The sequence below is a fragment of the Wolffia australiana genome, chromosome 2, assembly GCF_029677425.1.
Source record: "Wolffia australiana isolate 7733 chromosome 2, ASM2967742v1".
In the NCBI taxonomy this organism is placed as follows: domain Eukaryota; kingdom Viridiplantae; phylum Streptophyta; class Magnoliopsida; order Alismatales; family Araceae; genus Wolffia; species Wolffia australiana.
The window spans coordinates 8,896,733-8,966,354 of NC_135836.1; the positions used below are offsets into that span (position 1 = coordinate 8,896,733).

Here is a 69,622-nt window from a genome sequence, read left to right on the forward strand (position 1 = left end):
TCTATTGAAGTTTTGATTTGAATTTTCTCACCATTTTTTCTAAATAAAAATTCCATATGATAGCCTAGACTTCAGGATTTACAACGCATCAAACGGCACTCAAACATTACTCCTATAGCAAGAGTTACACAAAATTTCACCCACTACTCATTTCTGCCGTAGGTTCTATTTATCTTTAAAGTTTTTATTCCCCTAAAAAATTTTAAAAATCATAATAAATTATTAGAAGTTACAATAAACAACATAAATACTTATGTTACTTATTTAAAATAGTTTTGACTAGTTTTCTATCATTTAGTTAATCTTCTATGTACAAAATAGTTAAAAATCCAAAAATATATAAAATCACCAAAGAAAGTTATTTCAAAATATATTTGAATTAAAATTTACTGTCTTATTACTTGATCCTTGAGGATTTGACCCTTACTTACCCTATTCTAAGGAAAATGTTATAAATATTGTTGCATAAATCAGAGCCTTAAACGACTTATTTAACCCAAATTCTGGTTTATCAATTGGCACCGTTGCCGGGAGAAGGTGTCATTGAGGTAATATATTTTATTATTCATTCTTACATTTTTTTGTTAAAAAGTTATCAAATGATGATTCTGTAGGTATATTTATTTATTGGATCCTTTGACTCTTTTATTATGAATGTAAAATTTTATTCTAGAAGTGTTGATTATGGATATCATGATTCATGTCATATTTATGATGATCCAAAATATGATGGTTATTATTCTCATGAACAACCTTATTATGAAACAAAGGAATGTTTTTCTAGGAAAAAATTCTCATGAACAGACCTATTCTAATCATTGTATGCAAAAGCCTTTTGTAAAATTTGTTTTAGATGGGGCCATTGTAATGGAGCACGCGAGAATATGGAACCAAATGTAATGCATGTTGACCAAGGTCATCACCAATGGAGCACAACGCAAAATCAAGGAAGCAGAAACTAAAATTGTGAATCTAGAGATCCATTTCAGCAGAGATCATTACATTTTCTCCAACCTCAATCTCGCTCAAAATTTCAGAATGTGCCTTTAACTAATGAGAATCCTGATTATAACTTATTGCAGGTGATGAAAATAATGATGGAGCTGAATGAAAGGATAGTAGAGAAGATATAAAATAATCAAAGGGTCCATAGAAGCTTAAAAAGTCTCTTATCAACCTCATGGAAGATGAACAAAGCAACATGTGGGCCAATCAAGGTCAACCCTCAACTGAAAAAAAATTTCATTCTTATCAGACGTCTCACGTTGAATCACATGCATCATCTTCCTTGCCTTCAATCAATGAGTAAAATTGGAAATTCATTCATGCTAAGCCTATGGTAATACTGTCAAGAGAATCATCCGCCCTTTTCATGAAAATTCCTAATGATAAAGTTGAGGGAGAGGAGAATGAGCAGACTGATGTTCTGGTTGAAGAAAAAAATTATAAGAGATCCTTATCCAGAAAATCATGAAACTCATGTTCCTCTTTGAAACATCTTCCTTCTGGAATATCGAAAGATAATTTAATCAAATGCATTACTGATCAGGATTCTTTCAAACATGGTACTTGTGTAGGTAGTGGAAAATCAGGTCATTGCCCAACCCCACTGATTTCTATTTTAAAACTCCACAACACCGTTTTATGATATCAGCCCATGTTGATAATCACTCAGCACCCAAAAATTCTCTAATTTCCTAAGAATTGTATCTTCTAATTCATGTAAATTTTGGCACATTTGGAAATATAAAATACTCATCAGTAATCAAACTAATTCACTTCATAGAAGTCAATGAAATTAGTGAAAAATAATCATAATGTGCAAAAGTTGGAATTTGTAGCTAATGCATAAATATTTGGTTAATTCAAATAATAACAGGATAAAATATAAATTAATATACCAAAAACATCTAAATGTATGGAAATATATGTTCATTTATCGTGTTATCAATGTCTAATTGTATATAGATTACTTGGGTGAATTAAAATACAGATATAGGATACGAGTTTAAGATTAAGTTGGAATTTGTAGCTAATGCATAAATATTTGGTTAATTCAAATAATAACAGGATAAAATATAAATTAATAATACCAAAAACATCTAAATGTATGGAAATATATGTTCATTTATCATGTTATCAATGTCTAATTGTATATAGATTACTTGGGTGAATTAAAATATAGATATAGGATACAAGTTTAAGATTAAGAGATATAAGGGGAGAATAAATTTTGATTGTTAGCGTAATTTACTTAATTAGATAGAGAAGGAGAATAATGGAAGATAATGAGGAATGACTGGAGTAATTAATCTGCTCATATGTATATTATATGGTTCGGGATATCTTATAGTAATAAAATATGTTTATGTAAGTATATAGATTTTAATGAATTCTTTATGAGATAAAATCAGGGAAAATACTTGATGCCTCACAAGTGTTTGTTAAAATGCCGCAAAGAGGTCGAACTATGAAATTTTGATGAAATCTAATTCCTACTTTGATTTGAATCAAACTCAAGTATATCAGAACAATAAAATATTAAAGATCTACCAGATAGATTATTGAAGCTCACCTAAATTGCCTTGATCTACCAGATAGATCATTAAAGATCCAAGTGGGTGGAGAATGGAGCACTAATTGCCCCCCAAGCTTAGTGTGCATCTCAGCCCACCTTCCTTAGTGTTGGTGCAAATTCATGGTGATCTTGAACTCCTTCGATGCCTTCTTGAGCTCCCTTGTCCTCTTGGGAGCTCTTTCTACCCCTAGAACAGCCATGAAACTCTTATAGTGGGTCTCCTACTGCTGCAATGGATCTCCGTTAAGAGATGGAAAAATTTGGGTCAAAGACCCCTTTTTAAGGCGAAGGAAAGAAGATCTTCACCGAATTAATTATAATTTTAAGAAATACTAGCCTTTGGGGTCCTCCAAGCTATTGGATCGCATGTTCAAGGGCCCCTTGCCAAGAAACCGCCATTCGACTAGGTAGGGACAACAACCCAAGGCGCAAATGGGGATATATGGAACCCGCCATTATATCTCCTTTTGAAAGGGTTGACAATGGCAATTAAATCTCATCTGCAAACCCCTTAAACCTTTGGTGCACACTCTCCATGTTAATAACAATCTCAGCCACCACATTAGCTGCAAAATAGCAACTTGTACTCTGATTTGCCAACACATGACGCCACTGGTAAATCAAAAGTGTTTAAAAGAAAGAAAACCAAAATAAAATTTTAGATAAAATTGTTGGGTTCTTGAGGCCTTGATTTAGTTGAACAACTCGAGATGATTTGTGGAAAAGAGAGAATGATTGTATTCCTTTTTATTTTAATAAGAGAGGAGTACATGCCTCAATATAGGCTAATGACAGTAGGATTAGAGAATTAAACCATGTGGGACAAAAGAGAGAGAGAGAGAGAGAGAGAAGGATAGTGGATTGGGCCTAAAGGGCCTTATTTGACACTCCCCCGCACGCTGGAGCATACAGATCAATTATGCCCAGCTTGGTACTAATCCCATCATAGGAGATTTGTGGCAGGCTCTTGGTGAAGACGTCCGCAAGCTGCTGAGATGATGCGACAAATGGAGTCGAAATGATCCCTGCCATTACTTTGTCGCAAAATCTAATGGCAGTCCCCTTCAATATGCATTGTCCGCTCATGGAACACTTCATTTTTTGCGATGAAGATAACAGCTTGATTGTCACAGTGCATAGGCATATGTGTTGGAGACTCTACACCAACCCCCTATAACAAAATCTGAAGCCATACCATCTCTCGAGATGTGGAAGCCATGGCACGATATTCGGATTCTGCACTAGAGCATGCGACCACCTTCTGCTTTTGAGATCATCATGTGACCAGATTTCCACCGACATAAGAACAATAGTCAGTAGTGGATTTGCAATCCCCTGGGTCTGCCGCATATGACACATCAGAATAGGCTTCAGCTCAAAGATGACGATGGCCTCGATAAAGAAGTCCTCTCCTAGGCGCACTTTTGATATACGCAAGTACCTGTAAAGCTCCTGCCCAATGAACTTGATGTGACTCCTACATGAATGGGCTTAGGATACTAACCACATATGCAACGTTGGGGCCTCGATAAAGAAGACCTCTCCCAAGCGCACTTTTGATATAGCAAGTACCCATAAAGCTCCTGCCTAATGAACTTGATGTGGCTTGGCTAAGGACACTAACCGCATATGCAATCTCGACACGTTTCACTGTGAGATAAATGAGTTTCCCCACCAATCATCGATACTGGTCAGCATGAGCCAGGAGTGGTGATGAAGTATCCCAAAATGATGGAAGAGCCTCCATAGGAGATGATGCCAGCTTGCATCCAAAAAGTCTCATTTCTTTGAGTATATCTAGGGCATATTTTCTTTGAGAGAGATAGTTTGTCACCCTGATAAGAAAACTCAATGCCGAGGAAGTATCGAGGAGTCCCCAAGTCATGCAAACTAAAATGCTGCATGAGATAGGCCTTGGTGGCCTGAATACCCTCGTTGGTGATGTTGGTAATAAGCATATCATCCACATAGACTAAAAGTATGATAATACATGCATTAGTGCTCTTGGTGAGCAACGTAGGATCAGCCTAACATGGGGTGAAGCCAAAATTCTTGAGAAGTCTGCCAAATTTGGCAAACCACGCGCGAGGACTCTGCTTAAGGACATAGCTTGCCTTTTTCAGATGACAACCCTTCGATGACTCCCCTAAAGCAATATACCCCAGAGGTTGCTCCATGAAGACTTGCTCCTCCAAATTGCCATAAAGAAACACATTAGACACATCAAGCTGATGCATACTCCATGCTCCTAATTAACCGTCAAAGAGAGAATCACTTGGATGGAATCGAGACAAACTACAGGAGAGAAGGTTTCTGTATAGTCAATCCCATATACTTGGGCGAAGCCGCGAGCAACCAATAGAGCTTTATGTTTGGCAATTGACCCATCAGGGTTGTGTTTGACTGTGAACACCCATCTGCATGTTATAATATTGGCATCCCGCGGACGAGAGACTAATGTCCATGTGCCCCATGAGACAAGTGCATTTATTTCAAGATTCATGGTGACTTTCCACGTAGGTACCTGTGCTGCCTCATCATACGTCTTGGGTTATAACTCAGAGGTGACGTCCAGGGCAAAGATGCAGAAGGAAAGAGAGAGACGATCATAGGAGATAAATCTAGAGATAGGATGTTGAGTGCACATGCGTGTACCTTTGCGTAGGGCAATGGGAAGGTAAAGATCATCTGTGGAGGGTGGTGAAGAGGCAGATATTGAGGCACTATCCCGGACTGGCAGATCTGCATCTGGCACCAATGAAGATGAAGAATTTGGAGAGGCATGTGTCGAGGCACCATCGGAGACCAGCAGATCTGCATTTGGCGTCGGTGAAGGAGGCTGAGCCACGGAGGATACATTGGGAGCTGATGAATCAGATCTTGGACATATGAGAAGAGGAGGGAAATCCATAACGTTGAGCAGAGGAGAGAAGCCCAGTGGAGGTGTTACAGGGACACGAGGAGGAGTCATTTCTGGAGCGAAGAAGGGAGACTCATGGAATGTAACGTCGGCTGAGATGATGTAAGTCCAAGTATGTGGAAAATAAACACGATACCCTTTTTGCGTCCAAGAGTAGCCAATGAAGACTCATTTTTTAGCACAAGGGGCTAGTTTAGAAAGAGATGGGGAGTGATCTTGGACGAAGGCACTACAACCAAACACTTTTGGAGGTAAAGAAAAAAAGTGGTATTCAGATGAAGATGATGAAGTGGGATGTCGCCGTTGAGGGCCATGGAGGGGAGGCAATTTTGGAGATATATGGCGGTAAGAATAGCATCCGACCAGAGATATTTAGGCACATGCATTTCAATAAGTGTGCGAGCTATGTCAAGTAGGGAGCAGTGTTTTCGTTTGGTGATGTCATTTTGTTGTGAGGTGTGAGGACATGAGGTTTGTTCAATTATACCACAATCACTAAAGATTTTTGAAGTGAGGTTTGAACTATTTCCAAGGCATTATCGCTACGAAATCTTTCGTAGCGATATTTCCAAGGCATTATCGCTACGAAAGATTTTTGGGGTAGTGGAGTATTGAGTTTGTACCTCATTGGAGAACTGGATGATTATGGAGGAAACTTTAGTGTGATCGTGGAGGAGATAGGCCCAGCTGACTCGTTATGGTCATCAATAAAGAATATGTAGTTCTGATGGCCAGTACTAGGATTATGCGAAGGACCCCAAACATCACAATGGTCTAGGTCAAACAGAGAAGACATGGGTGGTCCATCACGGTGTGCATAAGAGGAACGATGATGTTTCCCTAATTGACATGACTCGCACACAAAAGGAGTGAGAGAAGGAAATATTTTCTGTAATTTTTCAAAAGATGGATGTCACAAGCATTGATGCAACAAAAAAGAAGATAATTTTGAAGTACGAGAAGATAAAAGTGCCAGAGGGCTAGAAGGGATGTCATCGGAGACGAGTTCATATACAGGGTGATTTTCACGGCCCAAACCAATCCTTCGCCCGGTATGTAGATCTTGGAAGGTGCAATAAGTAGGAAAAAATGTTACGGATCATTGGAGGGTACGGGTAATGGTGCTGACTGAGAGAAGATTGGTTGGAAATTTGGGGACATGGAGGACTTGGGTGAGAAGTAGGTGTGATGAGGTTGTGGTATCGCCAAGGCCTTTGATTGGACATGTTCGACCATCGACAATGGTGACAGAAGAAGATAGGGTGGTAGGCTTGCATGATGAAAGGATGGAGGATGTTCTGGTAATGTGTTTGGAGACGCATGAGTCAATAATCCATGACGAAGATGAAGAAGCAAGAAAGGCATGCGTACATGAGAAGATCCAAATGCATCCAACTCAGCTAATGTGAGTGTTACTTGAAACGCCAGTAATGGGACACTTGATGGCGAGAGTGGAATTTGATTAGCTGAAGTTTCCACCGTTGGCTGGGCAGATTGCAATTTCCCAAATTTATTCCAACATTTGTTAGAGGGGTGATTTTGTTTACCATAGTAGGAGCATGGGGGAAAAGAATTCCGTCCCTTCCCGCGAGGTGGTCGACTACCTTTAATCCTTGAAACAAATGGTGCCAATACCGCCATTACTGATGGAGTAGGAGAGGCCCCCTGTGAGACGTGTGACACTCCTGTGGTTACTTTAAGTGTAGCGTAGAAGATCTGGGTGATGTCAAGAACATGATCTCCAGAGAGAAGAGGACCCATGATTTGCAAGGAGATAGATGGATGTAATCTACCAAGATAGGCGCTAGCTATCAACTCCTGGTGATAAAGCTCCAGCGTTTGCAAGTCTGTCGTAGCTGGCAGGTAGATGGCCAATTCTTGAATTATTGTCTAGATTTTCCCAAAGTGAGCTTGGAGCATAGATTCTCCTTTCTTACATGAGAGGAGTGATTCAAAGATTTCCACTGTGCGACCAATGTCTCTTCAATCAGCGTACATGTTCTCAAACGTCGTCCATAGTCGCTTAGCCGGTTGGATGCGAGCTAGGGGCTTAGCGATTGGTTGTTCAATGCTCTTGAGTATCCATGTTAATATGGCCAAGTCGAGCTAATTCCAATCTGCATATGTCAGTGATGTCATTCTTGGAGGTTCCTCCATTAGATGATGACCTAGGTTGTGGGACGTCAGGAAATGCTCAAATCCCAATGCACATGACCCATAATTGTGTCCATTGAAGATATATGCTAGATGAGTGAGTGATAATCTCAATTTTAGGGTTAAAATTCGTCGTTGGTGATTGAGATTATTCAATAAAATATATTTAACCGTACTTAAAAATACTTAGTTAGTGATGAGTATGGATCGTCTCCACAAGGAACGATGATTAAGGAATTACTTTCTTATACTAGTGATGATGGACGAGAGGATCGACGAAAGCAAGATTTGAGGACATGAGCTAGTGATATCGATAAAAGGTACGTAATTATAAGCTAATTTAAAGAAAAGAGTAAGTGATTGTGATGGATATGAAGATGAACGATGGTATGAACGAGGATAGTTGTTGGATATGGAGTGGTACGATGGTAAGGATGGAGAGATGAGAGAATCGGGACGTAAGTAAGTGAAGTGATAAATGAAACGTTGATAAAAAAAACTATAACTATGATAACGATGATGTTGGGAGAGAAACAACGTAAGGCGAAGACACTTACCTTTGATCCTTACATTGCCAGGATTACGGCGATTTACGAGTGCCGGTAAGCTCCCCTCTTCTCTTTTGTCTCTTCCCACACACCCAAGACACCAAGAACACTCTTGATGGATCTCAAAACTCACTCTCTTTCAATCAGCCCACAAAAGTAGGAAGCAAGTTCAAGATGATTTTTACACTGATCCAGGCCTCTATTTATAGATTAGAGGGTATGGATAGAAAGAGGAGGGGAAGATCAAAAGTTATGGTTGTTGGAAGTTGAAGCAATCTTAGCCTTCAATTTCTCCTCTCTCCTCATCAATGTCATTAGTTTCGTGCCAGTTAAGAAGTCAAAGCACTTGGTATTTTGTGGCTTTTTGTATTCCGTGGCTTTTCGTATTCCGTGGCTTTTCGTTTTCCGTGGCTTTTCGTATTCCATGGCTTTTTGCATTCCGTGCCACATGTACATGACAAAAAGACAAAAACAAAGAAAAAATCTCTTTCTTGATGCTGACGTGGCGGCACATCGGCGCGCCACGTCACCTTATGCCATAAAAAAACCAAAATACTTGAAATTTTATATTGAATAATGTAAAAGCCCAAAAAATACGTATATATATATATATATATATATATATATTGACTCAGAAAAATCATATCTTTTCAAAATTAATATCAAAAAATTCCAGAAAAATCATATTATGTTTCAAAAGTTATATTATTTTAGAATATATTGTTAGAAAATTCTAAAAATACAGAAATTTCAGAAATTTGTTCTAAAAATAGATTTAATCATTTTAAGCTTGATAACATGCAAATATGAGTAATTTAATGCATAAAGACACATAAATATAATAATATAAGGCACTAGAAATGCATGTTATCAGTGAGTTGCGGCGTGATAGAATGTCACGGAGCACCTTGTCCGAGTGGAGAAAGAACCCGTGTCAATGGGTTTGAATTATTTAGATGATCCATACCTCAAGACTTGGTGAAGGGTCACGGCTCGGAGATGAGTGCCGGTTGGGAAGATCGCCAGAATTGACAGCGAGAGCGCTGGACGAAGGCCAAGAAAACAGGGAGGACTGGATGACTTGGAGTGGAGCGGTTGCAAAGCAGGATGTGGTGGCTAGGGTTTGACGGTCCCGGTCCGGTCCGTACTTTTACCTGAGGATCGGTCCGGTTCTGGTCTGGTCCGGTCTTGTCCGGTCCGATCCATTCCCGGTCCAAAATGGTATGGACTTATCATCAAATGGGAAATTTATTGCAAAGTCACTTGTAAAACCCATAGTGAAAAATGAAATGAAGAATAAAATAAATAGAGCAAAAAGAGAAGGAGATGGGAAGAAGAGTACTTGAACAATAAATGAAGTTTTAAAGAAGAAGACAGGAAGATGAAACTGAAGAAGATAAAGACACATAATGAGAAACAAGCAAATCAGGAGAAAGAGGGAAAATAGTTGGAAAAAGGTAACGAAGAAGAAAAAGTAAAAGACTACTAGAAAAGTAGAAGACTGAGATAGCGGGAGAGAGAAGAGAGTGTGCGAGAGACAGTCAATGGGAGAGAGAGAAGAGAGTGAGAGAGAGAGAGATAGAGAACGGGAGAGAGAGGAGAGCGTGAGAGAGAGAACGGGAGAGAGGAGAAAGTGAGAGAGAGAGAGAGAGAGAGAGAACGGGAGAGAGAGAAGAGAGCATGAGAGAGAGAGTGAACGGCACAGAAGAGAGTGAGAGAGAGAGAGAGTGAACGGCAGAGAAGAGACGTGAGAGAGAGAGAGAACGGCAGAGAAGAGACGTGAGAGAGAGAGAGAACGGCAGAGAAGAGAGCGTGAGAGATAGAAAGAACGGGAGAGAGAAGAGAGCATGAGAGAGAGAGAGAACGGCAAAGAAGAGAGCGTGCGAGCGAGAGAGAGAACGACAGAGAAGAAAGTGTGAGAGAGAGAGACAGAACGGGATAAAAGAGCATGAGAGAGAGAGAACGGGAGAGAAGAACGTGCGAGAGAGAGAGAGAGAGACAGAACGGGAGAGAGAGAGCTTGCAAGAGAGAACAAGTGAGAGAGAGAGAGAGCATGAGAGAGAACAAGAAAGAGAGCACGAGTGTGAGAGAGAGAGCACGAGAGAAAGAACACGAGCGTGAGAGAGAGCACAACCGGAGAAGGGGGAGAGGGGACCACAACCAGGGGCCGGGGGAAGGGGGATAAAAAAAAAATTATTTTTCATTAAATATTTAGTCCGATCCTGCTCCGGTTTGACCATTGGACCGGATCCGGCCCGACCAACTGATCCACCCTAAAATGGTGGACCGGCGGTCCCGGTTCGGTACGGTCCGACCAGTCCCCGGTCCAAAATGTCAAACCCTAGCGGTGGCGTTACAGAGTTTGGCTATACGGCAGCAAGACGTGCCCCAACGGGAGCGACGCAAGTGGCTGTGGGCCGACACTGGGGTGATCGAGAAGTTGCAGAGAAGCTGTAATGGAGGCCGCAGTGGGACCTCAGTGGAGATCACGACAGGGCGCAGCAGAGTTCGTGGCAGCGATTGTGGCGAAGCCTTCGATGGAGCCACGACGGAGCCCAGGTGGGGCCGCGCTCGAGCCCTAGGTAGTTGAGCAGGTGGTGGGTGGCCGTGGTGGATCGTGGTGGCGAATGCGGTGGAGCTGCGACGGGGACCGCAGTGGAGCTACGGAGGCAACCGTAGTGGAGCCGAGGAAGCAGCCACGATGGAGACGCAAGGGGGCCCTCAAGAGGTCTCAACATAGGCCGTGGGAGGCCGCGGAGGCTGCGATGGGACCACAAGAGAAGCGGCGCGCAGCCAAGGAGCTTTCGCAGGGCGATCCTACGACCGGCAAGGAGGAGGAGGGTGAGGAGACACGGTCACTTGATCGAGCTAGAGAGGAGAGGCCGGAGAGGAGGATGATTTTTGAGGAGGACAGTCGGCAGTGGAAGGACAAGCGGCACTCGAGAGAGAAGTCGACATTGGAAGAGCGTAGGAACTGACACCGGTTTTTACCAAATTTTTTTTTAATTTTTACGATCAATCGATGCTCTGATACCGTGTGGAAAAGAGAGAATGATTGTATTCCTTTTTATTTCAATAAAAGAGGATTACATGCCGTAATATAGGCTAATGACGGTAGGATTAAAGAATTAATCCATGTGGGATAAAAGAGAGAGAGAGAGAGAGAAAGATAGTGGATTAGGCCTAATGGAATCATAAAGACATGAATAAAACATTGAAATGAATCACCTCAACACATATCACATATGTGATTCCTTCGATCATCAAATGAGTCATGTGGAACTTCTCATGTGTGCAGCCTCTAGACGTATCCATGTGATCCTTGGCACATTGAATCTCCTCTGCCCTTGATGAGCTCTGTTCAACCTCCGTCATCGTCATTCCTATGTTCTCCATTACATCAGAAGTGGAGGGGTGTTGTGGAGAGAAGGGAGAAGAAGGTGAAGGCCCCCAAATAATTGTGGCATGGGTGAATTTTTTTAGTGAATTCCCTTATTTATACTAAGTGGATATTTTTCATAAAACTGTCAAACTTAAGTATACCTTCTGACGTTTGAAAGACCATTTGAGTGTGACCCTCTAGGCCCATGACCAGTCTAGTAAATGACTCTAATGACCCAAAAACCTTTATTGGCCTTACAAATCAATTAACTATATCCTTATATTAATGTTGCATTGATTTAACCCAATCGATAGGTTGAGTCTCTAACCCATGGGGAACTAATCTACACCTCGTGCTCTAAAATATACAAAGGAGTGTGTATCGACATACTCATGGAACATGTTTGTCATCGGTTATCGTGTATGTATAGTCTCTCATCCACTTGATCCTCCAAGGACGATTAAGGGTATGGTCAATTGTCAAACCCTAATCTGTCATTCGAGTTAGTATAGATGCATTCAAAAATTGTCTGAGAACGCTTCTCTGATACTTCACTATCTTGGCCAAGGTCTTTATTACATCATTTTCCTTGAGTTGTCTCCTCGTATACCAAGGGCATGGATCCCATATTGACCACTCAATTGTGTTCATGAACTTCTTAATGTAAAAAACTAATATTTTTTAGAACCCCATAATTAGAGACTCATTGGTCATAGTCAAAGTGCAACTATCTGTCCACAATACATCTTTAGTGTCTCAAATCTAAGGATCACTTACATAATCGTGACATGAATCAATCTGATTGACAATTTGATATAATACGATTTAGGGATTTTTACATATCAATTCAATGAACTCTTTCTAGTAAAGTGCACCCACTAACTATCCTTAATGTCTCCACACTAATGTCTACGAGACTGGCCATACTCATCATATGAGTGAGTCTAGATAGTGTTATTTTATTTGGATACTTTGATGTATTTCTCATGAATCCTTTGAATAGGAATGTTTAGAACATATGTTTTAAGACTTGTTATCTCTGTATATTATATCATTATGATTCACTAAATCCAATCATCTAGTCATGGACTTGATGAAAAGTATCACATGTGCACTATAATGAATATGTTCTATCAATAAACATGGAACTAGATATGGAATATGTGATTGGCTTGACGGCCACATATATAACCATCAAAAACACATGTTGTCTGATGTTACTTAAGAAGTTCAGATAATCGAGATCAAAACCTATTTTTAAGTTGGTTGTTTATGACATGTGCTTTGAGTCAAGTTAGGTCAAAGCCCAATCATATTTGTTTCTTCTTTTCTAAAGATCACGGGCTGTTTGACCATGATCCTTCTATTCTCTCTTCAATCCAACACCAAGTGAAGCTAAAAGCAAATGTCAAAATTGTCCAATATCAGAAGAATCAACTCATGCAATTGTGCATATAAACCTTGAGAAAAATACAAAATTGAATGTAATGTTGTATGTATCAATGTAAAATATGTAAAAATCCTAATAAAATGTTTGTTTTTATCATAATGGTCCAATTAATCCATGACTTGTAAATTTGCCCTACATGTGAGGATAATATGAATAAATGAGGCTAAAAAAGGTTTTAAAATATATACTATTTCATGTATAAATTTTGATTCATCAATATTTCCTGAAATTAGAGTATATTCACTGTCTAGCCCCATGTATCAATCTAGCTAATATTCTAATGAGCCCAAAACCCTATTTTTTAAACCTTATAGATAAGTTATTGTAATATATAGATTAATTAATTCAGCATTTTGATTGAAACCAACTGATAGGTTAAATTACCATCAGATGGGGGGCTAGGTTTTACCTCACACTCAATAAGATACAAAAAGGTATGTCAAGTATCTCATGGAACCTTTACTTCATCAGTTATTTGTAGGTATAATGCTTCACTTGTGCAAGACTTCTAAATGACATTGGCTATTATTCATCATCAAAGCTTTATAGGTCATTCAAATGGGAGTAAAAATATTGAACTACACCTTCTCTAATATTTATACTACATTGCCCATGGATTTAAAAATATATGCTTCCTTGATGCAATCTCCTCTTGTGGAAAATCTCATCTTGACCACACAATCATGTTTCTAGACTTCTTGCTACATGATTAGATTAGAATCACATGATTAGAGTATTTTAATATCAAGACACAACTACCATGACATGAACTATCATGATTGAAAGTTGGTATAATAAAATTCAGGGATTCACTCAGATCGATTTAGTTAACTCTTTCCCCAAAGAATACCCACTAACTATCCTAAGTGTATCCACATTAATGGCTATAGGATCAGGAAAACTGATCATATGATTAGGAATATGCATTGTTATATTATTTCATGATATTTCAACATTTGTCTCTAGTATTATTTGAATAAGCATCATAAACATTATATTATAATAATAAACAAAAAATTATTAATAGACATAAACGAAGCATTGGAGTGTGATGAGTTTTTAGTCCACATGACATCAATCAATAATGACATAAGAGATCAAATAAAATAACTCTTCACTCAGTATTTTTTACCTTAACCTCCATCTTCCATACCTTCTAAGGGAGCTAGCCTAGGATCTCCACCAACAGTTCAACACTAGAAAGAACAATAAATTCACAAGCGGAAGAGGTTCATTGATTGTTCCATAACTATGGTTCATAGTACAGAAAAACATTAAACATAACATTAGAGTAAAAATAATGTTGAAAAGTGAGTCACACTTCATAAATGATTTTCATGTATTCCATGCACCACCTTTGGAACAATCATGCAAGCGTTAGGAATTATCCACAATGATGTGTCAGATAAACCAAATTTTATATTCCCCCACTAGATACATTGAAGAAGAAAATTGTTTCATTTATCATCAAGGATAGAGAAAACGAGATATGTAAATCTTGATCTAGGGTACAACAGTAGGAGAGTAATGTAAAATGAATTCTTTAAAAAATACTACTCTGTGCCAATGATTAATGCTTTGAGAAAAGTGGTTTATGAAATGACATAAATACATAGTGATACCTTCTATTATTTTTTTAGAGGATGAAGGACTACAGTAGATTGTATCCTCACTACATAGGGGATGGTGATGAGTAGCTCAAAAAACATCTACGACAATGCAGCTATAAACCTCTTGGATGAATCTGATGGGAGGACATTTATGATGAACTATGGGGATAAAACTAAAGAAATAATCCAGAAAGTAGAAGAGAATAGTAATTGTCCTTTGGGTCATAAAGGAGCCTGATAAAATCAAAGGTAGGGGTAAAATTATGTCATTGTAAACTTGAGTTTAATCAACAATATTTACAACCTTTACTCGTAAAATAATTTAACTAGTTAATGATGAACAAGGGTATTGTCCCCATAGTGAACGGATATTAGGAAAAGAGCCCTCTCTATCGGGTGAATTCGCGAAGGTGACAAGGATTACATATAGTGTACGAGGTAGTGAATGCGCGAAGATAGTAATAACAATATTAGTAGTGATTTAAGAAGATGGAACGAGTAGAGTACTAGTAGTGGATCGCTATCAAATGAGTCAGAGCTAGAGAATGAGGAGTCATGAAGCGGTGAGGTGAGACAAGATGGGAATGAATAATAAGAGTTATCCAATGTTGGATTTCATGAGTTAGGGTTTATAATATAGGAGGATGGAAAGATGAGACGGGATCGTGAAAGCATAAGTGACACTTGAAGTGGTTGATAGAAAAGGGTAGATAGGGATGATAACGGATGAGGATGAGTGTGGATGATGGATGGAAGTGGTGGATGTTGATGATAAATGAACTACCTAAATGAGTTTAAGTGCAATCAATGCAAGGTAAGAGGCTAACCTTAGATACCTATGTTACGCCAGGATCAAGGCCTCTTCCTTATGTAGATCAACCTCCCCACTCGTCTAGTGCCTCACTCCAAGCACTAGAGACACCAACACACCCTTGATGGACCTTTAATTTTTCACTTTCTTTCAATCTATCTCTCTAGGAGGAAGGAAGCTTAAAGAGTTTTCCAAAGATCGAGGATATAAAGACAAAGCTACCCTTAAAATTTCAGCTCAACCAGAGTTTTGGATTGTCACATGTCAAGCCTTGAAGTTGGAAGGTTCCTGGTAGTAAATTTAATCAAAAGTTTTCTCTATTCTTGTTCTCCTCAATGCCGTCATGTCGTTGGTTAGGGTTTTGTCTCATCCTGCCATTTAATTTGAAGATAGGCTCAGCTTATTCCTCATCGTCCACTTTCAATGGTTCTCATCGCACCATATGTCGCCTTGGGAAAAGACAAAAAAGAAGGAATAATGATATAATATTTAAATAGCCAAGGACGTGTGACATGGCACTGCATCAGCGTGCGCCATGTCAGCATCCTCTCATTGATTGTCCAATGAGAGAACATCACATATGCATTGTCGCATCACATATCATCAGAAATTGCTATATTTGAACAATCAGGAGAGAGAGAGAGAGTGGAAAAGGTAATATTTTTCTAATTACATTTTTTTGAAAAAAGAAATGTCTTTTTTATTCAGTCACGTCGCCCTGCGCTTGAAAAAGGTAAAATGAAAATGTTAACATTAAATTCCACTATGGCATTGCTTATCATGATCCCATAATGGTTTAGGTAACTGATTGGATGTCTCCAATCATTAACCCAAACCTTGGTTTGTCACCTTTCAAGAAATCAAATGGCAAAACGTAGCGTTGCAAGAATAAAGGGTTAAAAATATTATAAAGTTAATATTAAATTAAATGAAGGCCCTAAATTTATGAGTAAATATGTATTTCAAATTATAAAATCATATAATTACAAATTTAATGACAAAAGTTTCCAGAAAATTTATAGACTAACTCAACAAATTGTAAATAAAGGACAAAGATGAGAGTTGGGAAAAAGGTGATAATCAAAATAAACTCGTCCTCATGTGCCCAACATGCCAAGTGATGTTTTTTCTTCATGTGTCTTGATCTTAATGTCATTCCTTCAATCCTTCACTCTGAGACCGCAAGAATAGACCACAACGAGATTTTGAATGAGCAAGTGACAGTGGTAACTGTAGTTAGTAACAAAATCTAAGGACCCCTTCTTCTAATGATGGTTGATGGATAGAGGAGCTAAAGTTAGAACTACCCTCAGATTTCAGCCCCAAACTCCTTTTAGTTTGTTAGATATCAATGTTTGAAGATGGAGCAATCTAAGCCATCTGAGTTCACTATAATTTGACCCATGTGGCGAATTGCTAACGTGACAAAAAATTCTAGGAATTTGTTAAAAATTAAAAATTAAAGAAATTGAAATTTATGTTATTTGGCTTATAAATTTTTTCTTCATAACTTTAACATCTGAAATTCTTTAAAAAATACTAGGAATCCATAAAATCATAATATGATTCTAGAAATTATTGAATAAATATAAAATATGTTTTTGACTTATAAATTAATTTATTCATTAAATTAATGTCATAAAATTATGTTAAAGTACCATCAAATAAAAAAACAGAACATCATTCTAAAGTTGTAATAAATCACTAGAAGCTATACTGAAATACATTTATTATCATTTAAATAAAAGTATTCGATGAAATATATGAAATTACTTCTAAAAATTACACGTTGCTTGTAACTTCCAACGTTTGAGAAACTTAACTATCGAGTGGGCTAGATCAATATGTGATTAATTAATCTACATGATGTCATTGAAAATAGTTAGGTCGAGGGATAAAGATTATTGGGATTGGAGTTGTTAATGAGATAGATACATGGGCCTTTAGTGTCACATGCATATGGTCTTTTGGATGATGGAAGATACATTAAAGGTTTATTATTTTTTATGGAATATTCCAATAAAGTATAAATAGGAGAAGGATCTAAACAAAACTCAACCCAGCTAGAATTCTTTAGGTACTTGTCCTTCCATCTCCCTTTGTCTCCCTTCCACACTCGATGTGATTGAAACAGCAAAATGACGATGATGGGTTGATAACGGGGATCATCAATATGGAGGAGGAGATTCAATGTGTCAAGGATGTAGCTAACATGTCTAGAAGCTGGATACTCAGAAACACAACACACCTCACTTGAGGAACCAATAGATGATAGAATTGTTGTCTACAAAGGTGATTCAAGAAGGGGTTTTCATTTGTTTTAAATGTTTGTATTGTTTTTATTTCTCTTTTGCTTCACAAAATCATATTGGGATCATGTCAATCATAGCAGCAGAACCCAATAATTTTAAAATTCCTGGCATATGTACAAATAAATTTGGACAACCTTTCCTCCACCTGAAAATCATTCAAAATAGCAATTAGAGTTAACTCACTCAAACCTATGGAGACTGTATCGTATTTTATCCCATATCAGGTCATCATATTATTCAACATAATGATAATGTGTATAATTGCAAACAATTGAGATGTATTAAACATATTTAAAAAATTTACCCAAAATTCATTAGGCATTTCATATTTAATATATTGTCCTTTACAACTTTAATGAATTTCAGGCTCTACACATACATTTACAACTTTCATATTACCTTATCCAAAAAATAAAATGTGAGAGGAAAAAAAATGAGACAAAATTATTCATTCTGCTTGATAACATGATAAGTATGTATATAATTAATTTCATTTTATATGAATTTAATAATTTAAATATTTAATTTATCATGTTATTAAATATGATTATCTGAATATTTCTATTTCTAAATTTCACCACAAATACCACTTTACACACATTTTTGGTATTTTTAACTAACCATGCATGAATTTCATGTCAAGAATGTTTTTATTACTTATGAATATTTTCAAGTTCTACTGCTGCAGAAATTTATAGAAAACACAAAGGGCTGGAGCATTCCATGTGATTTTTAGAGCTATTTATTTGGGATATTCGGCCAAATTGGAGCAACTTCAGTTTTGGGATACATAAGAAGAGTTAGAGAGGTGCGGGCCACATCATGGATCCCTTCACAATCTCCTTTAAATTCCATTTTAATGAGGAGCATGAATTTCAGATTAATATATTTCAGAAATTCAAAGCCAACCAATGGGAAAAAAGGGATGAATGATAATGAGAGAAAATAGGAAAAGATAAATGGCATTTTACATCATGTTGTCCAGTGGATACAAATTTTCTTTTTGTTTCTCTCTAGATCACACTGGACTTGCTCTAGAGGTGGCTAGACTTCTAGAAAATGCTCTTTAAGATCCTGGTTGAAGTAAGTGTTTTGAAGTGTTCTTCCTTTGCTCATCTTTCTCTTGCATAAAAATGCCTGATCCTGGCAAAATGCAAGGATACAGATTTAGGTAGAGGCATTGGGGCTTGAGACACAAACATCAGCACTTTAGGAACCTAGATCTAAACTTTCATCATCATCCCCTATCTTTCATTTCTTTTACGCCACTTTCTCTCTCTAGATGCCCATTTTCTATGGTTTTCTCTCTTAAGATCCCAACATTTCTCTCTTTAAACCTTACACGCTATCTCTAATTTCTTCAAATTTTCCCCAGAAAGAGTTGTCCTTTTACCTTTCCAAAATCACATTTTATTTCCTACATATTCAAATCCATTTCTTTTTAGTCTATTTTTAGGGGATTCCATCCCATTCCGTTATCTGGACTTCAACAAAATTTGGCTAGGTTTGGGTCTCTCCAGAGAATCCCTTTGGCCCACAGCCCACTTCTGCCGGTCTGCTTGAAATTAAATATATATGTATTTATCATTTTTATTATAATCTAGGTCTTTTAGCATTCAAATAAATTCTAGGAAATATCTGCTCTTAGTGTTAATCACTTTTAGTCATTTTTTACCTTCGAAATATAATTCCAATAAATATATATTCCTCCTTTCTAAAATAAAATAAAATTATTTTAGTCACATTTAACTATTTTTAATCATTCTCTTGTCTTTCTGCTCGAAATAATTTTTTAAAAATACAAAAAATATAAATTACTTGTGAACTTATTTCTTTCATTTCTAAGCCTACAAAAAAAATATGAAATTTAATTAGTGCTTCATTGTGGATCAACCCCTTACTTACCGTACATTATTTTTTATACAAGCATTTAGGGCAAAATCATTAAAAGTGTTGTTGATTAAGTATAAATTAAAACAACAACATAAAACCCTAAATTTGGACTTATCACTTCTCCATATGGTCAAGATATTATGGGATGAAATTATAGTAATCACCAAATCTCTTGTTGATAAGATGATTCATCCAATGTTAAAATATTGGCATTTCATAAATCACTCGAAAACACTCTTAATCATTAACTGAAGACACTTTGGTCAAATGGTTTATTCAAATTTTAATGTTTTATATGTCTTATAATTTGATATAGTTATTAGATCGGTATGTTTTCTCACAAAATATTGATCATCATATTGACTACCAATGTCTCTTGTTAAATTCTAGGAATCTTTATAATTCAAGAGATATTAAATATATGTTTTGGATAAAAGGTTCAGTATTCATTGTTGAAACATAAATCCTAAAACTAATTCCTCTAGCATCTCATATGTTTAATGAGTTGACTCAAAGTTAGACTTGCTCTGTTGTGATCGAAACCTCTAACGTTAATATTATTTGATTTTAGCAAATTTGTAATCGCAAGTTTGATGCAAAAGGTAGAGAGACCCAGCTAGTTCAAAGATCCCCAATCTGCAAGAAGGGTGTGACTATCATAAAGCCTTACGTTATTGAAAATACTGTTTCCTCGTACCTGTCATAATTTGAGTTAATTGGAATGCTACAAGGGGTAGCCCAAGCCTAGGCACGGATTGACACCATTACTATAAGACAAAAGTTTTAATATCATCTGGACAAGGATGTGAGAACTTATTATTATCATCTGGATGACATTGCGTAATATTTTTTTTTAATAAAGTTAATTTCGCACAACATTACAAAAGATAAAAAAGTTCTAATAAATTACTCAAGAGGCAACACGAATGACCGACATTAAATAAAATATCCAAGGAAGTTAAAAACTTTTTAAACGAAGCAATCGTCCCACGGCATGAAATGCTAATAGGTTATTAGAGGCGCAATCAACGGGTTAAATGGCCATAAATAGACATGCGATGGAGACAGAGAGGCTCTCCGAGCCCAACTGCCCACCACCGAGCATGAACCGTCAACAAAAGAGGCAAAAAAAACTAATTTTTGAATATTCTCGCATTGAATGGAGGAGATACGACGATGGAACAGCACAGTAAAATAGAGAAAGACCTCTTGGAATATTCAATTCGCAAGTTAAAAGAGTCGGGGGGGAGGTTAAATGGCTACAGTAACTGGTCAGAAACAGACAATAAAACGAACCACTCTCTCCTTTCTCGGTCTATCCCCTTGCATCTCCGTCTCGCGGCACTCTTGCACCCCCACGGCCCACAGGCCACATTGCCACTGAAGGTGACATCCCAAACGCTTCGTTCCAGGCTTCGAACGCTTGAGAGAGAGGGAGATAGAGAGAACGATAGAGTTATAGAGAAGAGAGCGGTAGAGAGATTGTGAATGATAGAGAAAGAGAGAGAACGATAAATAAGAATGAGTGTTAGAGAAAGAGAGAGCGATAGAGAGAGAAGATTTAAGACGACCCTCTCTTTCCTTAGAGTGTCTATCCTCTTCGATCTAAGTCTTGACGCACCCTCGCGCCTCCACGGCCCACCGGCCACAGATATTGAGAGAAAGAGAGAGATAGATAGATAAATAGATAGAGAGAGAGAGTGATAGAGAGCGAGACAGAGAGAGAGAGAGGATATAAAATGACCCTCTCTTTCCTTGCTCGGTCTATTCTCTTCCATCTCAATCGCGGCCCACTCCCGAGTTGTGCCATTGAGAGAGAAACAAGGAGAGAGAGAGAGATAGAGAGGGAGCGAGGATATAACGCCCCCATCCTCCACAACTCGGGTTCAGATTTTATCGCGTCCCCTCGTCTTCTCTCTTCCATGGTGAACGGGTGGGTCAAGTCGATGCGATGCAAGTCCACCGCCGCGGATGACGTCTACCCCGCGAGCCCGCCGCCGCCGCGGCGGCGCCACCGCGCTGGCCAAGCGCCGGCGCCAGCGCTTCTCGCGTCGGGCTGCGGCCACAGCTCGACCCTGCGCGACGTCGTCGCTGTCTTCCCCAAGCAGCAGCCCGTGCCGAGGCCCATTAAGAGCCGGACCAGGGCCAGACCCATCGGCGAGCCGTCGTCGTCCTCCCCGGCGCTGGCGGAGCTCCCCGTCGGCCACTCTTCGCGCAGGGTGGTGGAGTTAATCTTCAGCTCGAGCTGGTGCCCGAAGGGGACGTCCTTCACGGGGGCGGTAGAGATGGTGTTCAAGGTGCGCAATCCGGCGAAGACGGTCGCGCGATTCGAAGAGTATCGGGACGGAGTAAGGGCTAAGGCCGGGGCGGACGACGCACGCTGCGCGGCCAACGGGAACGAGATGATGCGTTTCCATAGCGCCGGCGAGGGGCCAGTCTACGAGGAAGGGATCGCGGGTATCCGGACCTTCGCCGGCAGCGGCGGCGCCCACGAGAGCGCCGCCGGGGGGAAGCGGCGGGCCATGCTTCTTAGCAGAGTTATCGCCGGCCGCGTGAGAGGGCAACACGGCGGCGCCGCCGCTGAGTTTGAGTCCGTCTCGGGGGCCAAGGGGGAGCTCGTCGTCTTCGACCAGAGGGCAATACTCGCCTGCTTCCTCATCATCTACGCGGTCTGAACAAACCGCATGTAATTCCGGGCCGAAAAATGGAAACTTTGGTTACATTCTCCGATTATTTCCCATGCGGCGGTATCCCTCGGCCGTGCTTTGCCGGAGAAGTCCCAAAACAGGAAAGCAAGGAGGGAATCTCGTGACGAATGCTGAGTCATCGTTATTCGCCATCAGGAAAGGCAACGGCGAATCGTCTTCTTCCTCGTAGTGACTTCCGCTGCTTGGTCTTCTTCTGTACTCTTCTGTCCTGGGCCGAGCCAGGTGGCTGCTGAGAAAACGACTACGAGGTCGCCAATGTTAGAGCCCAACGAAGGGTCGTTCTCTTGGCCCACTGACAAAGAACCAGCGAGGCTATTGATATGGAACGGCGGTGTAGGGCTGGAACGAGTAGTTTGTAGGCCAGCTTATCGCCGTCCGCTCTCGGTAAATGTTGCCGCTTCGCTGAACAGCCATCCGCCGCCGCCGCGTCCAGCACAAGCGCTGGGCGTATGGACGAAGAAGATGCCGAATCAAGCGAGGATAACTGGAGAACTAATTCTTTATCGTCACCCAGTTCAAAGCCGACGCGTGTCTCTCTCTGTGTCTCTTCACTGGGAGACAAATCAGCTGCAGATCAGTCGCTCTCTTTCTCTTTGTGCGAAGGAGATAGAAGCTGAGTGGCAACAGTAGGCTCAGGATCGGAGTTGTTGAGCGAATTCTCTTCTTTCCCTTTTGAGTTGGCCATTGTGGGGAGGACGTGGGATGGAATGGGCCCGTAAACAATTGAATCCAACGTTCCGTCTACCCCACAAATTATTAGAAACAATGGAGAGAAAGAGAGAGATAGATGGGGAGATAGAGATGGAGGGAGAGAGATAAGGGGAATTAGATAAGTCAAGAGAAATTACTTGGGCTTTCTGAGCGGGACATATTTGGGTGCAATAGCGAGAGCAATAGACAGTCCGAAGATGAGGCGCCGAGCTTCAATCACTGTAAATTCATGGCGGTGCAACACAGAAGAGCGGCGGACAGAAGAAAGATGGAGTTTGGGGCAAACCTGCGACGATGGCAGATGTTTCTTTTCCGGCGTAACGCTCCACGAACGAGTAGACAGTGGTCTTAAAGCCCTTGGAGGCCCGGTAGCGTGGTGATATCCTGAGACATGATCCTGCGACCAAACGAATGACCTAGATAGATAAGTATATCGATGGGGAGAGAGAGGCCGAGAGAGAGAGAGAGAGAGAGAGAGAGAGAGAGAGGCCCAGAGAGAGAGAGATGTCCAGAGAGAGGGACAGGGAGATATATACAAAGAGAGAGAGGAAGTGCCCCAGAGAGAGATAGGGGTCCAGAGAGAAAGGGAGCGATAGAGAGAGGGACAGAGGGACAGAGGGAGCGACAGAGAGAGAGAGAGAGCGAGAGAAAAAGAGAGAGAGCGACAGAAAAGGGAGAGGGAGAGAGAGAGAGATCCAGGGAGGGGAGCAATACAGAGATAAGGAGCGACAGAGACAGAGAGAGGTCCAGAGAGAGAGAGAGGAAGCGTCAGAGAAAGAGAGAAAGAGAGGTCCAGAGAGAGAGGAGCGACAGAGAGAGAGGGGGGGCGACATAGAGAGAGAGAGAGGGAGCTACAGAGAGAGAGGAGTGACAGAGAGACAGAGAGAGAGAAAGGTCCAGATAGAGGGAGAGACAGAGAGAGAGAAAGGTCCAGATAGAGGGAGAGACAGAGAGAGAGAAAGGTCCAGAGAGAGGGAGAGACAGAGAGAGAGAAAGGTCCAGATAGAGGGAGAGACAGAGAGAGAGAAAGGTCCAGATAGAGGGAGAGACAGAGAGAGAGAGAGGGAGCGACAGGGAGAGAGAAAGAGGTCCAGAGAGAGAGGGAGCGACAGGGTAAGAGAGAGGTCCAGAGAGAGGGAGAGACAGAGAGCGAGAGAAAAGTCCAGGGAGAGTGAGAGACACAGAGAGAGAGAGGGAGCGACAGAGAGAGAAAGAAAGGCCCAGAGGGAGAGGGAGCGACAGAGAGAAAGAGAGAGAGAAAGGTCCAGAGAGAGAGAGAGGTACAGAGAGAGGGAGTGACACAGAGAGAGAGAGGTCCAGAGAGAGGGAGAGACAGAGAGAGAGAGAGAGGTCTAGAGAGAGGGAGAGGTACAGAGAGAGGGACAGAGAGAGAGAGAGGTCTAGAGAGGGAGAGAGGTCCAGAGAGAGAGAGAGCGACAGGGAGAGAGAGAGAGGTCCAGAGAGAGGGAGAGTCACAGAGAGAGCAAGAGAGAGGTCCAGAGAGAGAGAGAGTGAGAGAGAGAGAGAGAGAGAGAGAGAGCTGGCTCAATGAAGTCGGGTACCACGCGAATAGCCGAAGCTGCACGAGACACGTGAAGGTCTCTGTGGATGAAGGAACATCTCTCTACTGTTCGAGCGGATCAATAAAAATTGCGACGAAAGCGGGTATTTATAGGCTTGGCGGAACGAGCAAAGGAGAAGCAGACACAGCAGAGGATCTCCATCCCTGAAGACGACATCTGGATTAGCCATATGAACCTCGCCACCTGTTATAATCATGACTTCATTGCGAGATGGACGGCGGTCATTTTCTTACTCTGAGAAATGAGAAGTGTTGGCCGCGCGGTTACGCGCGGTTACGCGCGGTAACTTATCCGAACCACCTAAAGCCGGAAGAGAGAGAGAGAGAGTGAGAGAGCCAGGGCGGAAGAGAGAGGGAGAGAGAGAAGTGCAACACAACTAAAAAGCAGTGATGACGAGAACAGTAAATGAAGTTGTTGAAAAGAGGATGCAAGAGTTAACATGAGATTATCGGAGGCAATTGTGGGAGGGGAGCACGAGATGGGTAAGAGACGTAGGATGAGATAGCTAGATTGGAAATGATATATATAGAGAGAGAGGAAAGAGCAACATATAAATGGGTATAGAGATGAGAAGAGAGGAAATTGGGAGGAAGAGATTTATGGAGAGAGGAGAGGAGGGAGTCCAAGATATATGTCGATATAGGGACAGAGAGAGATAGGTATGGGAAGAGAGAGAAAGCGAGCAAAAGAGAGATAAATAGAAAGAGAGATATAGAGCAACGTAGAGATAGGTATATATACCGAGAGAGAGATATAGAGCAAGCGAGAGTGAGGGACAAAGAGCAAGAGAGAGAGAGAGAAACGAAGAGCAAGAGAGAGAGAGGGATAGAGAGTTATAGAGATAGGTATAGGGAGAGAGAGGGCTAGAGAGCAACATAGAGATAAGTATAGGGGGAGAGGAATAGAGAGCAAGAGAGACAGAGAGACAGAGAGATTGATAGAGAGCAAGAGAGACAGAGAGAGAGATTGATAGAGAGCAAGAGAGACAGAGAGACAGAGAGATTGATAGAGAGCAATTGAGACAGAGTGAAAGGGAGAGATGGAGAGAGAGCAATTGAGACAGAGTGAGAGGGAGAGATGGAGAGAGAGAAAGAGAGGGATAGAGAGGGTTAGAGAGAAAGAGAGGGATACAGAAGGATAGAGAGCAAGAGAGAAAGAGAGAGATAGAGAGGGATCGAGAGCAAGAGAGAGAGAGAGAGAGAAAAATATCCAGAGAGAGAGAGAGAGGGAGAGAGATCCAGAGCGAGAAATATCCAGAGATCCTGAGAGAGAGAGAGATATCCAGAGAGAGAAATATCCAGAGATCCACAGAGAGAGAGAGAGAGAGAGATCCAGAGAGAGAAATATCCAGAGATCCACAGAGAGAGAGAGAGGGAGAGAGGGAGAGATCCAGAGAGAGAAATATTCAGAGATCCGCATAGAGAGAGAGAGGGAGAGAGGGAGAGAGAGAGAGATCCAGAGAGAGAAATATTCAGAGATCCACAGAGAGAGAGAGAAATCCAGAGAGAGAAATATTCAGAGATCCACAGAGAGAGAGATCCAGAGAGAGAAATATTCAGAGATCCACATAGAGGGAGAGAGGGAGAGAGGGAGAGAGGGAGAGAGGGAGAGAGAGAGAGATCCAGAGAGAGAAATATTCAGAGATCCACAGAGAGAGAGAAATCCAGAGAGAGAAATATTCAGACATCCACAGAGAGAGAGAGAGAGAGAGAGAGATCCAGAGAGAGAAATATTCAGAGATCCACAGAGAGAGAGAGAGAGAGAGAGGAAGCGCGAGGGGGGGGGAGAGAGAGAGGTCCTGGCCTCTGAGGTAGGCTTCGGGGATTCGGACAGATCGTTCGGATCCGCCCCGTTCAAATCCGAACACCGATCTGCCCCGTTCAAATCCGATCCGAGCCCGAACTGAGCATCTGTTCGGATCGGATTGTTCGAACAAGGTGGCTGTTCGGATCGAATGTTCGAATAAGATCCGATTCGAACACGCGTTGTTCGAATCGGATCGAATCGAATGTTCGAATCCTTCGGCGCCAGCGGCGGCCAGCGCCGCCCAGCTTCGCCCAGCGGCGGCCAGCGGCAGCTACCGCCGGCCAGCGGCCGCCAGCGCCGGCAAATGGCCGCCGGCGCCTGCCAGCGGCCGCCAGCACCAGCCAGTGACCATCCAGACGCCGCCAGCGCCGGCCAGCGGCCGCTAGCGCCGGCAAGCGGCCGCCAGCGCAGGCCAGCGGCCGCCTGCGCCGGCCAGCAGCCGCCAGCGACCACCAGCGGTGCCAGCGGTGCCAGCGGCCGCCAGAGAGAGTCGCTGGCGGTCGCTGACCATTTGATCGAAATTGTTCGAACTTGTTCGAACAAGGTCGAACAAATGGAAGTCGAACACGAACGAACCAAATTATTCGTTCGAAACTTTCGATCGAACACGAACAACGGGTCTGTTTGATCGAAAGATTCGAACAAATCGTTAGAATCGGCGTTATACATCCGGGACGCGGACGAGACGAAGGTTTCGTCCGGGACGAAGTTTTCGTCCCGTCTGTCGTCCCTAGACGAAACCTGGGACGAACTTTCGTCCGGAGAACCCCGGACGAGACGACTTTTCGTCTCATTGGACGAAAACTTCGTCCGTCCGGGATGTCTGGACGGTGGACGATCTAATTGGACAAATTTTTTTTTGTTTTTTTCACTGCGAAAATGCCATTTAGATTAAACATGAATGTAGTCTGCTTATTCATTTTTTTTTTCTTGAAGAGATAGTCTGATTATTAATAAATTGTGTTCATCATTAATTGATGTTAATCATAAATTTTTTTCTCTGCGAGAATGCCATTGAGATTGAACACGAATATAGGCTGATTTTTAATAAATTGTGCTCATCAGCCCCTTTTTAGTATTAATTTATGTTAATAGTAATTTGCATTCCTCTATTTACTATTTCATTTACATAAAGGTGGCATTGAACTTCAACTCCTAGAAAATATTTAGATAAATAAGAAATCATAACTCATGTTGTTTTAATTTACCTAAATCCGATAATACAGAAATCTCTTAGATTTCTGTCATGAGTAGTGTAATATTGATAATTATATTACAATCTCACTCAAGGTTTTCAGTGATTTATCATTCATTTGCGTTTTGCACTGGAGAACGAAGCTAAGGAAATTTTATAATAATTTTAAAATTCAGAACAATTGCCCAACTTTCAAAGTGTTCGCCACATTAAAAGAGATTAAATGTTGAAAGAACAAGGTCCAGAAACAGTGTGGGTGAAAGAGAAAATAAAATCGTTTTTGAGGAACTGGGACGGAAGGATGAGGCGGACGTCGTGCCCCCATCCATCGCCCTTGCGCAAAACTAGTCGACGTTGAGTTAAAAAACCTGCAGGTAATAGAAATAAAAGATAGAGAGTTAGAGAGGGAGATAAGTAGAGAGATGCGTAGATAGAAAGAGATATAGGGAGACGGAGAGATACATTTCAGAGAGATGTAGAATTGATGAGAGATAGAGATAAAGAAAATAAAAGAGAGTAATTTAGAGAGAGAGATACCTGGATAGAAAGAATTTCAGAGAGATGGAGAGATAAGTAGATAGAGAGGGAAACAAAGAGCGAAGAGAGAAAGAGATAAAGAATAAAAGAGAGAAATTTAGAGAGAGAGAGATAAGTGGAGAGATGTGTAGATGTAAAAAATTTCAGACAGTCGAGGAGAGACGTAGATAGAAAGGGAAACCCAGATCGAGGAGAGAAAGAGAAAGAATAAAAGAGAGTAATTTAGAGAGGTAGATAAGTAGAGAGATGCGTAGATAAAAAAAGTTTCAGACAGTCGGGGAGAGGTAAAGATAGAAAGGGAAGCCCAGATCGAGGAGAAAGGGAAGGGTATCCACACACAGAAATATGAGGACAGATGAACCAATGTGCACACATAGAAGAAGTAGAAACAGTACCGGACACGTAGTAATCAAGCACTGCTTCTTAGAAGAAAGGACACGCCGCAGCCAACCCCTACGCCTGCACCGACCTGCAGATAATGATGATATACTCAGATGTTCATTGCATTTCATATTGGATGGAGTTATATGTGGTCACGTATTTATTCAAAAAATTAGATTTCTAGCAAAGTACTCATTCAAACAGAATAATAATGAGAATTGAGAAGCCAAATATATTGAAATACTTTATGGAAATTGACTTCATCAATGAAACAAGATGTCTACAAATGCTTAGCCGACGTCTTCACGTACTATCATGACAGTTTCCCCATTATATGATGAAATCATTGTCATCCTCATCACTACCATCCATCGGTTAATACTGAACAATCATTGCTAAAACTCATTAGTTCGAGCCCAAACATGGGTCGATCCGGGGATGGCGGTGATGACAACAAATTCATCCTCGTCCACCAAAAGCTAAACCCCAAATCGTCGAAAAAGAACCCAAGGGAGAGTCCAGTATCTCCGATAATGAATAATTTGATTCATTATCGGAGATACGTAATCAGGCTGATGACTTTGACAGCCTGTGGACAATTTTGCTTCATTATCTGGCCTTTTCATTTGATTTCCAAGACACACATCATCGGCCCGCCATCAGCAACGATAAACCCATCCTCATTCTTCCAGGCACAAACATGGATGAGATTGAGAGAGATCGAGAGAGAAAATTAACAAATTAAAACGACAGTTTGAGGGAGATCGAGAGAGAACATTAAAAAATTAAAACGTGAGATTGAGAGAGACCGAGAGAGAAAATTAACAAATTAAAACGACAGTTTGAGGGAGATCGAGAGAGAACATTAAAAAATTAAAACGTGAGATTGAGAGAGACCGAGAGAGAAAATTAACAAATTAAAACGACAGTTTGAGAAAGATCGAGAGAGAAATTTAACAAATTAAAACGAGAGATTGAGAGAGATCGAGAGAGTTTGAGAGAGGTCGAGAGAGAACATTAACAAATTAAAACGTGAGATTGAGAGAGATCGAGGGAGAAAATTAACAAATTAAAACGACAGTTTGAGGGAGATCGAGAGAGAAAAGTGCATAAATAGATAGATATATAGAACGAAAATCAGATAGGTAGATAGATAGCTAGATATATAGAAGAAAAGATCGACAGATAGATACATAGATAGGTCGAACTTTAGATAGAAAGAACTAAAGAAAAATCGGATAGAAATACCAATACATACGTACCTTGCCGGCACGATTCCGTGTCCCTGTCACGAGCTCGAAGGATCTTGAAGAAGACGTCAAACTCGCCTATTCGTGCTCCAGCAGGTTGGTTCCGCCTCTCCAAGCCAAGAATGTGCTCGCGCACTGGCAAGTCGCCAGACACCAATACGCAGACACGCAGTCCTGCTGATGCGATTTCTAAAAACCTAGTGCAGGCGCGATGATTTTTAATTTTTTCATTTTAATTTCGTCCCATGGGACGAAATTTCGTCCCAGGGCCTTGGGACGGATTGAAACATCGTCCCAGGGTATGCAGGACGGGACGATGCGGACGACATATCGTCCCGTCCTTCGTCCCGGGGGACTCACCGGACGGTCACGTGGACGAAGCTCGTCCCGTCCTCGTCCACCGTCCTCGTCCGGGACGATCCGCATGTATAATCGGCGTTTGTTCGTTCGAATCTGTTGATCAAGATTCGAACAATCCGATCCGATCCGATCCCCGATGCCTACTCTGAGGCACACTGACTGGAGAGTGGAGACCAGGCAGGTGGACCACGACGCGGGGACAAAAAAAAAGGTTGGGAAATACGTGGGGGCGGCGACATGGGTCTTCCCTTCGAGCCAGAAACAATCGCCACGTTACACGTTCCTTTTCTACCGTGAAAAGCCGCATCCACAAAGCGACGACGGCAGTCGCTATCCTCCAATGGCTGGCCACTCCATCTCCTCCTCCATCCTTCTTCCCCGGTGGAGAAAAAATATCCAAGGCACCCTTCAACCGGCGACCACCGTTGAGATGTCTTCTCTTGTCAGCCCTCGCCACGTCGCCGTCATCGGCGGCGGCGGCGCCGGTCTGGTCGCCGCCCGCGAGCTAAGAAAGGAAGGCCATCGCGTGGTGGTCTTCGAGCGGCGCCGCCAGATCGGCGGAACTTGGCTGTACGATCGCGAGGTGGAGTCCGATCCCCTCGGGCTCGACTCTTCCCGAGAGATCGTCCACAGCAGCCTGTACGCTTCTCTGCGAACAAATCTCCCCAGAGAGTGCATGGGATTCTTGGATTATCCCTTCGCGGCGAAGAGCGGAGAGGGAAGGGATCCGCGTCGATTTCCCGGCCACGCCGAAGTCCTGCGCTATCTCGAGGACTTCGCCGAGGAGTTTGATCTCGTGGGTATGGTTCGATTGGGTACGGAGGTGGTGAGAGTGGCGAGGGATGAATTGGGGAGATGGGCTGTGAGATCTCGCCGGGCGTCTCAGGAGAAGGACGAAGGCTTAACGGAAGAAGTATACGACGGCGTCGTCGTCTGCAACGGGCATTACACCGAACCTCGGATCGCAGAGATTCCTGGTACGAATCACGAGTCACTTGAATGATGAATCTGTCTGCCTCGATTTCACGATAATTCATGGGTTTTTCTTCAAGGGATTGAGTCTTGGCCCGGGAAGCAACTGCACAGCCACAGCTACCGGATTCCGGAGCCGTTTCTTGATCAAGTAAAAGCTGGAAATTTACCCGTCTCTTGCGGAAATCTAGCGGAGTTTTCTTTCGTTGTTTCATCGGGGATTGCAGGTCGTTGTCGTCATCGGGAGCTCGGCGAGCGCCGTGGATATCTCGAGGGACATCGCGGAGTTTGCGAGGGAGGTACACGTGGCGTCAAGGGACGAGGTCGGCTCCGGCGCCGTGAAGCAACCCGGCTACGAAAACTTCTGGTTACATCCCATGGTAATTCGACGAGCTTGATTTCTCGGTGGACGCCATTGTAATTGGAGAGAGACTTAACGTGCAGATTGTTCGTGCTCAAGATGACGGTGGCGTCGTCTTCCAAGACGGAACCTCCGTCCGAGCAGACGTCATCCTCCACTGCACCGGGTATCGTAAATTCATCGTAAGTGTTGTTTTGCTCTTTGTTTCTCTATCTAAGGCAGCGGTCACTGCTGCAGGTACAAGTACCATTTCCCCTTCTTGGAGACGGAGAAGGTTGTGACTGTGGAGGACAATCGCGTCGGCCCGTTGTATAAGCACGTCTTTCCTCCGTCTCTCGCCCCATGGCTTTCCTTCATCGGCCTTCCCTGGAAGGTCACCCCTCTCTCTATCCCTCCATCTTGTATTCCGTTTCTCTATCTTTTATCACATATCTATCTCCTCTCTCTCCGTCTTGTATCTAATATATATCTATCTCCTTTCTCTCCATCTTATATCTCGTATCTCTATCTCTTATCTCCTATCTCTCTGTCTTGTATCTCATATCTTTATCTCTTATCTCATATCTATATCTCCTTTTTCTCTCTCAATTGTATCTCTTATCTCCCATCTCCAGGCTCGTATTTCTTATCTCCGACCTCTCTCTATTTTTTCTCTTATCTCTTATCTCCCATCTCCTGCCTCGTATTTCCTATTTCCTACCTCTCTCTATTTTTTCTCTATCTCTATCTATTATCTCCTGCCACCTATCTCCTGTTTCCTATCTTTATCTCTTCTCTCTCTCTCTCTCTCTCTCTCTCTCTCTCTCTCTCTCTTATCTCTATCTCCCACCTCCTGTCTCTATCTGTTATTTCCTATCTCTCTCTCTCTCTCTTATCTCTTATCTCTATCTCCCACCTCCTGTCTCTATCTGTTATTTCCTATCTCTCTCTCTCTCTCTTATCTCTTATCTCTATCTCCCACCTCCTGTCTCTATCTGTTATTTCCTATCTCTCTCTCTCTCTCTTATCTCTTATCTCTATCTCCCACCTCCTGTCTCTATCTGTTATTTCCTATCTCTCTCTCTCTCTCTCTCCCATCTCCTTTCTCCTACTTCTTATCCCTCTGTATCTTATCTTTATCTCTATCTCCATTTCACTGTCTCCATCTGTTATTTTCTACCCCTCTATATCTATCTTCCATCTCTTATCAACTATCTCCTATCTCCTATTTCCTATTACTCTCCATCTTATCTCTATGTCTATCTTCCATCTCTTGTCACCTATCTCCTATTTCCGATCTCTCTCCATCTTATCTCTACATCTATCTCCCATCTCCTGTCTCCTGTCTCCTATTTCCTATCTCTCTTTCTCATCTCTACATCTATCTCCCATCTCCAGCCACCTATCTCCTATTTCGTATCTCTCTCTATATTATCTCTATCTATTTCTCCATCGCCCATCTCCTGTCATCTACCTCCTATTAACTATTATTCTCTATCTCTATCTCTATCTCTCTCTCTCTCTTTCCCATCTCCTGCCTCCCATTTCCTATCCCTCTGTATCTAATCTTCATCTCTCTCTCCCACCTCCCGTCTCCTATCTGCTATTTCCTATCTCTCTCGATCTCCCATCTCAATCTCCTGTCTCTTATCTCCTCCTTCCTATCTCTCTCTATCCATAAAACCCATCTCGTATATCCTATTTCCTATCTTGTATTCTCCATCTCCCATCTCCTATCTCCTATCTTCTAGCACCTATCTCTATCTCCTAATTCCTGTCTCCCATCTTATCTCTTATCTCTCTGTCCTGCATCTCTTATCTCGTATCTGGTATCTCTATCTCTGTATTAAACAGTGGTCGTGTTCTTCAGGTGATCCCCTTCCCGCTGTTTGAGTTGCAGAGCAAGTGGGTGGCGGCGGCCCTCTCCGGCAGGGTTACGCTCCCAGACGAGGCCGCCATGATGGACTCCGTCAGAGCTTCTTACTGCAATATAGAAGCAGCGGGATGGCCCAAGCGATACACTCACAACCTCAACGCCTCCCAGGTAGGCATGGTTGTTCGGTTCCTTTTGTGCGAAATGTGCGAATTGTTCATTCTGTTCGGTTTTACGAATAGAACAATATCAAATTCGAACAGATACATCGCACAGGCCACTGTGCAGTTATATTGTTGGCTTTGTGCGAATTTTGTTCTAATTTTGTTCGGATGTGGAACGTATGTTTGAATTTTTTGTTCGTTTTAAACAAACAACCCTGTCTACTCCCAGTCATGCCCCCTCGTTGACTCTCTATCCTTGACTTACCCACTTGACTTTTCTAACTCGTTGACTTCAGTTTGACTACGACGACTGGCTGGCGGCGCAGTGCGGCCACCCGCCGGTGGAGGAGTGGCGGAAGGAGATGTACGCGGCGGCGTCCACGAGCAGGCGCGCCGACCCGGAGGGCTACCGCGACCGCTGGGCCGACGCCCACCTCGTTGACCGGTCCCACATGGACTTTCAAGCGTTGACGCGTTGACCTTCCAGGCGTCGAGGCTTTCTTCGGGGAAATACCCGGGCCGGCTTTCTTCTCTGCTTTTGCGACGGAGTAATGGCTCTGTTACAGGCGGGGGAGTCGTCGCTGTTGCAGGGCTCTTGTCACTTTCCTGTTTCAGTGCACAGATATAGAGAGAGAGAGATAGAGAGAGAGAGAGAGAGAAAGAGAGAGAGAGAGAGGAGCAGTGAATGAATGTCCTTGCAATGGCGAGAGAGGAGGAGATGGGTCTGATGGGATAGAGAGAGATAGATAGAATCATATAAAGAGGGTAGTGAATGAGTGTCCTTGCAATTGCCAGAGAGGAGGAGATGGCTCTGGTGGAATAGAGAGAGAGAGAGCTCGATAGATATAGGGTAGTGAATGAGTGTCCTTGCAATTGCCAGAGAGGAGGAGATGGCTCTGGTGGAATAGAGAGAGAGAGAGCTCGATAGATATAGGGTAGTGAATGAGTGTCCTTGCAATTGCGAGAGAGATGGGTCTGATGGGATAGAGAGAGACAGACAGACAGACAGAGCGAGAGATAACAGATAGAGAGATAGAAAGAATAGGGAGATAGAGTCAGAGAGAGAGATAGAGAGATAGGTAGATAGAGACAGAGAGAGAGAGAAAGATTAGAAGATGGAGACAGAGAGAGAGAGAGAGATAGAAAGAGAGAGATAGAGACAGAGAGAGAGAGAGAGAGAAAGATAGGAAGATGGAGAGAGAGAGAGAGAGACAGAGGCTAGTGAATGAGTGTCCTTGCAATGGCGAGAGAGGAGGGGATGGGTCTGATGGGATAGAGAGAGAGAGAGATAGAGAGAACGAGGGTAGTGAATGAGTGTCCTTGCAATGGCGAGAGAGGAGGTCATGGTTCTGCCGGGATAGAGAGATAGAAAAAAGGATAGATAGAGAGATTAGTGAAAGAGTGTCCTTGCAGTCGCGAGAGAGGAGAAGGGTCTGATGGGATAGAGAGAGATAGATAAAAAGATAGAGAGAGAGAGAGAGGGTAGTGAATGAGTGTCCTTGTAACGGCGAGAGAGGAAGAGGAGATGGGTCTGATGGGACGGGCCTTGGGATTCCCCTCGGGTGCAAAAAGATGGCGCCTTTTCCGGCGCAGGCGACGACCCGGCTCGAACCGAGCGGGTCCGCAATGGCGCGCTCTCCCTTTCAAATTCCCAAACCGGCCGAAGATCGCGCTCTCAACTTATCAAGGTCAGCGGCTCTCCCTCGACCTAATCCCCCACCCCGCCCCTTCCTCTTCTCCCTTCTCTCCCTCTTCTTCTCCTGCGCAATTCCAATTCCGACCATCCCCACCCATGGCCGGACGCCTGTAGCCCAAACGCCGTTCCCTTCTCCTTCTTCCTCCCCGTTCAAGAAACGATAGGCCATGGCGGGCTTGGCAGCCAACGAAGGAGTCCCCCAATGGCTCGACGCGCTGATGAAAGACAAGTTCTTCAACCCCTGCGCGGCCCACGCCACGGCGAGGAAGAACGAGCGCAACGTCTTCTGCCTCGACTGCTGCCTCACCCTCTGCCCTCACTGCCTTCCTTCCCACCCTCCCCATCGTCTTCTCCAGGCAAAAAAACAAAGAAATCCAATCACTCTCCCTCTTCAAAAACCCCTTCAAACCCTCGTCTAACTCTCGCTTAATTCCGATTTTCGCAGATAAGAAGGTACGTGTACCACGACGTGGTCAGGGTGGACGAGCTCGGCAAGCTCATCGACTGCGATCTCGTGCAGGCGTACACGACGAACAGCGCCAAGGTGGTGTTCATCAGCGAGCGGCCGCAGACTCGCCCCTTTCGCACTTCCGCGAACGTCTGTATAACCTGCGACCGGTCCTTGCAGGAGCCCTTCATCTTCTGCTGTCTCTCTTGCAAGGTTCGTCGTTCATGGCGCGTTCAAAGATTTGAGCTTTTTAAGAAAAAAAAAATTAAGTTTTTTGGGTGCGATTCAGGTGAAGTATCTGACGAAGACGGAGGGGGCGATGGCGAAGAACCTCTTCCGGTGCGATTTTCTGCCGTTGCCCAACTCGAGCGAGCTCGACGAGGACGGGCAGATGACCCCCGACTCGGTCCTCGACTCGGCCGAGGGCTGGCCCGGCGCCGGCGAGTCCGCGCGGAAGAAGCGGTCCGGCCGGCCCGCCGTGGCGGGGATCTGCGCGGAGGCTGCTAACCGCCGCAAGGGCGTGCCCTGCCGCTCCCCTCTATACTAATTTCTCTGAAAAATTATTGATTCTGATGAAAAGGAGCGATCTTTACGCTACCCTTTAGAGAGAGAGATGCGGGTTTTTTTTTAGTTTTCTAAACGAGAAATTCTACGCGACGGGCGATCTTGGCGAGAACGCCTTCAATGGCGAGGTCGACGGCGTCCTTGGCGGCGCTCCGGCGAGGGCGGTAGACGACCCTCGGCGCAAGTTGGAGAAGCTTCTCGCGCATTCTTCTGATCTCGGCTTGGGGGACGGCCAGGAGCGTTTCGGCGATGCTGATTCCGCCGGCGACGACGTCTTCCTTGGGGATTAAGACGGAGAATTGGGGGAATTCCTCTTCGGGCAAGTGCCAGGCGTACTGGGTCTGAGCCGAGTCCTCTTGGAAGAAGACGGGGATGCAGCCGGCGACGATGGCGTCGAAGGTGGACCGCCGGGTGGGGGTCTGGCCCGGGGGCTGAAGGCAGAAGACGGACCGCAGCATGGGCCGGACGTAGCGGACCGGCTCGCGCGCGCAGACCCCTCCGGCGCAGTCCACGAGCTCGCAGAGCTCGCTCCGGTTCTCGCACTCGGCCCGGATGCTCCGCCGGATGTTGGGCGGCGACCCGGGCCCGCCGGCGGCGCCGCCGGCGAACATCATCAGCCTCCGCCGCCGCGCCCGGCGCGCCCGCCCGAGCCAGGCCTCGAGCCGGGCCTGGCTCGGCGGGTGGAACGAGGTCAGGTAAGGCACGGCCTGCTCCTGCCACGCCCACCGCCGCGACTCCAGCACCAGGGCCGTCACGTTGAAGAACTCGGGCAGCTGCAAGAACGAAGTCCCCCAGACCGGCGGGTCCGCCTCTAGGCTCTGGGAGAAGTCCCACGCCGGCCCCGCCATGACCAGGAAGTGGTCGTGCCCCCGCCGTCGATCCCAGATCCGAGGGCTGTCCTCGGTGAGGAATTCGAAGAGGTCCAGCCCGTGGTCGGCCGAGGAGTTGATCTCCGGGCCGTAGAGGTAGCGGAGGGCGTCGAGGGAGGCGTAGTAGGGGAGGAAGATGGCGTCCGCGGCTAAGGGGTTGGGCTCCAGGCAGGGGTAGTCGAGGAGGCGGCGGTGGAAGAGGGGCTCGAGCGCGGCGGAGTCGGAGCGGTACCAGGAGACGGAGTGGTCGAAGGTCTTCTCGCCGAGGCCGTCGTTGGCGAGATAAGGGCAGAGATCGTCGTAGAGTGGGGTGTAGGCGGAGCAATTGAGGAGGAGATCGTCGTTGAATCTCGCCGGCAGCCGTCGGATGTGGATCCGACGGCCGTCGCAGAGTTCTGCTTGGCCGGTCGCCGCCGTGGCGGCGGCGGCGAGGAGGAAGAGGAGAATCGCGCCGCCCGAGCTCATCTCTGATTTGATTTCTGAGAGCCCCGCCGATCGGGGAAGAAGAAGAAGAAAGGGGGGTTTGGGTTTGCCGGGAATAGCGGGCTTCGTGGCAGTTAGACTTGACCAGGCCCTCTTCCTTATTGGGCTGATTCCTGGCCCACTATCTTCTTTACCTTGTTTGACGGTTGTCTGATGTCTCTCTCCTTTGTATAATTATGCTTCTAGGGTTTTCTCTCGATTCCCCCAGATTTATGTAGTTGTCTGTAGAGGGGAAATTGCCTTATTTTATAGTCGACAGATGTCTCTCTCCTTTGTATATTTGTGCTTCTAGGGCTTTCTAAACTTCTAAATTCCCCCCAATTTATGTAATTGTTTATAAAGGAGAAATTCCCTTCTTTCCCTTATTTGGCATTTGTCAGATGGCTCTCTCCTCTGTGTATTTGTGCTTCAAGGGCTTTCTAAACTTCGAGATTCCCCCAATTTATCTAATTGTTTTTAAAGGGGAAATTCCCTTCTTTCCCTTATTTGACAGTTGACAGATGTCTCTCTCCTTTGTATAAGTGTACTTCAAGGGCTCTCTAAACTCCTAAAATTCCCCCCAGTTTATCTAATTGTTTATAAAGGGGGAAATCCCTTATTTTCCTTATTCGGCAGTTGACATATCTCTCTTTCCTTTGTATATTTGTGCTTCAAGGGCTTTCTAAATTTCTCAATTTCCCCCTATTTATCTAATTGTATATAACGGGGAAATTCCTTTTTTTCCATTATTTGACAGTTCACAAATGTCTATCTCCTTTGTATATTTGTGCTTCGAGGGCTTTCTAAATTTCAGATTCCCCCCGATTTATCTAATTATTTATAATGGGGAAATTCCCTTCTTTCCCTTATTTGACAGTTCGCAAATGCATATCTCCTTTGTATATTCACAAATGTCTGTCCCCGATTTATCTAATTATTCAAGGGCTTTCTAATCTTTTGATTCCCCCCAATTTATCTAATTGTTTATAATAGGTAAATTCCCCTTATTCCCTTATTTTATAGTTGACATATATCTCACCCCTTTCATATTTACACTTCAAGGGCTCTCAAAACTCCTAAAATTCCCCCCAATTTATATAATTGTTTATAATGATGAAATTCCCTTCTTTCACTTTTACTATATATCACAGATGATTGCGCTTGTTTAATTGCGCTTCCTTTGTTTAATTGCGCTTCAAGGGCTTTCTAAACTTCAAAATCCTCCCCCCCACCCACCCAACAATTGGTCTAATTGTTTATAACAACGATCCAGATGATTAAATTGTCTATCTAATTCTCGCGTATTCTGGATGAGTCTACGTCTGGTGTACGAAATACGATCTGGAGGCCGTACATATCACTAAGCATGCCTCGGGAGACGAGACAAGGGGATTCTGGATGGAGGATGATATGATATCTATAGTAGTACAAAACGGGGTTGCTCATGAGCCGCGGGTGTGACACGTGTCAGATTCTGGGGGGGCCACGATGGGGGGCCCACCATTTTCACCGGTTTTTTTTCCTTTTCTTTTAGAGACGGAAAAAGACGTCGGTGGTTATATTTAAAGGCGCTGATTCATTCATATTTTTATATAAATACGTCTCGCGGCAATTCCCACCGCTTCTTTTTTCTCCCTTTTTGTCTCCTCTTTCCGCGCTGGTTATCCTGCGCCCGGAGGAACTCGTCGCCCGTCACCTCCAAGGTTGGTAATTTCTATCGTTTTCCTTCGCTTCATGTGTTAATTTGTCTCACGATTCGATTAGATTCTCGCGATTGGCCGGCGGAGCTCCGTATGAACAATGGCGTTCTCCTGATTGCTCAATTGTGGACTTTGAGGCTCAATTCGTTCAGTTTCGGCCGCGTTCTGAGATTTTCGTTGCAAAATATTCCGACCCTTGTGGCTGAGGAGCCGCTTGGATAAGTGTTTTGTTTTTTGTGGATCGAGGTGCGGTGGAGAAATGCGATCTCCCTGTCCCTTTCATCTGCTACGTTTATTTTCTTTACCGCAGGATAATCTGCTGGAGCCGTACTATCTCGGGTTGGCGCTGGATTGCTGGAAAGACGGGCTTCTATCTTTACCACGTCTGTTTTTTTTCCTTCTGAAATGGGTTTTCTTAGATCTTTTGTTTGCTTCGGCTGCTCTGCTGTTTTTCATCTGTTTTTATGCATGAATTACCTGTTTTTTTTTTTTTTTTGGTTTTTCTTTTGTTTTCGCTTATTACCATGCGAGGGTTAATTGTGCCGGAGTTTCTTGATCCTGGATCAATGCGCTCCCCATTATCTGCAAACTAGCTCCCATCATCCATCTATTCGTCTTTTTTTTTCATTTTTTTCATAATTTCCTAAAGTGGAGGAGCTAGGAATTTGAGCAACGAAGGCATTATCATCGACGAAAACTGTTTAGAATATATTTAGGATGAAACGGAATGGACTCTGGTTTCTACCCTCAGCGCATCAAAACTCGACAATTCTCTTCTACCTTGATTACTGTTTCACTTTTTCTTGATTCTTTCTTTCATCGGTTGCCAGGATAAATGGAGTGCCTGGCCCCGGGGGCAGAATTAATTTCATTTAATGGTTGGTCGTACAGAATATGTGTAATTTTGAATGTGTCGTTTCCATCCTCTATTTCATTGTGATCGCCTGTTTATAGAGGTAAAATCGTATAACTAATTTGACAAGGTGCCGTTTTTTAAAATCGCTGATTTTCTTTATATTCAATAAACGGAAATTTCCGTCTATCCGCGATTCAAAGAGTATTTGTCGTAAGGCCTACCGTGTTTTCGCATTTGGTCTTGGCGTTCACTGGAAACTCTTTTATTTCTAGGATTTCTTGCTTTCAACGTCTATTGAACCGGTTCACTTACCAGTTAAACCCTCTCAGTTTCATTTTCTCAATATTACCGGCGATTTATCCTTGAGAACCCATGGGGCAGTTTATCTGTCCCGAGTTAGATTTCTCACAGATCTAATACATCTCTATCTGTTCTTCCAGCGATACAATTCTGATGCAATGGATTATTCTCTGCACTCATATTAACCTGAAAATCTCGAATTTCAAGAGGCACGAGTATTAAACACCTGCATGAAAATACAATGCTATTCTGGGAGAAGCAGATTTCGTGCTCAACTCCATTCACCTGGCAAATAGTTTCATCATCTGAATTCTAAAAATACTGGAGCTTCAAGAAAGAGGTGGCCGTGGGTTTCGTCGATAGAATACTTGGTCAGATCTAATTTCCCTGTCAACTGAGGCCACCAAGTTAACCAGAAATCCATGGATATCAAGTCAAGTAACAACTCTCCTGTTCTGACTGACCCGGTGCCGTCAACCAAGTCAAGACTGGGCATCAGATCTGATTTGCTCGCATACTCTTCGTCATCGTCGACATGTTCCTCCGGTTCATACTCACCCATCCCCCGGAAAAAGACCATTCCTGGAAAGATGGAGGACGTCCGTGCCAGATCATGGCTTGACGACATGATATCTTCATCGCCGCCCCGCAGGAAGCAGAACAAGGACCCACGTGTTGACTGTCCATCCGTTGACTTTGACGCCGTCTATCGCGCATGGACGGTGAGATATATCTGACATATTTTTAATCTGTTACTTTCCCCATCAAATGACGTGGATTCATGGTGCAGCTGAGGTACCCATCTGCTCTGGGAGCTTTTGAGAAGATCACCAGATTTGCAAAGGGAAAGTGCTTGGCTCTGTTCCTGGACTATGATGGGACTCTCTCTCCTATCGTGGACGATCCTGACCGTGCATTCATGTCCGACGAGGTATCTTTCATCAGTATAATCGGCAGTATGATATCTAAAAGTACATTCAAGAATTATGTTATTCTATTTGTCCTCAGATGCGGTCTACGGTGCAAATAGCGGCAGAGCACTTTCCAACTGCCATTATAAGTGGAAGAAGCCGCGACAAGGTCCCAAATCTTCCATATTATCTTTCTCATTCTATCCTTAGAGAGAGAGATAGAGAGAAAGTTAAATCTCTTCTTTTTTTTTATGCTTTGGACGTTGTCCAGGTCTATGAGTTCGTTGGTCTTCCAGAGCTTTTCTATGCAGGAAGCCATGGAATGGACATAATGGGTCCTCTAAGGACGTCTGGTTCATACTCAGATTCCTTCATGGCCGCTGACCGACGGGTTAGTGGACTGTAACTCTCATCCAAAGTCAAACTGATTTGCCCGTTATCTCTCATCCCCTTCCATGGCGAAATTTTTCAGGAATTTAAGTCGTTCCAACCGGCCCCCGAGTTCATACCGATGATCGAGGAGGTAACCGCATTTCTGGATTTTCCTTAACTCACATTCAATTTCTTGTAAAACTTTCGTCTTTATCTTTCTTCAAAATGGGCAGGCGTTCATGCTCCTCGTCGACAGAACAAAGAAGATCAAAGGCGCCAGAGTTGAGAACAACAAGTTCTGCATCTCCGTGCATTACCGGAATGTAAATGAGAAGGTTGGTGTTGAATCTAGAGGCATCTCCAGCGTTGACTCAGAGGACCCTGACCGTTGACTCTTTCTCTCATGGATTCAGTGGTGGGCCAGCCTGGCGCAAATAGTCCATGGCGTAGTGGAGGGCTATCCTCGTCTTCGGTTGACTCACGGGCGCAAGGTTTTAGAGATCCGACCTGCTGTCGACTGGAACAAGGGGGAAGCCCTCAAGTTCTTGCTCGATTCCCTCGGCATGGATGACCCTGACGCTGTCCTCCCCGTCTATCTCGGCGACGATCAGACCGACGAAGACGCATTCAACGTCGTTGACCCTTTTTCTCCTCCGTGTTGAATTCCCCGTAGATCTTCTCGTTGACTTTTGGTCTTTTGAGCTGCTCAGGTCCTGAGAGAGGAGGGACGCGGCTGCGGCATTCTCGTCTCCTCCGTGCCCAAGGAATCCAAGGCCTCCTTCTCGCTGCGAGACACTTCAGAGGTAGTACCCCTGTTGACCTTGGCTGCTTACTGTAGATCTTTGACTTTTTACACTGCGTTGACTTTTTAGGTCATGGATTTTCTAAAGTCCCTCGTGCAATGGCGGCAGTCCAAGTCTGCTCAAGACTGACAGTACTCTCGAGTATTGACTTTCAAAAGTCAACGCTCTCTGTAAGGGGAGCGGTGGGCTCTTGCTGGAGCTGACTTTGACCTGGCAAACAACTAAATATTGTAATCGCCTAATCTTGAACCCGCATTTCATAATTTATTTACGGCGGTGGTGTAAATGAAAGTGCTAAACATGCGAGTTGGCTTCTGTTGGGCCTTGGTATTTATTTTCGTGGTTTCTTGGATAGAACGCGTCATCCGTCCCTATTTCTGATAGACTGAAGTCTGAAGGAACGGTGTTTGATAACAGAACAGAACGGACTGGGATTAGTAAAGGGTTCTGTTCCGTTTGGATGTCATAACGGACGACGAATTGGTTCTGTCCTGATTAAAAGATAAAAGAAGTTTTAAAAGATAATCTAAAAAATAGGCCCTGTTTAAAAAAGAAAAAATGTTTTAAAATATTCTAAACTGCCTTTTCAATTAGAAATAAAATGATCTACTGTCCTGTAGTATAATATAACTACCCACTTTGTACCATCCACTTTTGAATCTCCTCTATCCATTAAAAATCCTGATGAAATAGAACTAAAAAGGTTTTATAAATTGCTTAATCAAATAAAATAGAACGATTTGTTGTCATGTCCTATGATACTATCTACTTATCACTATACACTATCCACTATCAATTGGCATGTCGGACGACAAAGATGTGTGACGGATACATCAGTGCTAAAAGATTAACATTGTCCGTGGCCACTCGCTGGAGAACTCGTCATCTGATGATGATGACATCATCATACTCTCGTCCCACTACCCTCCGTCATCGTCATCATCGTTGTTGGGGAAGCCGTCCGCATCGTCCATTGACGTCATACCTGACCAAAACGGACGGTTGACGACGATGACGGATGACGCCTAGGGATGCATACTATGATAGTACTTTCCAGTTTCCAGTATAACGCGTCATCCAATGAGTGTCACTGCAAAGATGACGTATAATCCGTCCCGAATCGTCCCGTCCCGACGTCATCAGTCGTTATTGGGCTTAGTTAGTTGTGGGCCATTCACTGCCCTAACAATCGTCTGTTAAGAGAAAGGAGGGGGAAGCTCTTCTACTCCGACCGATGTCACGGTTGTTGAACGGGCACTCCGCCGCTACCCCCATCGATCTCTTCTCCTAGAATGATGAATTCGAAGGCATTGTGCCAAGCGAGGCGATCGAGATCGATCTCCCGTCTTCTTCCCCGTCTTTGGAGCTCCACGGCAAGCTCTGAACCGGTCGTTGAGGACGCCGTTCGACACCAGGTTCAATTCTTCTTCGTTTTGATCTTCGCCAGCGTCTGTAATTGTTAAAAAACGCGACAATTTTCAGGTGCTCGTGGAAGGTCGAGCGAGTTCTCGCAATGCGGTTCTCAACCGGCCTGCCTCGCTCAATGCCATCACCACTTCAATGGTCATCCCCTGCCGGAGTTTTCCTCTCTTGCGTGATTCGGTCTGGTCTTCTCATTGTGTTTGATATAATCTACTTTTCTATGGATTAGGCTGCACGGTTGATGAAGCTTTATAATTCCTGGGAAGAGAACCCTGATATTGGGTTTGTTGTCTTGAGGGTGAGTGTGGTTTCCTCGAAGATGACTTTGTGGGATTGATTCCAATGTTTTTATTTGGACATGCATTTAGAATCATTCTTGATTCTCTGAAGGGCAGTGGCAGAGCGTTCTGCGCCGGTGGAGATGTGGTGACTCTCTACCGTTTGCTCAATCAAGGTATGATCGAAAGGAAGTTCTTGCACCTGCTTATGACATTATGTTTGAATGAATATTTTCAATTGTGAAGCCCCCTCATGACATTATTAAATTTCCTCTTATTGAGCGTAATTCAATCTCAAACCTCGCACTTCTTTTGGTTTTTCCTTTTAGTTCTTCAGCAAAGAGAACCTACCATCTTCCATTACTAATTATCACTCAGTTGGCAAATTTAGTCTTTGCTATGTTGACATTTTAAAAAACTCGTATGAGAATGTTAAAGAGGGTTGCTCATGTTTGGGATCAGAGGAGAGGCAATGAGTGCTTCATTTAAGATCTTAGAGAGCTCTTGTTTCTTCTTCAATGAGGTTCCCATGATTTACTCATTGTTTTCTTTCTTCAATTCACCGAATGTTTGCAGGGAGGATGGAGGATTGCAAAGAGTTTTTCCGGACTCTTTATGAGTTCATCTATATTCTGGGGACATTCTTGAAGCCACATGTGAGATAGTTTGGCTCTGGAACCTTCCCTTTCATTCTGTTGTTACGACTGGGCGAAGATGATTCTGCTTTCGATATTTTTTTTGGAGGATGAGTGGCTATTGAAAAAAATCCTTTTCGACTTGGAGTTTTGAGTTTGAAATTATTTCTTTGACCAGGTTGCTATCTTGAATGGCATTACGATGGGTGGTGGTGGGGGAATCTCTATACCGGGAACATTCCGCATTGCAACTGACAAAACCGTATGTATTATCTTCAGGTTTTCGTTTTTCTTTCAGTGGAGGGAAAATCAAACCTGATAAAAGGGCAGTGTTTTGCGTGATCTAACCTTCGAACCTAAACTTTCAGTCAGTTAAGTTGCATTCATTGAAAAAAATAAGCATCAGCTTTGAAGCTTGGCTCTAAATCTTGAAAAAAAAGCATGCCGTTGATGGTCTTTCACGATATCATTATTGTTGTTGTCCTTCGTCCAAGTCACCCATCATGATAATGACAATGCCAAAGTTTAGGAACGACTATGGAGAATTCATCATCATCTTCCAACGCTAGCCAATGATGATACGCTTATTTTTCTATTCATGTTAATAATAGGGACTCACAAAAAAATTTACGGTTTGATGACCTGCAGATTTTTGCAACACCGGAGACGTCGATTGGCTTCCATCCTGATGCGGGGGCATCATTTTATCTTTCCCATCTCCCTGGTTATCTAGGTAAGCTCCCTGTTATAGTTCCGGATCGTCCCTTACGTGGACGAAGGACGGCATGGGACGAATTTCGTCCTGTCCTACTTCCGATGTTAGCTCAGGGACAAATGACGGGACGGTAAGCTCCCGAAATTCGTCCCGGACGAAAAAACACATTTTATATTTTTAATATATTATAATATATTATAAATTGTCCTAGCGAGGCCACGTGGCAACATCTCAACCATCGGATGTGAATCCGGCGGTTTTCCGTCCAGATTCGTCCATCCATCACCCGGAGACCTCCGGACGGACGATTATTCGTCCCACGGGACGAAAACTGTCCCGTCCGGTGGTCCCTGGGACGAATTTTCGTCCTGAAATTTGCCCGTATCCTCGGACGGGACGATTTTTTTGTCCCGGGACGAAAAAATCGTCCTGTCTGCGTCCCTGCACTATACTCCCTGTCCATTTTCAGCTGCCAATGTATTGTCACTCTCCATTTGTAGACGACATATGTTTCAGTTATTAATGAGCGTTTCTCAAAGTTCCCCTTTTTTAAGAGAATTCAATTCTTAGCTCCATGTCTAACATGATATTCTCTCTTCTATACTCCGCGATTCTCTCAGGAGAATACCTGGCGATGACTGGGGAACAGCTAAATGGAGTAGAAATGGCAGCTTGCGGCCTCGCCACACATTATTTCCCTACCGAAGTGCGTTGGCTAGCCTGATCCGCATTTTTACTAAGATGCTCTTTATACTTACGTGCCATTTTTGCAGAGGCTAGACTGGATAGGAGAACGGCTTGGGAAGTTAGTCACCGACGATCCCTCTGTCATAGAAACATCCCTGGAACAGTACTCTGAAACCGCTTTCCCTGATAAGAGCAGTGTAGTTCGCAAGTACTAGATAATAAATGTTCTTCTTCATTGAATGTTGGCTACGATAATTTATTCATTGACAGTTTAATTTGTTCAGATTTGAGGCGATCGACAGGTGCTTCAGTCTGGAAACCGTCGAGGAGATCATCGATGCTGTGGTAATCTAGAAGGTTTATTTTTATTTTGGATATCTGATCAAATAGTATAGTTCGTCAGTAGATTGCCAGATTCCGATCGTATAGCCCTAATGATCAGATCAGCAAGATTGAGATCGAACCAAGTCGGCTGATTTAATGAGTAGAGCTGTTTGCCGATGCGATTACCACGGCTCAGATTGGTTGATTGACTCTTCGATAAGTCCATTAATCAAAATGAGCAAGTAGATCCAATCGGATGCCCTGTAAATAAAATAAAGAGCATTTAAATGATACATAGGATGCCACTTTTTTGGGGGGGGGGGTTCATTAGGTATTTCTTACACATTTACATAGGTCCATCAACGGGTCAATCCGTCCGATCAAGCATCAGATTGATCGAGATAGATCGGTTTGATGGACGGTCAGATGGATCCGACGGATCATTCAATCTGATCAAAAGATCGCATCATCTTCATCTTCTCACAGAGGTTTCTTGCTCAGGAAAAAGAATCACATGATAAGAACCGCGACTGGTGCAAGTCTGCTCTCAGGAAACTCAGAGAGGCGTCTCCATTGGCTCTGAAGGTCTCCTTGAAATCTGTAAGCGCCTCAGATTCCTCTCCCTGACCTTGATCGCTGTGATATCCACCGTCAATTTCTCGATCTCGGCAGATCCGCGACGGCAGATATCAGTCCCTCGACCAGTGCCTCGCCAGAGAGTATCGAATGTCTCTCCAGGGCATCGCCCAGCGTATTTCCAGCGACTTTTCTGAGGTTGACTTTTTAACCGTTGACCGTGGACTTTTACCCCGAGTTGACGTACGCGTCCTCTGCTGACAGGGCGTCCGAGCGCGGCTGATCGACAAGGATTACTCGCCCAAGGCAAGCGTTGACCTCTTTTATTCATTCCGCTTTCTTATATCCAGTGGTTTAACCGTTGTTTTCTCGTGCCTTCGTGGACAGTGGGACCCGCCGACCCTTGCCGACGTGTCAAGTGACATGGTTGACTTCTACGCGTCGCCTCTCGGCGAGTTCGAACCCGATTTGAAGCTGGCGACCCAGTCGCGGGAGCCCTTCGTCTGACTTTGACTGGGAAGTCAAACAGTCAACTCAGACTTTTTTAAAAAACCAAATTTCCGACGGTTTTTCAAGAAAATATTTAAAGAAAGGTACACGGCGGACTGGGGACACTTTATCGCTGTATGTTTTTGTCGGATCGTGATAAGGTCCAGCTGGCAGTTTATTCGCCGTCGGATCTAACCGCGTCGTGCGGCTCTCGTGAAGCGCCTTTCGTTAACGGTAAGTTACCGAATGGTGTAAAAGGCCAAAGTTTCGACACGTGTCGTGACGTGACTGGCCAGTTCTGCCGAGTGCCGGCCAATCTGTCCCCGGGTCTCTGATCCTTGCAAGCTATAATACAACGGGCAACTGCCTTATCGGCGAGATCAAGATTCCATCTCGAAGTCGATCTCTCCGCCATGGACGAGGAGCTTCTCGGCGGCGCCGCCGCTTCCCGGAGCTCGCCTTCTCGCCGTCGATGGCCGATCTTGATCTCCGCCATCGCCATCGCCGCTGTTCTTCTTCTCGCAGGGATCAAGCCGGACGTTGCAGAAGAAGAACCTTCGAACCTCGTCCCAGCATCGCCGATCTCCCGCGGCAAATCCGCAGGCGTCTCTGAGAAATCGTCCGGCGCGCTCCTCGGCGAGCCAGATCTCCGCTTCCCATGGACCAACGACATGCTCCTCTGGCAGCGCACCGCCTTCCACTTCCAGCCCGAGAAGAACTGGATGAACGGTGTCGCCCCCCCTCCCTCTCTCGATCTTCTTCTCCTTCTTGTTTCTTCCGATTTTCTCCGTCGATTAACGCGTTTCCCCCTTTCCATGGCGGTGGCGATTCCTCCGCTTCAGATCCAGACGGTACGCTCTATCACGGAACAGAATTTCCCGCCATTTTCAGGAATTTGAAAAAAATTGGGGGGGATATGCAGGGCCGCTGTTCTACAAGGGGTGGTACCACCTGTTCTACCAGTACAACCCGAGCTCGGCGGTGTGGGGGAACATCTCGTGGGGCCACGCGGTGTCCCGCGACCTGGTCCAGTGGCTGCACCTCCCCCTAGCCATGGTCCCGGACCGCTGGTACGACGCCAACGGCGTCTGGACCGGCTCCGCCACGCTCCTCCCGGACGGCCGGGTCGCCATGCTCTACACCGGCTCGACCAACGCCTCCGTCCAGGTCCAGAACCTCGCCTTCCCGGCTAACTCCTCGGACCCCCTCCTTCTCCAGTGGGTCAAGCACGACGCCGCGAACCCCGTCCTCTTCCCCCCGCCAGGCGTCTCCTCGCTCGACTTCCGCGACCCGACCACCGCCTGGTTCAGCCCCGGCGACTCGTCCTGGCGCCTCGCCATCGGCTCCAAGGACCGGCACCGGGCCGGGGTCGCGCTCGTCTACTCCACCAGAGACTTCCTCTCCTTCGAGCTACTCGACGGGGTTCTCCACGCCGTCCCTGGCACGGGCATGTGGGAGTGCGTCGACCTCTACCCCGTCGCCGTTGGGGGGCTCGACGGGCTCGACGGGGCCGCTAATGGCGATGGGGTGAAGCATGTGCTCAAGGCCAGCCTTGACGACGATAAGCACGATTACTACGCCATTGGGAGTTATGACCTCGCCGCGAACGTCTGGATTCCTGACGATCCCAGTGTCGATGTGGGTATTGGCCTGCGGGTCGATTACGGCAAGTACTACGCTTCGAAGACGTTCTTTGACCAGGAGAAGCGCCGGCGACTTCTCTGGGGATGGATCGGGGAGACCGACAGCGAGTGCACCGATCTCCTCAAGGGCTGGGCCTCCGTCCAGGTTCGTCTCCTTCCCCAACCTCTCTCTTCTTCTTCTTCTTCTTCTTCTTTCCCAACCTCTGCCTTCTTCTTCTTCTTCTTCTACTTTCCCAACCTCTGCCTTCTTCTTCCCCAAACTCTGTCTTCTTCATCTTCTTCTACTTCCCCATACTCTGCCTTCTTCTTCTTCTTCCTCTACCCCAACCTCTGTCTTCTTCATATTCTTCTACTTCCCCATACTGTCTTCTTCTTCTTCCCCAACATCTGTCTTCTTCTTCTTCTTCCCCAACATCTGTCTTCTTCTTCTTCTTCTTCTTTTTCTTCCCCAAAATCTGTCTTCTTCTTCTTCTTCCCCAACATCTGTCTTCTTCTTCTTCTTCTTCTTCTTCTTCTTCTTTTTCGTCCCCAAAATCTGTCTTCTTCTTCTTCTTCTTCCCCAACATCTGTCTTCTTCTTCTTCCCCAAACTGTCTTCTTCTTCTTCTTTAACTTCCCTTTCTCTCTGATTTTGCAGTCGATCCCGAGAACCGTTCTTCTGGATCAGAAAACGGGGAAGAACCTGCTGCAGTGGCCGGTGGAGGAATTGGAGACTCTCAGAGAGAGCGCCTCCTCCTTCTCCCGCGTGGAGATCTCACCGGGGTCCGTCCTGCCTCTCGACGTCGGCATCGCCACTCAGGTACAAACCAAGTACAAAAAACTAGAAGAAGAAGAAGAAGAAGGGCTCGTCTCTGAACGTGCTCGTCTTCTACTCAGCTGGACATCGTGGCGGAGTTCGAGGTGGGCTCGGTGGCGCCGGAGGCCGAGCCGGCGTACAACTGCAGCACCAGCGGCGGCGCCGCCGGCCGCGGCGCGCTCGGCCCGTTCGGACTCCTCGTCCTCGCCGACGACGGGCTCTCCGAGCAGACCGCGGTCTACTTCTACCTCGCCCGCCGGCCCGACGGCGAGCTCGCCACCTTCATCTGCCAAGACGAGCTCAGGTACTCTCACACCTATAGTTCCGGATCGTCCCGGACGTGGACGATGGACGGGGCGAATTACGTCAAACGATAAAACCGTCCCGTCGAGTCAAACAAAGGCCGAGACGGGACAAATTTCGTTTCGTCGAACGAAATTCGTCCCGGACGAAAAAAACCCATTATATATATAATTTTAATATTGTAATATAAATTTTCCTAAGTTTTTCAAGGAAAATATGGGGGAGAGAGAATGCAAATGGACAGATGTACAATTAATTCTGAGCGGCGTCAGTTGGCACGCTCAAAAAACTTAGAAACCTTGATGCAAACTGTCACATCGGGGCCACATGGCGAGATCTCAAACGTCGGTTTTGTCGTCCCACGGGACGAAAAACGTCCTGTTTGGTGGTCCCCAGGATGAATTTTTGTCACGAACTTTGTCCCTATCCTCAGACGGGACGATTTTTTTGTTCTGGGACGAACAAATCGTCCCGTCCGCGTCCCTGAACTATAGAGATCGGCAGTATAGATCAGGGACGCGGATGGGACAATTTTTTCGTTCTGGGATGAAAAAATTGTACCGTTCAAGGATTAGGACAAATTTCGGGACAAAAATTCGTCTGGGAACCACCAGACGGGACGGTTTTTGTCCTGTGGGACGAAAAAATCGTCCGTCCAGAGGTCTTCGGACGATGGACAGATGAATCTGGACAGAAAACCGCCAGATTAACATGCGACGGTTGAGATGTCGCCACGTGGCATTGCCAGTACAATTTATAATATATTATAACCTATTATAATATACTAAAAATGTAAGATGTGTTTTTTCGTCCCGGGACAAATTTCGCCCCGTCCCGTCCTTCGTCCACGTCCGGGACGATCTGGATCTATAATCGGCAGCTCTAAAAAACTCCAACTTTTTTCAGATCTTCCAATGCCAATGACATCGTCAAGCGCGTCTACGGCAACTCCGTCCCCGTTCTCGACGGGGAGAAGCTCTCCGTTCGAATCCTGGTACGAAGGGGACATCGCTCTCTCTCTACTCGTTGATGTCAACGTCTCTGATCTTCTTCTTGCTTTGTTACTTGGGTTGACGGTCGCAGGTTGACCACTCGATAGTGGAGACATTCGCGCAAGGGGGGCGGACGTGTATCACTTCGAGGGTGTATCCGACGCAGGCCATCGGCGGCGCCGCCAGGGTTTTCCTCTTCAACAATGCTACCTCCACCGCCGTCACCGCCGTCTCGGTCAAGATCTGGCAGCTCAGATCCGCTGGGATCCGGGAATATCAACCGTCCGATGGGATCTGAGTTTGATGGTGCTGATGGAAATATTTGTTTGCTCTTCTCGTTGTGTTCATCATTGGCCGGAATAAAATCTTTGATGGAATGAATGAGTGGTTGTGTTCTTACACTTCAAGAGACGGAAAGCTCCTCTCTGTGCCCATGAATCGGTGACTCAACAGGTAAATACTTGTCTGGCTTTTTGCTAATAATCTCTCTGTTATATACATTTTTATCCTGTCTAAACTTACACTCCAAGAGACGGAAAGCTCCTCTCTGTGTACCCACGAATTGGTGATTCAACAGGTAAATACTTGTCTGGCTTTTTGCTAATCATGTCTCTGTTCTACCCATTTGCTAATCAAGAGACGGAAAGTCCTCTGTGTACCCATGAATCGGTGACTCAACAGGTAAATACTTGTCTGACTTTCGCAAAATACTACCATTAAAAGATTCATACAGATCACTTTAGTGAACTGCTCTAAAGAGCACCCACCATTTGTCATAAGTGTCTCCACAATAATGGCCATAAGATCATCTATACTAATGGATGTTTATCTAGAGTATTCAATGAACATAAATATTTACAATGCATGCTTGGAAACTATTGATCACTATATTATAATATCATCATAATTCTATGTCATTTCACACATTCAGGGACTTCCTTGTAAACATCATACAAGAATAATAATGGATTACTATTATCTCAAATGATATATAATAAATCATTAAATTATGATTGGCTTGATGGCCGCATAATATCCATTAGTAAGATTCAAAACTAGTTTCTCTCCCCAAAAAATTCTCCTAAATAGCTCTAAGAGTCTAGATGGATATAGAGTATTATTATGAAAATAACCTCCAAATTTAAGCTCAAATAGAATTCTGATTCTCAAAATAACACATTTTAATTTGCCCTAACCTCAACCATTGGATCCTTTTTCCTTCTCCACAATGCAGCCACAAGCTGAGTTGAAATTAAAGTTATTATTCTCTCTACACACCATGCCCTGATTGGTATATACATTTTCTCTCCCATGACGGCCTTTTTAATATCAATTACCTCTGAGATATTTCTCTTCATGGTGAACAAAATATGAAACTCTCTTTACCTTTAACATTCACATTCACTTTTTCAACCAATCCCAGTTTTTTTCTTGTGTGTGCATGCAAAGATCGTGTGTGCATCTATTACGTTCTAAATTTCTGCACATTTTTGGTGCCAGGTCACATGTATCCTATCACATTGATTATGATTTTAATCTCCGAATTTTCTTGTTCTACCATTTTTCCTTGCACCCCTGAATCGACATGATTAGTCTATTGATTAGCCATTACAAAACACATTTAATTAATATATCAAGCCTACAATAACATTTATTTATTCATTTGATCTTTTCTCACTTACAAAATGTCAAAACTCCTTTAATCATTCACTTTAGGCTTTTCTATTTGATCCCTTTCCCATTCTTCTGGACAACTTCCCACTTAAACAGAAATTCCATAAAAATTATTTGAATACAAAAACATCATTGGAAAAACTATGAGGCCCCCAATCTATTTGGTTTTTGTAGAATCAGCCATGCACCCAACATCTATACGAGCAATGTTGATGTTGGATGGTGCCATCTTCCTATCAGCACACAAAAGAGGGAACACTAATGCACTCAAGGGGACAATGGTTTCTAATATAATGCTTCACACTCTCTGGGCCCGTGTGCATGCGTGATTTACACCATTATTGGTGGATACACCACAAATGGCTACGGACATGAGTGTACTCATCGATGTTCTGCACAAATGACGACAATGAAGCCCATCTTTGTCCTTGGCAACGACTTATGTAGAACTAATGCTGGTCTTCGTGTGAAACATTAACTGACCAGGGTCATGACAATACGATTAGGGAGACCTCCAGATGTTCCACATAGGGTGTCAGATCTAGAGGCATTGGAGAATATCCTTTGCCAAAGTCCCACAAGTGCGTATTGCGCCGGGTAGGATTGACCGTGGGCGCATATGCTGTAGGAGCAGAGCGTGGGAACTGACAATCCAGCAGCAAGTGGGGGGGGGGATGACCAGGTGGGTTTGGCGTGGTGCCTTCCTCACGTCGTTGATGTAGTGACCAAGCACCGGATTACCTAGGCTGCTGTGGTGTGCAACCAGGCGCGACTGACTCAATAAATTCTCCTAGCAATATAGTAAACAATGTTGTCTCTCAAGGGTCTGACCCCACTACTCCTTCAAACTCTAGTATACTCAAAGCCTTTCATTGCAATTTCAAAGGCAGCTTGACTTTCTGAACAAGATTGAGGCTGACACACTTTGAAACTGTTAGTTTGGCCTGCACAAGTTTAGATGCATGATAAAAGCCTTCAACTGATTGAGGCATAAAATTCAAAATTTTTGTTTAGTGATTAAAATGCAATTAATGATAATGAACGGTTAAATGTAAGACATAAAAATGTATTAACATATAAACTATCACTGGGCATCGTTTTTGGGAACTCATTTTTATATGGGGTTTCAAAGTTGATAAATTATTAATAATGGCTTAGTCTAAGCTAGAATGATGTATAAACGTGCAAAACATTCAATATTTCTCAACCAACTACTTCAAATTAGTCAGACATTGATTATATTGTGATTTTCCAAACAATAGTATCACTTTGGTGAAAACAAAATAAATATAATGATCATCGCTCTAATTATAAGAAATTTTTTTATTTCGGAAAGCCTTTTTCAGCCTTCTATGCACAAGTGACTGTATAAGATATTAGTGTTTGATTCAATTTCTATTAATTTATAAATATCCTTTTTAATTAATAAAATAAAGTCAATAAAATAAAAAAATTCCGCTCCTAAATTGGAGAAATTGTTTCAATCTCATATCAGGTAGAAAAAATCCACCCAGTATTAAAATATGTAGAAATGTTTAAATCATGCACTATGTTATAATCCTTACACATAAGTGTGTACTTGTTGCTTTAAAACTGAAATAAAGTCTAAGTAGTTTTGAAGTTCGAACATATAAATCATGCATCCTCAAAGTTTTGGCCGTCATCTTCATACTAATGAAGAAACAAAGTACGAGCTCAGTATATTTTGAGATGGTATACGAATGTTTCTATGGTTCACCTATATGTGGCTTGACCATAATATTCATACTAACGAAGATATCAAGCATTAAGTCTACATCTTGAGATGGTATACGAATGTTTCTATGGTTCACCTTTATGTGGCTTGACCATAATATTCATACTAACGAAGATATCAAGCATTAAGTCAACATAAAAATTTCAACTTATTTCTCTCGTCATTCATAAAGATCTTTATGTAGTTTGTTACTGTTGAATGTTTTACAATACCTGAGTTTGCAGTCAATATCACTGTCCTGAAGTTAAAAGTATTAACACAATGGATTTTATTTGAAACTGATTTTTTCATAATTCTTTTACAGTATCTACTTGCTCGCATGGTTGAACATGAGTTGGAAAGGGTTTTTGATTCCATTTGGTATTTAAAGTAATAAATCACCAACTTGGATAATCTTCAAAATAGAAACTTATGGATTTAAAGGCAATGAGATAACCTTTCATCTTCAACATTTTATAACTTGATTAATATTAAGAATAATGAATTATTAAATGAATACTTTCACATGACATTGTGCAAAAATATTCATAATAATGAATTTACCTTCCGTCTCTCATTATATTTTTTATAGGACACAAAAAATCTTCAGGAGAAATTACCTAGAATATTTCATTAGAGTAAATTTTTTTAAAATACCTTATACTATATAGTGATTCATATGAATCAATTGAATTTAATTTTTCCTTAAACAACATTGATAACTCATTTTGGAGTTTTTTTTGCACAACTGGTAACAAAATTAACCATCCTGACCATAAAAACAGAAGTACATACAGTTTATCTATCCAGTAATTTTGATTTCCATTTACAGTATCAAATAAATAAGATTGTAAGGAAACATAGGAAATACTGTAATATGATCTTATCATGATTTACTTGTCATTGCACATATCCTTGGGCTTAATTATGAAACATTGCATTTAAATTGTACCAAAGATTGTTTGTATTATTAAATTCTGAATGAAATTCGGATTGAGCTACGGGTTTTTGAAGGAATATAATTCCATTTAAAGTTTCACAAATAATTTGATGTTAGTTTCACTTTACATACATATATATATCCTTTGACATAAATAATATTTTTTGGCGAGTGATTTAGGTATATGTGAAATTTATATTTTTTTATATTTAAACAACGAGTAATTAGAAAGAAATATCAGTTTATATACTTGGAAGTGGCGATGTTTATTATTTTTGTCTTTTGATATTCATATAATTTTAAAAATAGTATATTTCATGGAAGGATGAAACACATTATTGGAAGCATAAAAATAATAGGACTTTGAGAAATCTAATTTTCCGCATGCAATCATACACATGTAAGGATTAGTTTTGGCATCATTAATTATCATTTTAATGTAAACTTTCATTTGATGGATTAATTGGTCAATTATTTTAATTTTACACTTTTTATAATAAAATTTACAGGATTTAGAGGTCCAATAATTTTTTCCTCATGATTTAAAAGGGTTGAATAAGTTTTTGGGTAGCTTCTAGAAGCCAGACGATGACACATATTTTTGGTAGCCTAATCTGACCATATTTACATGTTCATTTGCTGTAAATTGATTGTATGTGTGTTATCAAGCCTAAGATGATTAAATTTATTTTTAGACTGATATTGTGAGTTTTACGTAATTTTATGTACTTGTAATATTTTTGTGACATCAAATTCTGAAAGCATATAATTTTATGACTTTTTTTGACATTGAATCAGTAAAGATATGTTTTTTCTAGGTCAAAATGTATATGTTTTATATAATTTTTGGGACTTCGCTTTAATTTAGCATGAATTTTGGAATATTTTTAAACCCGTTTATTTTTGCGATGGCATGTGTCGCCGTTTGATTTGTCAAACGGCTACCAACCAAGGTTATGGAAAATTATTGGCGAGAACCAATCATTAAACCTGGTTAATATAAACCTTAACATAAACTAATCAGTCAATCATTAACAGAAATGTTATGACATTGCGATTAGCGATGCCATAATGACATTTAACTTTTTTCAGCGCTGGGTGATGTGGCCCAATAAAAAGAAACACCTTTTTTGTAATGAATGCAACACGAGAATCGAGGCTTGATGAATTAAATAATGGCTCTTTTCTTTTTGACCTGTCAACAAAAATGACTGATGCGCGCACATGTCACGAGACACTTAGTGTGAGGTGTACGTGTGGGGCGTACATGTTATTATGCCACTACTTTTTAAAGAGCCGTGCTGATGTGGTGCATGCTAGAACACTACCACATCAGACACGAGATATTTATTAATAGGTATATTTAAATAATAAACAATCAACTTATTTTTGTATTTTTTCCCAAGGGCAACACATGGCGCGATGAGAGCCGCTGATCACGAATGATGAGGAAGAATTAGAGGCAATCATCTCATTAAATGCTAGAATGAGAAAAATGCTAATAGAACAACATGACAACGAGGATGATGAGAGAGAAATCTTTTGATTAAATTGACAACTTCCAGGCTTCCACTTCACATGTCCCCTACACCATCATAGGAATCATCCAACTTCCAGGCTTCATATAATAATTCATAACTATGATTGAGCTGAAATTTGAAGGGTAGCTTCATCTTTATGTCCTCTATCTATCCATTTGTGAATTGAGCTCCTAATCTTTATAAAAAACATATTAAAGAAAGTGAACTTTTGAAGGTCCATAAAGATTGTTCTTGGTGTTTCTATTGCTTGGAAAGGGTCAACAGAGAAGTGGGAAGGTTTATATTTAACAAGAAGATGCCTTGGGCAGCCGCTGGTGCCTCTTGGGCGGTCACAGCCAAACGCGGGCGGCCGGTAGCGCCTCTTGGGCGGCCGCGGGCGCCCCTTGGGCGGCCTTGGGGGCCTTGGGCGGCGCTGGTCGCCCCTTGGGCAGCCCTGGGTGCCCAAGGAAGCCTGAAGAACGTTCAAAAAGACGTTCTTCCCTTTTCTTTTGAACCAAAACATCTCAAAACCTGGCTCTGATACCACTGTTGGGTTCGATGCTTTGGTTCGTCCATGGAAATCACTTTTCCATGAATGCAGAAGTGTGGTAGATCGATTCTCAATCGATCTTTAAAACAAAATTGAAATTACCATTGGCTTTCAACCCAATGTCCGGATCATCGGGAGCCTAATGGCATTCCCTGTTCACACTTACTGTAGCCTAGTGGTCGTTGGTGTCCGTCGACGCCAGATTTGTACTTCTCAGTGATTTCATCGTTGCATCATCATCACTCGCATTACGTCCACATTAGTCATGTCCACTACATGACATGAGTGTCATCGCCCTCTCTATGGTGTAACACGAGCCATTCGATCGCGGCGTCCGTTGTGTTACATCAATTTGGATATAAGTTTATGCAATAAATTTATAAAGTTCCCTTTTTCAAAATATAGAAAGTATAAAATGAGAAAGGGGTCGATCCAAAGGGAGGCAAATGTCCTTCAAATCTGAATTTATTTTATGTTTTGAGGAGCAAGAAATGGTATGAACTAATGGAATGCCTAATAAATAGAGAGATGATGCTAAATGAGAGAAGAGGATAAAGAAATTTGAACCTTCTCCTGAATATTCAGATCACCTGAATGAATGATGAGAATGATTGAAGTGTTTAGAGCTTGATCCTCTTGAAAGGATCAATACCTACCCCTTCTTGATATTGATTCTCCCTTGAGAGAATCAAGATCCTAAAGGGTAACTGAATATAAGTGCTAAACAAGATGTAGTTACTAATAGATTCAATCTAAATGAGATCCTAGAAATGGTAGATGACCAATATAATTTACTTTTGATTCTAGATTACACTCTTGAACTAAGGTGATGCTCTCCCCTCAATAACTCCTACAGCATGAATATTTTGTCCACACTTGGTGTTTTGGCAACAAACAAGAAGAGGAACAAGAGGGGAAGAAGAAACTCACCAGATCAACTCAAGAACTGCAGAAAAATTTGACTCGCAATGTGGGCCTTGGTGGTCCTAGGGTGGTCCTCTTGTATGATGTATGTCCTGTTGCTAGCGGGGTCATCCTGTGGCTCGGGATGATCATCCGGATATCCATAGTAATCGTCATGTGGGTGGTAGGGATCATCCATGCGGCGATCGTCCAGGAAGCGATCATCCTGATGTCGGTATTGATCGTCATACTGTGTGGGATAGTCATCCTGTAGACGGTAGAGATCGTCTCGCTGTCAATAATGATCATCTTGGGGTTGATCGTTTTGGTAGAAATCATCCTACCAATGGTAAGGACTATCTCACGGTCGATAGTGTTCAACCTGAGGCCGATCGTCTGGGTAGAGATCGTCCCGATAGCGATCATTCTGCTGTCGATAGTGATCATCCTAATGGCGATCACCCTGGTAGCGATCGTCCAGGTGGCGATCGTAATCGCCTTGATGGCGACCGTCTTGGTAACGATCATTTGGGAAGCAATTGTGATCGTTTGGATAGCGATCGTCCTGCTGATGGTAAGGATCATCTCGTTGTCGATAACGGCCGTTGGGTTGTTGTGGAAGGTGTCTAGGCTGAGGAGATGGTGGCAAAAAGATCATCCCACCTGTCGTGCTTGCTCCATAAGCACGGGTGATAACCAGCTTAGGTGACTGATACCGCTGGGATGGACGCCGACGGGTCCAACTCGGTCTCTGAGGTGTGGTAGAATTGCGAAAGCGCGATTCTCTATCCTCCGGATAGATGTCCGAGTAGGTTTTGTCTGAGTAAGTGTGACGGAAGATCGTAAGTGATGGGGTCATTCTCCCATCCATGATAGATCCACAAACGAGATTACGATTCCGACCCATTGTCTTAGCCAGATACTACGTATAGGATACGGTTCCTATGATGATGAGATGATGAATATATGCATGAATGCATGTGCGATGAATTTTGAAAATATGAATGTGTGCAAGACGTGTAAAGATGAGATAAATAATAATATTTTTTTTCTAGACCGACAATGCTAAGCATGGAGGTTAGCACAACCTGGCTCTGATACCAATATGATGTAACACAACGAACTCCAAGATAGAACGGCTCGTGTTAAACCATAGGGAGGGTGATGACAGTCATGTCATGCAGTGGAGACGACTAATGTGGACGTAATGTGAATGATGATGATGCAACGATGAAGTCACTAAGAAGTACAAATCTGGCGTCAACGGACACCAACAACCACTAGGCTATGGTAAATGCAACTAGGGAATGCCACTAGGCTACCGATGATCCGGATGTCAGGTTGAAGGCCGATTGTGCGAGCTCGGCTACTGCCACTTTTGCGCACACCTTCGATGGTCTCAACCAAGGACGTATCGAATGAAATCCTAATCCTCAGAACGTGAATCCTATCTACCACTAATCTAACCCTGGTGTTGGAAAAAATGTTTGGAGGCATTGAAAGAAATAATATAACGCCGAGAGGGAATTGATGAGCGTACCAGGAATGGTAGGCTCGAGCAATGACTGATTTGGCAGCAGTGGAAGGCGAGCAACACGTAGGTGCGATGATGACATAGGTAGGTGTGGTGGCACAAGTAGGCGCGTCTGCTCAAGTACGTGTGGCGGGACGAGTAGGCACGGCGGTGCCTGTAGGCACGATAGCGCAAGTAGGCGGTTATGCACAGAGATGGGCGTTGTGATGACAAGTTCAGTGGCAGTGGCCGTGGCTAGCGTAGATCCAGATGGCCGAGCAATCTGCGGCCCGGTTGTCAGCCAACGGCTGCGACGAGCCGCTATAGAATTCACTAGGGGTTGTGCGGTCGCTATGGGCTATGGCGACCGCTAGGACTGCTGCGGCAGCCGCAGCGGGGTGCAGGAGCCTTTAGGGTTGCGGTGACTGCAGGCTGTGGCTTGCGGCTTGTGGCCGCAGTTGCAGCCGCGACTGCGATAGGCGGTTGCGGCCGATGTTGCGGCTGCGGTTGCGGCTGTTGGCCGAAAGGCCGTGGTGGCGGCGTAGTTGGTAGCGGCAATGGCACGGGCTACCTAGAAAACTACGATCGCATGGGGAAGGCCACAGGAGATGGTGACCGGAGCTCTGACAAAGGTGGCGGCGGGGGCGGTTTCTGATAAAAGATGACAGCAGTTTTCGACAAACTTTAGGGTTTTTATCTCTCCTAAGTTCACAGTGGCATTTTTATAAATATGACGAAAAATCAAAAAACACTAAAAAATCAGTAAAAATTCTTAAAAATCACATTTGTTTCAATCTTTTCTTCTCTTCTTGTGCTATGGGCAGGCCCCACCTTTTATAGGGGCAAATATGGGCCTCCCCTTAGAAATAAAGGAGAGAAGGCCAAATTAAGAGTAATTAGGCCCCCCAATAAGAGAGAGAAACCCACTAACATGCCCACACATGGGCGCACACACACACAAACGTGTAGGTCCATACAACAGTCCAAACACGTGTGAAAAAAAAACAAACACATACGCAGCCGACATACATGGCCTACTAAACAAAGAAAATGCAAGGAAAGATAATGTCAAACCTTTGTGGCCCGTTGACGAGGCCGAGCACTCCAAATGTTGCATCTCTCACGTGAGTCCTCGCTCGATAAACTGGTTTGACGGGGTCTTCGAAGCTGGATGGTCCCCCATCATTATGCATGCTATTTCTATAATAGTTTACATGTTATCATACCCCCCTTCTTAAATCATTGCTAGTCCCTTAGCAATGTATCTTTAGTTCTCTTTTAGTCACCCTTTCATCCATGAATCTAAAAGACATTTGCATGAAATGTTAGAAATATCAATTACATGCTATGAATGAAAACCCCCCTGTGACACTTTGGATTCTAACCTTTTCAGGAATGTTGGAGACACCCCTTGTGGTTTGGGCAGAGCTAATGAACTAAGGTTGAATGATGTACTTCTCCCTAGATATGACACTATGATCTTTAGGTGTCTCACTTCTTTCTACATGTGGTGGGCCTCACATCTCTCACATTAAGGTCACTCTCTCGGGTAACAGCTACTTGTTGCTTAGTCTCTCTCACTAACCTTACTTCTACCTAAAACTAGAAGAAAGGCACTTTCCCCCTCGTGGTTAGCACATAATATCAAAGTGAATAATGTAAGGGTACTAAGGTTTAAGGTGAGAAGAAAAGGAAGGGGACAGCAAGAAATGTGGTAGGGTAGACAATAGATGAATAATGAAGGGTAATGTCACTTCAGATAGTCGACTCCCAATATTCAGATGAATATGAGGGAGATAGAATGAAAGATGACGATAAATTTATGGATGTCCTCATTAGACTCTCTACACAAGAAGATAGGATAAATCACGCAAAATGGATGAGCAAATAAACTAGGATTCTTATCAAATAAACAAACCCCATTTATTCCTTTTTTTATTTTTTCTGGGTCATTGGATTTTACTTGATGTTGAGGACTTCCATTTTTTCTTTCCTTTTGGGAAGGGGGAGAGAAATGGATGGGTTAGTGGACACATAAAGGTCATGATCACACCCCTATAACCTTTTCTTGAGACTCGTGGGCACCCTTTCCCATCTTCGTCGCAAACAATCGAATGAGCCCCTTATGCAAGACCAAAAAACTTCAAACCCCTTCATCAATAACATAAATATTCATCAAAATCATACAGAAAAATACTTAATAACAATCCTCAATTACAAAACTGCTTGAATTTCAAAAATTCAAGCAGATTTCAACATTAACCATATAGATAACAATGCGTGCTAGAACTTTCAATGATATAATTTAATGGTTAAGACTTTGGAATGAAGGAAAAATTATATCATGTCATTCATACCACTAATAACTGTACTATAAAAAGTATCATACAAAGAATGGATTTTACATAAAAAACCTGTTATTGAAAATTTACATAAATAACATGATATTGTAACTACAAGGAATGAGGCCTCGATCAGCATCCTCCAAACTCAATTGTGGAGGGGAATATCAAATCAAAGATGGATATCAAAAGAAATCACCTTTGGACACATTGAATCTATGATTTCTTAGTTTCTTGAACGAGAATCATTAAGGCGTTCAGATGTCAGACCTCTAGATGTATCAATTCTATATTTATTGATAACTTCAATGGCCTTGCTGGCCCATGTATCAGTCTAGTTGATAATTTTAACGGCCCAATAATTTTTATTGGCTTAACTTATTAATTATCTATATAAATATATATATATTAATTAATGAAGGCTTGATTTAATCCAACAGATTGATTATGTCACCGCCCCCTAGGATGCCAAGCTACACTTTGTGCCATGGTAGATACAGAATAATATGTTAACTCTTTTATGGAACTTTTAAGATCATCAGTTAACATATACATATAATTCTTTATTTGCACAAGACTCTCAAATCACTTAGGCTACGAACTAACATCAAAACCAAATCAATCATTCTTGTTAAAACTGATGTGTGGGAAAATCGTCAAAAAACAGTTTTTCAGACATTTCTATTAATCTATACAGGAATTTAAGTAATGTGTTGTTGTTCCTTGAGTCAATCTAGGGTAATATGTAGGCCAGAAAGTCTTATCTTGACAACACAATCAGCTTTGTGAACTTATTGGTGCATTTGAGCTAGGGTAGTTTGAAATGTCATGGATAAAGACTTTTATTTCATTGTTTAAATACAACTATCCATCCACAAGGTGTCTTTTGTGTCTCAGGTCAAAGCACCATTACTCAGCCATGACATGAATCAACCTGATTTACACTAGGAATAATATCATTGAGGGATCCATACAGATCCATTCGGGTAACTTTTTCCTCAAAGAGCACCCAATATCTGTCCTTTATGTCTCCAAAATACGAGATATGTCATACATTTCATATAAGTGGGACTAGATGCTGTTATTTTAGCTAGATATATTGATGTCCTTCTAGAGTATCCTTCAAATAAGAATGTCTAGAACACATGTTTAAAGACTAAGGATCACCACATTATGATCTCATCATAACTCATTTATTCCATGCATGTATTTTTGGACTTCAATTACAAGTATCACACATGCATTATAATGAATATTGCTGCATCAAATAATATTAATCCAAGATATAGAATGTGCAATTGGCTTGGAGGTTATTAATATATCCAATACTAACAACTTAATGACTCAAAATCATATAAAATTGTATATATCATCACTTAATTCATTATATTATAAGAACAAACCCACAACACATTAATATTTGCTCACAAACCATCACAACATTTTCAGCCTGTTCACCACTTTGAGCTTGGTTGGCTGCAAAAAATAAATCAAATGCATAAAACTATGGCTTTATATATTAGTAACCTCATCTATAATATACACAATCCATATTTCTATAAAGGAAAGATCCTGGTGAATTTCCCCGTGTATGGGGAAAGCTATTTAAGATTAGGTAAAAAAAACTCTAAATATTTGAATATTCTTATGCCTTCACAAGTCTAGGATTCCAATCGCCTTCCGTAGGACACATCTTATTATTTATCTCTAGTAGCTACTTTGTGCCTACCGAGTCCTAAACAAATTTCATCACTACAGTTTGTGCTATGAAAATCCACCTAGTCCTTTCATATATATGGGGTTTTCCGTTTCATGATCAACATAACAAATACATAGGTTCAAGGAGATGAATGTTAGAATAAATTATTGAATGAATAAAAATTCACTTGAAAACTCCCCCTTATGTTTTATTTTATTTTGAGGACTACTAATTTTTTTCATCACTTTTGGGAGTACATCAATGAGTGAAAATAAAGATTACCTCCAAAAGTTATAGTGGAGAGTCAATGCCACGATAAAAAAATATGTCACTTTATGTCTATTTAGGTCACTTTCTGAAAGGAGTGTATTTTTTGGGTTTGGTGCCTTGGTTCATTCTTGGAAAACACGGTTCCAAGGATGCAAAAGCATGTCAATCAATTCAAAATTGAACTTTAAAATAAAACATCGAATGTACCTTTTGGGGAACTCGTTCCATCCTTGACTTTGCCACTCTGAGATTGTCCTGAAGTCGTTCACACTTCAGAATCTAGAAGTATAAACGTGATCACTCGACGCTTGGATCTCCACGTCTTCTTCTTCAACTCTTCTTGGGAATCATGAAGATCTTCTCACCATGAAGACACTCTCCTTGGATGAGTGGAGAAGAGAGTGGAGAAAGGGAGGGGCTCTCAAATCTGGCTTGCATGGGTGCTTGAAATGAGAGCCCTTTCCCACTTTCCCTCTTATGACCTTATACGTGTGACCTTCTAGGCCCATGTATCGTTCTAGTTAATAACTTTATTGGCCCAATAACAATTATTGATCAACCTTATTTAACCATATCAACATATGGATTAATTAAATAAGGATTGATTTAAGCCAATCCATAGGTTAAGTTTCCAGCCTATGGGGTGTCAAGCTACACCTCGTCCTCTAGAAGATACCAAGTAGTCTTGAACTCTCTCATGGAACCTTTACCATCATCGGTTACTGTATATGTATAATCCATCATCCACGGGAGACTCTCAAATGACTTAGGGTATGGTTTATCATCAAATCCTTATCCGTCATACAATTATTAGTGATGCGCAACGGGGATCATTGGAGAACGCCTTCTCCAATAGCCTCACTACCCTGGCCAGCGATTTTTTTTCATCGTCTTCCTTGAGTCGATCTCCTCTTATATCGAGGGCGGATGATCCTTTTTTGACCACTCAATCATCTCCGTGAGCTTCTTACTACATTCGAGCTATGATTTGTTTGAATCCTATGATTAGAGGCTTGTAAGTTGTAGTCAAAATGTAGTCGTCCATTCACGAGATGTCCTTGGTGTCTAAGATCAGTGGATCACTTATACAAGCGTGACTTGAACCAACCTGATTGACGTTTATGTATAATACCATTCAGGGATTTGCATGGATCAATTCAATGAACTCTTTATCCAAAGAGTACCCACTATCTGTCCTTAGTGTCGCCTCACTAATAGCCACATGATCAACTATACTTATCTTTTATGTAGGATTAGCTAGTGCTATTCGATGCATGTCTCGACTATCCATCGAATAGGATTATTTAGAATACATGTTTAAAGACTAGTGATCACTGTATTATGGTCTCATCATAATTTACTAAGTCATTGCATGTATTCATGGACTTCATTATAAACATCACACAGAATAATGATGAACGTACATATTTTATTCGATGAACTTAAATAAACATGTAAGTGTGATTGGCTTAACGACTACTTAATATCCATCATTAATGTCTGAAGAAAGCTTTATTTTTAAATAATTCATGACATAGGGCAGGATCGTGGTCACATATATTCATCCAAGATCACACTACACTCTTTGGTTATCTATTCTATCTCACTGAAACTACCTTTCCTAAACACTCAGCTTTGGACCTATTTTTCAATATCCAATATGTTTTTAAAGGTCAAATAATCCACCTTATGTTAATATATGTCTTCATATAGAATCACTAAATTTTTAGATGAGTTTTAGGGTCATTTATGATGTCATTTTATGATATCAATTTTTGAGAAGATATGACCTAATTGATGAATATTATGTGAACATCAAGAAAATTACCCTTCCATGTCATGTTTGATTTCATTCAAACAAAAATGTATCCATTATTATTCCCGTATGGTGTTTATAATCAACTCATTGAGTACATGGAATGACCTACTGAATTATGATGAGATCATAATACATTCATCAATAGTCTTTAAACATATATTCTAAATATGTGTATTACAAGCATACCCAATACGAACATCAAATTAATGGCAATCAATAATCATATTTGATCCAAATTATATGATAACTAGGGCTGATCTTCTCGCAATTAGTATAGAGACAGCAAGGATGGACTATGGATGCTCTTTTGAAAAATAGTTCACTGAATTGATCTAATGAATCCCTTAATGGTATTATAACTAAATGTTAATCAGATTGATTCATGTCACAATCATATGAGTGGTCGTTATACCGGAGACGCCAATGAAATCTAGTGGATGGATGACTATATTTTGGCTAAAATTTACAAGTCCCTAAATCAAGATTCACACTATTCTTATCTTCAATATATATATGGAAGCAGACAAAGGTGATTGGTTGGTCAATATGGGATGGTCTTCCCTTAGGGTAAGAGGAGATTGACTCAAAGAACAGGATGCAAGAAATTTTGGGCCAAGGTAGTGTAGATATTGGAGAAGATGTTTTAAAATGATACCCTTTATGCATGTTTACTAACTGGAATCATTGATTATGAATTTATGGTTAATCATATCCTATGTTATTTGGATGTCTTGCAATGATTTAGGATTAAAGGTATACTATAACCAATGTCAATAGAGGTATAATCTCTGAACCTTTTAGCTCCCAATCGATGAGGTTAAATTGACCTTTAACTGATTAATCTGTATTCTAAAAAATATTTCATAAGGTTGGCAATGCAAGAGCTGAAAACATAGCTCACATAAGCTTGGCAATGCATGAGCTTAAAACATAACCTATTGATGAGGTTAAATTGACCTTTAATAGATTAATCTGTATTCTAAAAAAATATTTTTATAAGGTTTGTCTATATGTTTTATTGAACCATTTAATTTATTAACTATAATAATACATAGACATAGAGGGTCACATGCACATGGACATTGGTGGATATAGTTAAATTTTAAGGACTTCCGTTAAAGCATCTAAAATAAGTATATTTAGAGAGGGAGCACCCATTTTAGGTTCCCATGATAGCTAGATATGGGAAGCCCGCATGCATTTTCTCCTTGTTAAAAAGATCATACTCTAATGAGACTTATGCTAGGAAGATCATCTAGATCTTCTAAGAGGGATGAACAATTTTAAGATGGAATCCATCATCATAATCCTCACATGGATACATCTGGAGGTCATCTCCTGAATGGCTTGAAGAAAATGTTCCAAGGAGCAAAGGGAGAGGGGAATTAGTTCCACACAAGTTGATCTTGTTTCTCATTTCTCCTCTTCTTTGATTTTGTTTTTTTTATCAATTATCTAAAATTTTCCATGAATAAATATTTTTAAAATCTCATCGTCTTTCTCGTCTTTCAAATTCAATGTCCTCTTTCTCTTAATTAACTACGTCTTCTCTTGTTTTCTCTACTTCTATTATCTGATATTTATTTTCCTCCTGTTGGCTTCACTTCAATCTGTTTCTCATCTAAACTTGATGTCAGACGTTGTCGGGGAGGTCGTCTGGTCAGCACCGAGTATGATGGCTCGATACCGATAAAGGATGGTGGTATCGAACGTCGACGGTGTCGTCGTCCAATGGATAAAACCCTAACGGGTCGATGTGACTATGATGTGAAAATGAATGTCCTACGTGTCGTACGTGCAGGCTCCGACTCGAGGGAGGTGCCGATCTCCAAGGTTGGACGAGGTCGACGAGTGACGGCGACGGTGGCCTCTCGAACCTCATCAAAGCGACGAGGACGTCTACGGCCTAACAGAATCAATCCGTAGGGCTCGCACGTAACGGACGGACTTGTCCGTACCGGTAAGACGCTCAAATGTGTCGTAGTCCTCTCAATTATTCCTCTCTCACCTACCTAGCCCGAGCATGGTGGAGTCAAGACCAAAACTTACTGCAAGAGATAATTAAACGAGTGACGGGAGAGGACGGCGTACCTCGTCGGAGGGGCTCGTGGTGCAGAGTTTGTCGATAGCCGGCGCAGTCGAAGCGGGTGTGGCGGAGAGGCATCAAAAAGTGGACGACGGCTTGATGAGCAAAGGGTGGTGCCGGAGCTACTGGTAAAGGTCAGAGGAGGAGAGGAGTCGAGCGAGGCAACGGTCACGGCTCCAGCCAGCCACCTGTCTTTGTGACGCACCCATGGGTAACACACTTTCGACGAAGGTGGCAAATAAGGCAGGCGGGCAGCAATGGGAAGTTTCACCCTCGGGGTAGAATTCCCATTCGTTGATGTGACGGCTGTCGGGCGTGTGCAATCGATCAGTCTCAATCGTCACCGGGGAACAATAACCGCGTGGGTAGTGGCTCCGGTGCGATCGTGAGCCGGTTGACGTGTGCGTCGACCTCGGGGACTTATGTCATTCACCTGCTGGAGGGAGGCCTGAGATGGGGTTCTCCTTCGTCAGGATGCCGAATTATGTCCCCATCATAGACTAGACGTGGGATGATCCACGAAGAATCAAGCGGCAGGCCCTCAATTAGCAATGTAGCTGAGAGAGCACGCCGATGCGTCCAAGGACGCCAACCGAGAACGGGATGGAGGCCATAATCACTTGTATCCCACGGGGGGGCAAGAACGGAGACATAGGATGTGGTGAAGTAGAGGCGGGGAAGGGGAACGGCTAACAAGGTCAAAATTTCCCCTCCCCATTCCTTGTTATGGCAATCGAAAATTTCCCCCAGATCCACAGCGTCAGCAGTCCACGTTTTCCAATCGACCACCGTCGGGGACAATGATCCCAATTTCACCGTCAGTCAGCTTCCAGCAGCGGTGAACGATCGAATCAGGAAATTGAAGCCTGAGCAGCCCGGCCAATTTCCCCGATGCACGTACGCGTTCGGATCCGATCGGACACCCTTTCACCTTCTCTGGCAAGAGAGCACAATCGGGGAGATTCCCCGTCGGTAATTGTGGGGCGGGAGGACTCTCAATTGATCAATCAGTTTGTTGGCATTGAGATTGGTCGATGCTTGATCAGGGCGGAGAATCGTCTAGCGGAATAAATAGGCAACACACTCAGCAAACCTGGAATCGGATCAGTCTGCAGGCAGAGAGTCTCCTTTCTCGAGCCCTCCTCGTTCTCCTCTTGGATGAAGGGGGAGACCATAAAATTCAACAACGGAAT

The 69,622-nt window shown here is 42.9% G+C and overlaps 7 protein-coding genes and 1 long non-coding RNA gene across 11 annotated transcripts; 6 read left to right on the top strand and 2 right to left on the bottom strand.

Annotated features, from left to right (window-relative positions):
* The first annotated feature begins 21,443 nt into the window (after positions 1-21,443).
* On the top strand, positions 21,444-22,388 carry LOC144716737 (uncharacterized). The gene has a single exon (XM_078591973.1). The coding sequence runs from the start codon at positions 21,581-21,583 to the stop codon at positions 22,331-22,333; it is 753 nt and encodes a 250-aa protein (XP_078448099.1). The 5' UTR covers positions 21,444-21,580; the 3' UTR covers positions 22,334-22,388.
* Positions 22,389-27,856: 5,468 nt separating this feature from the next.
* On the bottom strand, positions 27,857-29,976 carry LOC144716744 (uncharacterized). Its single transcript, XR_013584983.1, has 3 exons — positions 29,842-29,976; positions 28,594-28,667; positions 27,857-28,029 (listed from the first exon to the last, which is right to left on the bottom strand). It is a non-coding gene; the product is annotated as an uncharacterized LOC144716744 (long non-coding RNA).
* A 538-nt stretch (positions 29,977-30,514) lies between these two features.
* LOC144716740 (flavin-containing monooxygenase FMO GS-OX-like 4) lies at positions 30,515-34,152 on the top strand. Of its 2 annotated transcripts, none has more exons than XM_078591979.1 (7): positions 30,515-31,166; positions 31,242-31,312; positions 31,389-31,541; positions 31,606-31,688; positions 31,760-31,895; positions 33,402-33,545; positions 33,835-34,152. In XM_078591979.1, the coding sequence occupies exons 1-7, from the start codon at positions 30,530-30,532 to the stop codon at positions 34,015-34,017; spliced, it is 1,407 nt and encodes a 468-aa protein (XP_078448105.1). In that variant the 5' UTR covers positions 30,515-30,529; the 3' UTR covers positions 34,018-34,152. The 2 variants fall into 2 exon arrangements, with proteins under 2 accessions (XP_078448105.1, XP_078448104.1); XM_078591978.1 differs by having other exon boundaries at positions 30,517-31,166; positions 33,372-33,545.
* A 149-nt stretch (positions 34,153-34,301) lies between these two features.
* Positions 34,302-36,279, top strand: LOC144716743 (PLATZ transcription factor family protein). The gene is made up of 3 exons (XM_078591983.1): positions 34,302-35,590; positions 35,680-35,895; positions 35,972-36,279. Exons 1-3 carry the CDS (start codon positions 35,402-35,404, stop codon positions 36,227-36,229), a joined length of 663 nt encoding a protein of 220 aa, XP_078448109.1. The 5' UTR covers positions 34,302-35,401; the 3' UTR covers positions 36,230-36,279.
* LOC144716741 (Exostosin family protein) lies at positions 36,230-37,638 on the bottom strand. Its single transcript, XM_078591980.1, has one exon. The coding sequence runs from the start codon at positions 37,578-37,580 to the stop codon at positions 36,318-36,320; it is 1,263 nt and encodes a 420-aa protein (XP_078448106.1). The 5' UTR covers positions 37,581-37,638; the 3' UTR covers positions 36,230-36,317.
* Positions 37,639-39,167: 1,529 nt separating this feature from the next.
* On the top strand, positions 39,168-42,834 carry LOC144716738 (putative trehalose-phosphate phosphatase F). 3 transcript variants are annotated; one of them, XM_078591974.1, is made up of 11 exons: positions 39,168-39,280; positions 39,342-39,660; positions 40,574-41,155; positions 41,224-41,364; positions 41,442-41,513; positions 41,616-41,735; positions 41,817-41,867; positions 41,950-42,051; positions 42,130-42,348; positions 42,427-42,519; positions 42,589-42,834. In XM_078591974.1, the coding sequence occupies exons 3-11, from the start codon at positions 40,856-40,858 to the stop codon at positions 42,646-42,648; spliced, it is 1,158 nt and encodes a 385-aa protein (XP_078448100.1). In that variant the 5' UTR covers positions 39,168-39,280; positions 39,342-39,660; positions 40,574-40,855; the 3' UTR covers positions 42,649-42,834. The 3 variants fall into 3 exon arrangements, with proteins under 3 accessions (XP_078448100.1, XP_078448102.1, XP_078448101.1); XM_078591975.1 differs by having other exon boundaries at positions 39,225-39,280; positions 39,588-39,660; XM_078591976.1 differs by lacking the exon at positions 39,342-39,660 and having other exon boundaries at positions 39,175-39,280.
* Positions 42,835-43,731: 897 nt separating this feature from the next.
* Positions 43,732-47,840, top strand: LOC144716742 (small ribosomal subunit protein mS47-like). The gene is made up of 14 exons (XM_078591982.1): positions 43,732-43,934; positions 44,002-44,082; positions 44,171-44,239; positions 44,332-44,395; positions 44,796-44,875; positions 45,033-45,116; positions 45,503-45,587; positions 46,190-46,275; positions 46,343-46,464; positions 46,541-46,601; positions 47,082-47,180; positions 47,253-47,354; positions 47,421-47,462; positions 47,544-47,840. The coding sequence occupies exons 1-14, from the start codon at positions 43,812-43,814 to the stop codon at positions 47,661-47,663; spliced, it is 1,218 nt and encodes a 405-aa protein (XP_078448108.1). The 5' UTR covers positions 43,732-43,811; the 3' UTR covers positions 47,664-47,840.
* Positions 47,841-48,005: 165 nt separating this feature from the next.
* On the top strand, positions 48,006-51,779 carry LOC144716739 (beta-fructofuranosidase 1-like). Its single transcript, XM_078591977.1, has 7 exons — positions 48,006-48,374; positions 48,488-48,496; positions 48,568-49,433; positions 49,925-50,086; positions 50,164-50,387; positions 51,293-51,380; positions 51,470-51,779. Exons 1-7 carry the CDS (start codon positions 48,059-48,061, stop codon positions 51,674-51,676), a joined length of 1,872 nt encoding a protein of 623 aa, XP_078448103.1. The 5' UTR covers positions 48,006-48,058; the 3' UTR covers positions 51,677-51,779.
* The last annotated feature ends 17,843 nt before the right edge of the window (positions 51,780-69,622 follow it).

Excerpts from the sequence above, each read along its gene's own strand:
- LOC144716737 (XM_078591973.1), top strand. The coding sequence starts at position 21,581 with ATGGTGAACGGGTGGGTCAAGTCGATGCGATGCAAGTCCACCGCCGCG.
- LOC144716740 (XM_078591978.1), top strand. The coding sequence starts at position 30,530 with ATGGCTGGCCACTCCATCTCCTCCTCCATCCTTCTTCCCCGGTGGAGA. Across the intron at positions 31,313-31,388 it reads CGGAGCCGTTTCTTGATCAA|GTCGTTGTCGTCATCGGGAG; the intron begins GTAAAAGCTGGA and ends CGGGGATTGCAG. Across the intron at positions 31,689-31,759 it reads GTCATCCTCCACTGCACCGG|GTACAAGTACCATTTCCCCT; the intron begins GTATCGTAAATT and ends TCACTGCTGCAG.
- LOC144716743 (XM_078591983.1), top strand. The coding sequence starts at position 35,402 with ATGGCGGGCTTGGCAGCCAACGAAGGAGTCCCCCAATGGCTCGACGCG. Across the intron at positions 35,591-35,679 it reads CTCCCCATCGTCTTCTCCAG|ATAAGAAGGTACGTGTACCA; the intron begins GCAAAAAAACAA and ends CGATTTTCGCAG. Across the intron at positions 35,896-35,971 it reads TCTGCTGTCTCTCTTGCAAG|GTGAAGTATCTGACGAAGAC; the intron begins GTTCGTCGTTCA and ends GGTGCGATTCAG.
- LOC144716741 (XM_078591980.1), bottom strand. The coding sequence starts at position 37,580 with ATGAGCTCGGGCGGCGCGATTCTCCTCTTCCTCCTCGCCGCCGCCGCC.
- LOC144716738 (XM_078591974.1), top strand. The coding sequence starts at position 40,856 with ATGGATATCAAGTCAAGTAACAACTCTCCTGTTCTGACTGACCCGGTG. Across the intron at positions 41,365-41,441 it reads GTGCATTCATGTCCGACGAG|ATGCGGTCTACGGTGCAAAT; the intron begins GTATCTTTCATC and ends ATTTGTCCTCAG. Across the intron at positions 41,736-41,816 it reads TCATGGCCGCTGACCGACGG|GAATTTAAGTCGTTCCAACC; the intron begins GTTAGTGGACTG and ends GAAATTTTTCAG.
- LOC144716742 (XM_078591982.1), top strand. The coding sequence starts at position 43,812 with ATGATGAATTCGAAGGCATTGTGCCAAGCGAGGCGATCGAGATCGATC. Across the intron at positions 45,588-46,189 it reads CCATCTCCCTGGTTATCTAG|GAGAATACCTGGCGATGACT; the intron begins GTAAGCTCCCTG and ends CGATTCTCTCAG. Across the intron at positions 47,181-47,252 it reads TGAAGGTCTCCTTGAAATCT|ATCCGCGACGGCAGATATCA; the intron begins GTAAGCGCCTCA and ends CGATCTCGGCAG.
- LOC144716739 (XM_078591977.1), top strand. The coding sequence starts at position 48,059 with ATGGACGAGGAGCTTCTCGGCGGCGCCGCCGCTTCCCGGAGCTCGCCT. Across the intron at positions 50,388-51,292 it reads ATCTGCCAAGACGAGCTCAG|ATCTTCCAATGCCAATGACA; the intron begins GTACTCTCACAC and ends AACTTTTTTCAG. Across the intron at positions 51,381-51,469 it reads AGCTCTCCGTTCGAATCCTG|GTTGACCACTCGATAGTGGA; the intron begins GTACGAAGGGGA and ends TGACGGTCGCAG.